A 72089-nucleotide genomic window follows, 5' to 3' on the forward strand; every position below is an offset into this window, starting at 1 on the left:
TTTCATGTGGTGATGTTCCTAAATGGACCAATGGCATCAAAGTGTGAACACCAGACTTGTGACCTCAGATGCAAGTACTTTCCTATCCTCATAAGTGTGTATCCCCTCTCCCCCTTAAATACTATGCAACACAGTGTGACTCATTTTAATTATTGGTTGTTTATATTTATAATTCATGTACTTTTATATGCATATCAATAGTATATTCTCCCCTTAATGTTACATAAGTGGTGAAATTTATGATATATAAGTGAGTTATTGTGAGTGCTGCTGACATAAATATTGATTTTAATCCTTTGTTCTTGAAAAGCAACAATGACATGAGGAGATTAGTGTCTTGACTTGTAAGGGAAAAGGATTTAAGCAAGACAGAGTTGTGCAGAGTCATCATTTCATTCTTTCCTCCGCAGTAATGGGAGTCCAGTGGCAATACACAGGTCCAGAAGACTGGTGATGGCCCCAGATGTAGTGGGGTACCTTAGACTCTTTAAGCCAAGATCTTTCCAAAATTTCACTTTGTCTGAGGCAATGCCCATTCAGTGAATTTAAGGCTAGATAAGAATTGAGGCAAAAGATGCCTAATTTGCCTTCACAAAAGAATCATCCTGGAAGGAGACTCTCAGAATTTCTGGCCAGAAGAGAAACCATTTTTATTTACTCTCAATCTGAGCCATCAAAACCCAAGTAATGAACAAGGGAGGCTTGGACTGGAGCTCCTTATTTATTGACCAATCAGTGAAAGCCTGAGTGATCTGGGTTCAAAAGCATAGTCAAGTACCTTCATTTGAATCACAGTCAATTTTATCAAAGCCTGGCTTTCAGAGCTATATTTCAAGAAATCATATATGAAAACTACAAAAGTTTTAATTGATCCAGCTTTTAAAGAAAGATGAAATAAATAATTAGGGAAAGAGAAAAATTCTAGCTCACAAATCCCAAGGTACCCCATACAGTATAGGTTATCAAAATTTATATTCCTTTGGACAGAACATCCACATATAATTGTGTGATTTCTCACATTCATAGAAGTGAGAAGAGAAGGAAAAGGAGGAGGAGGAAGAGGAGTAGGAGGAGGAAGAAGAAAAAATAGTAGTATTGTCTGACTGTTTCTGACTAGTTGGGTTCCCCTGGGGACAGCTACTAGTACTCATAGACTGTTGCTTGTCTTTCATTCTTGAAGAGAACTAGTGATGCTAGGAGGGTAATGTCTTAACTTGCAAGTGAATTGGATTTAAGTGAGGAAGAACTGTTCAAAGTCATCATCCTCGCTCCTCTAGAGTCAATGGCAAGATGTCTAGATGACTGGCAATGGCTCCCTATGTAAGTAGAAGTTTGTAGGGGGAGGCTCAAGAACTAGATTATGGAGTAGGTGGATCATATTCCTAAATATTAAGTTTAGCTTTAGGCTTCTGAGAGAATATAAATGTGTAATTTTACTGGGTGTGGTTCTTATCTAGGAACAAAGAATTGCAATTGGAGTAAATAAGCCAGACTAAGAGTAAGTAGGTCTCCACATGTCTAGAAGAGAGGTGTGAGGCCCCTATAGAGCATAGGCAATACCCCATATTTGTTACAGTAGTTTTTTACCCAAAAAAACAAGAATCCATCCTTAATCCTATCTTTTTAAGAGTAAATATTAGTTAGACACTATCTACTATGCAATGAAATTTCTAAAAAGTTATTGCGTTTTCCATTTTTCATATTTGTATACTGTTTCTCTTTTGATCAGCAACCCTGAGGATCTTTCCCTCCTGGTTTGAATTTTTTTTTATTAAAGGGAAAATCCCTTGACTCACTTCTTAAAGAGATCTATTCACTGAGTAGGTGTTACCTCATGAAAAACACAACCTGAAATAGACCTTGGCTTAAAAGGACTTTAAAATAGTCTTTTGCTGCATTCTGGGTCATCCCCAGTTGTCCTGATCAATATCTGGTCACTGGACCCAGAAGACTCTGGAGGAGAAAGTGAGGCTAGTGACTTTGCACAGCCCTCCCTCACCTAAATCAAAGTCAATCATAAGTCATGTCATCATCTCCCTGATGTCATGGTCCTCTTTGAGAATGAAGGACAAACCACACACAACCATGTCTCAATTTCCAAGTCTTTACCCCCACGAAAAGATTTGCCATAAATATTTTGTATAAATGCATCCTTTTCCCTTGTTTTGGTCTCTTTGGAATAAAGACATTGTAGAGTCATTGCTTCATCAAAGTCTGATAGCTCTCCAGAATGATTGAATCAGTTTTCAACTCCACCAACAGTACATTAGTGTTCAAATTTTCCCACATCCCCTCCAACATTTATCATGTTCTTTTTCTATCACATTAGCCAATCTGTTGGTGTGAAGTGATAACTTCAGAGTTGTTTTAATTTGCATTCATTTAATCAATAGTGATTTAAATCATTCTTGTATGACTATAGATAACTTTTATTTCTTCATCTGAAAACTTCCTATTCATATTCTTTGACCATTTATTAATTGGGGAATGACTTATATTGTTATAAATTTGAATCACTTCTCTCATATTTGAGAAATTATTCCTTTATTAGGGACACTTGCTGTTGAATTTTCCCCCAGTGTTCTGCTTGCCTTCAATCTAGGTTGCATGTATTTTATTTAGGCAAAACATTTTTAATTTGTTATAATCAAAATTATCCATTTTATGTCCTATACTTTTGTCTCTTATTTGGTCATAATTTATTCATTTATTTATAGATATTACAGGTGAACTATTTCATGTTCACTTAATTTGATTATTGTATCATCCTTTATATCTAGGGCACCTTCCTTCACATTTTTAAAATGAATTCTCTTAATATTCTTGACGTTTTGACAATTCCAGATGAATTTTGTTATTATCTTTTCTAGCTCTATAAAACAGTTTTTTTTTTTGGTAGTTTGATTGGCATGGTACTGAATAAGTAAATTTTGGTAGAATTGTCATTTTTCTTATACTGGCTCTGTCAATCTTTGAGCAACTGATTTTTTTTTTTTAGTTTAGTTCTACTTTTATTGTTGTGAAAAATATTTTGTAATGTTGTTCATATAGTTCCTGACTTTGTTTTGGCAAGTAGACTCCCAAGAATTTTATAGTGTCTATGGTTATTTTCAATTAAATTTCTATCTCTTGCTGTTGACCTTTGTAGATAATATATAGAAATGCTTATGATTTATATGGGTTTATTTTACATCTTGCAATTTTACTAAAGTTGATAGTTATTTCAATTAGTCCAGTTAAGTTTTCAAAAGCAAGATTTGAATCCAGTTCTTTCTGATGCCCCGTTGAGCACCATATAATTTTACTTTTAGCTTCACCATGGCTCCCATAGAGAGTTTTGAGTAGAAACTAGCAATCAAGATGCTATGACACAATTGTTTAGTCCAGTCTGTCTACAATAAGTCAGGATTTAGTGGCCCTTGGGACCCGGGTATTCACACTTCATTAGCTTAGAGATGTAGGTTGCTATTCACATCTCAGAACTAAGAAAATATTTGAAGTGGGGAGCAGGTGATTATATCTGCATTCCCAGAAGGGCAATCAAGGATCCTAGATAGGAAAAGGAGCATAGCAAAATAGTGGTGTAGTGGATGAAGTCACCTGCCGCTACTGCGTTATGTAGAGTTCTTGTAGATGAGTGATCATGCAGGAGAGATTTGGAGGAAAAGTCGGTTCTTATGTTTGTGTTTTCATGGCGGTTGTGTATTTGCAGCTTTGTGATTCATGGCTCTAGTATTCACATGCAACATGTGGAAAATGACAGCTAGGATGATAGCGAGCCTCACATATCTGACATTCATTCTAGTTCTAATGTAGTGAAGAGTTCTGAGATGGGTTTTCTCCATTTCTCACAAGCTGCAAAATCACTGATACATTTATAACACTTTAATTGAACAAAGACAGTATCAGAGAGTTTATAATTGTTAAATTTATTAAGATTTATTGAATTTTATATATAGTACAAAGGATCTGTGATTTCTCCAGCATGGGGAAAATCCTAGTTGGGGAACTTCTTTTGTCATTCATAACTCAATTATCTGTCACTAAGTAGATGAATACTATGGAATGTACGAAGCACATAGCAATTAAATGACTTGCCCAAGGTCACACAGATAGCAAATGTCAGAGGTGGGATTAGAACACACTCAATCCATTCTGCCAGATTATCTTTTAGCTGATACACACATGTATGCAAAAACACAAATGTGCACAAATACATACCTGTGTACCATATATCTACATATGAAGATGTATATGTATGCATATATATGTACATCTGTATTTAACTTTAAAGTTTGCAAAATACTACATATGTGTATGTCTGAATGTCTTTATGGTTGTCTGTATATATGCATGGATGTATATTAGAACTATGTGTTTGTGTGTGTGCATATATGTATGTATGTATATTAACACTTCACAATAACCCCATGAAATAAAGTATGTAGATATTATTCCTCTTATTCTCATGAAAAAACATGCATTGAGAGAGGTAAAATAACTTTCTCTGCGTCACATGGCTAATAAGTATAAAGGATAGAAATTTTTTTGCTTTTTTTTTTTGGAGGGCAATTGGGACTTAGTGACTTGCCGAAAGTCACATGACTGGTTTTTGTGTTAAGTGTCTGAGGCCTGATTTGAAGTCAGGTCCTCCTGACTCCAAGGCACTGTGCCACCTAGCTACCCCAGAGGCAGAATTTTTAAACCAAAATACTCCACATTGCAAGATTAATACATGAGCTGCTATGCCAAGTGGCCATCACCTTGACACATCTTGAAAAATAGGAATGAGTTTATGTGTGTATTTTTGTTGCTGAGTCATTTCAGTTGTTTCTGACTCTCTGTAATCCCATTTTGTGGTTTTCTTGGCAAAGATACTGGAGTGGTTTGTAATTTCCTTCACTAGCTTATTTAACAGATGAGAAATTGAAGCCACCAGGGTTAAGTGCTTTGCCCAGGGTCACACAGCTAGCAAGGTGTCTAAGGCTGCATTTGAACTAAGCTCTTCCTGACTCCTCCACTGCACCACCTAGCTTCCCTATATGGGGTAATATATGAAAGAATGTTTTAAATGTTACATAGCAATAAACAAGGAGATTCAATTAAGGACTGTTTCCCACGCAAACACATTTGCTTCTTACTCTTATTATTTATGGTTTTTGTTGTTTCTTTGCCCAGAAAGATGAAATCTTCCCTAAAGGGAATGTTCAAACATTTCATTAGCAAAGCATATATTTTAAATAAAATTATGTTATTGCATAATATATGGTTTTGAAATGCAACCTAATGATAATAAAGTAAAATTCCTCAAAGCAAGAAAGAGTTCCTTAGATTTAATGAGATTTACTTAGATTAATTTAACTGACTAAAAAAAATTAAAATATTAGTGATAACCTGCAATAGATGATTAAGCTCATAGTACCTGAATAGCAATTTTTTTCCTACTATCCCTTGATAAGAACATACTATATATAGGCTGAAGTAAAAAGATGTAAGAATGGACTTATTTACCTCATCCGACTTTACAAATGAACAGTCCTTTTTGTAAATATGTTAAATACTAAATATTTCACTTTAACTGTTATTAACATTGACATAATTCATTACTCTTAGAAATATTTCAGAGCTTGATTTTTTTCTCTTGCTAACAATAAAATACAAGCATTATTTAATTTTACATTCTTATTCAGGAGTGGCTAGGTGGCACAGTGAATAGAGCACCAGCCCTAGAGTCAGGAAGACTTGAGTTCAAATCTGGCCTCAGACACTTAACACAAAAGAAATCATCTGTGTGACCTTGGGCAAGTCACTTAACCCCAATTGCTCCTCCAAAAAAAATAAATTCTTATTTATAACTTTGTGGAAGACATATAGAAGACATATAGGGTTTACAAATTAAAACATTTGTTCCCACTTCTGGAGGTGTTAGAAGAAATCTAGGATGAATAACATTGAAATGAGAACACTGAAAATAGTGTTTTCAAATTAAGATTTTACCCTTAACTGAAACTAGAGTTTCTTCTTTTGTAGGGTAGGAAAAGGAATTTATGATTTTGAATCATAATTAATCATAATAACTGAACTCAAACATGTACTGTATTAAATGATTTTATAATTAGTGTGAAAGGGGGCGGAGCCAAGATGGCGGAGTAGAAGCACGACCTTCCCGCAGCTTCCACCTTCCCCAATCCATGTAAAAAGGGGACTCTAAACAAACTTTGGAGCTGCAGAACCCACAAAATGACACAGAGAAGCTAACCTCCTGCTGAGGACAGCCCAGCAGGCTGGCAGGAATCAGCCAGCGCAGTGCTCTGGGAGCCCAGCCCAGCACCACACCAAGACTTTAGCCCCAGGGTGGGCCTGACCAGCCACCAGCCAGAGGGACTCCAGATCAGCAGCAGCTGTGGCCGTTTCCAGATTTATCAACACAGAGATGCGAAGGACAAGGTGAGAGGCCAGTGCAGTCTGGACTTTGGGACCAGTAAGTGGGAGTGCATGACTTTTACCCCCGGGGCAAGAAGCAGCTGAGATGCCAGCACAACCAGCTGGTGTCACGTGACAGCTTCAGCTCCTGGCCTTCAGAGTGTAGGGGGACCAAGCACCAGTCTGAGGGGTAATCGCTCTTGCTTTAACCTGCTTGGATCTGGATTGCAGTCTAGGGTGGAGGTCCTGGGGTGTGTGTCCAGCTTGCCAGGGTGTGTGAGACCTCAGAGAGGGGACCCATCTAATACCTCAGGCAGCTGAGAAAACCCCAGCATTTGGGATGAAAGCTCCCCTGTCTGGTGGCAGAGTCCTACTGTGGCAAAAAGCCCAAAAGTCAAGTAATTGAGTGGCAAAATGAGAAGGCAAAAGAAACAAAGCAGACAGAAGATTCCAACATTACACTCCTATTTTGGGGAAAAAAAAGGAGCAAGGCACGGAACAGGAGGAAAACAGTGAAGTCAGAACTCCTGCACCAAAAGCTTCAAAGGAAAATAACAGCTGGCTACAGGCCATAGAGGACCTTAAGAAGCAGATAAGAGAAGTGGAGGAAAAATTGGGAAGAGAAATGAGAATGATGCAAGAAAATTATGAAATGAGTGTCAACAGCCTTACTGAGGAAAATAATACCTTAAAAAACAGACTGACTCAAATGGCAAAGGAGGCTCAAAAAGGCAATGAGGAGAAGAATGCCTTAAAAAGCTAAATTTGCCAGATGGGAAAAGAATCTCAAAAGCTCAATGAGGAGAATCATTGCTTCAGAATTAGATTGGAGCAAATGGAAGCTAATGACTTTATGAGAAATCAAGATGCTATTAAACAGATCCAGACAAATGAAAGAATAGAAGGCAGTGTGAAATATCTCATGGGAAAAACCACTGACCTGGAAAATAAATCCGGGAGAGAGAATTTAAAAATTATTGGACTACCTGAAAGCCATGACCAAAGTAAGAACCTAGAAATCATCCTCCAGGAAGTTCTCAAAGAAAACTGCCCTGATGTTTTAGAACTAGAGGGCAAAATAGAGGTTGAAAGAATCCACCAATCACCTCCTGAAAAAGATCCCCAAAAGAAAACTCCTAGGAATATTATAGCCAGATTCCAGAATACCCAGATTAAGGAGAGAATATTACAAGCAGCCAGGAAGAAACAATTTGAATATTGTGGAAACACAACTCAGGATAACCCAGGATCTGGCAGCTTCTACACTGAGAGATCGAAGGGCTTAGAATGTGATATTCTGGAAGTCAAGGGAGCTGGGATTAAAACCAAGAGTCACCTACCCAGTAAAACTGAGTATCATGTTTCAGGGGGAAATATGGTCATTCTGTGGAATAAAGGACTTTCAAGCATTCTTGCTGAAAAAACCAGAGTTGAATAGAAATTTTGACATTCAGATACAAGAAGCAAGAGAAGCATGAGAAGGTAAACAGGGAAAAGAAATCATAAGGAACTTATTAAAGTTGAACTATTAACATTCCTTCATGGGAACACAGTAATTGTAACTTATGAAACTTTTCTCAGTAATTGAAAGGATTAGAAATATAAACATATATGTCTATATATGAGGGTATATTGGCATATGAATACATATGTGAATGTATGTATATATGTTTACAGGTATACATAGATAGAGGGCACAGAACCAATTTGACAGGAAGGGATGATACTTAAAAGGTGAAATTAAGAGGTGAGAGGAATATAATGAGAGGAGATGGGGAGAGACAGATTGGGGTAAACTATCTCTTACAGAAGAGGCAAGGGAAAATGGTTACAATGGAGGGAAAGAATAGGAAGGCAAAATAGAATGGGTCAAACTTATTCCCATTGAATCTGGCTTGAGGAGGGCGTGAAATACACACTAAATAGGGTATCACTCCCTCCAGGAGAATAGGGGGTGAAGGGGATGAGAGGTGGAATGATGGAAGAGAAGGCTGGCTGGGGAAGAGGGAAGTTGGAAGCACCTACTTTTGAAAAGGGACAGGATCAGGGTGAAGAGTTTAGTGGGTGGGAGGTGGGATGGGAGGGAGGGAAGTGTAGTCAGTCTTTTACAATATATCTACTATGTTGTTGTTTTGCATTAGCCACACATGTTCAACTTATACTGAACTGCTTGTCTTCACAGTGGGGTTGGGTGACAGTGAAGGAAGGGAATGAATCTGGAATTGAAAGTTTTAAAATCAAATATTCAAATATATATATATATATATGTACATATATATGTGTGTGTGTATACATATATATATATATATACTATTATTAATACCATCTTACATGTAATTGGGAAATAAGATATACAGGCACTGAGGCATAGAGATCCACTGGAAAAGTAGAAAGGGTTATGGGAGAAAATATGGGACAGAGCAGATTGGAGGATGGGATATCCTGTGGGACTGCTTTTTTGGGGTGGTGGGTGGGGGAAAAGTGGGGAGAAAATTTGTAACTCAAAATCTGGTGGAAATGAATGATGTAAATAAGAAGTTAATAAAGCATTAAAAAAAGAATAAAAAAATTAAAATATATTTGTATAAGTGAAAAAAAAAGAATTAGTGGGATATAATGGCTAGAATGATAGTCTTGGATTCAGGAAACCCTGCATTCAAATCTCACAAAGGGCATTTGTTAGTGAGATGATAAGTTAGAGAGAAAGAGTTTCTAGGTAACTCATAATTAATTTATTAATTAGATTATCTGACAGTCAATTAATTGATCATCAGTGCTCTCTCTCAGTACTCAAAAACAAAATCATAGAGATCCCTGAATTTCAAGAATGCTTTGGAAAAAGGGTTTCACCTGGCAAGTGAAAAATTAAACCTGATCAGTGAACAATTAATGTAGAGGTGGGCATATTAATGAGGAGGTGGGCTAAAAGTCTTACCTCCTCCTGCTGAAAACATGGCTTGATCATGAGGCTTAATCACTTCCAGTGATCTGGACAAAGAAATCCATCTTTAACCAGACCTCTCTGGTTGCTTTTCTCCTCATGAAATGACTTACCCTAGACTCCTTTGGAGGGGTGCAAGAGCATAGACTTGATGCTTTGGGGTTGGAATTCACCTAGATTAGATTCCATTTACACTGTAACTGTCCTAGTTAGGTGGGGTCCTGCATGTACCCTGGTGATTAAACCAGTGTCATCCATCAGTCTTATCCTTCAGAGACTGGCTTTATGACTCACAAGAGCTGCTCCCTGAATGAGAAAATAAAAAGAAAAATTTTAATCTATTTTAATAATTGATTATTAATATAATAGAAAAATAATCACTTCTATCATTGGCCACATGATGTTGGTGAGATTTACCTCATGAATTTCCTTAAAATTTATCAACTAAATTTATAGACTGTGATCTAATGTGGGGGAGGGAGTTCCCAGGTAAAAAGTTCCTCACACCCACTAAATAGTAGCTTCTTTGAATATTTATATAAAATTTAAGAATGATAGTATCATATTAGTGGATGTAAGTTAGAAAGGTTAGAGAATAGGTAGGGATAGTGTATAATTCTTAATTTAGAATGGGAGAAAAAAGAGCAGAACTCCCAATTCCAAGTTTATCTCCTTACAAAAACAATACATGGTCAAAGGATGCTTCTATAGACTGAGAATACCATGCCATATTCAGTTGAATTGCAGGGTTGAAGAATGAGGCTCTCTAGTTAACTGGGCTCACTGAAGAATGAAGTGGCATACATATGTAGCAGGTTGTTTGAGAGGTATCAATTCTTTTTAAACTTCTCTTTATGTTATAAAATACTTTCCAATTACATGTAATTTTTTATGATCATTTTTTAAAATGTCAAGTTCTAAATTCTCTTCCTTCCTCCTCATCTCCTCTATCTTGAGAAGGCATGAAATTTGATATTGATTATACATGTGAAGTCATGCAAAGCATACTTCCATATTAGCCATATTGCAAAAGAAAAAAATAACAAAATAAAACTAAAAAAAATAGAACAACAAAGTATGCTTTAATCTATAGTCAGTTTGTCAGTATTCTCTCTGGAGGTAGATAATATTTTTTCATTATGTGTCTTTTGGAATTATCTTGGATTGTCTTGATCAGAATACCTAAGTTTCTCTTCTGAAATTTTCATGCTCGTCATTTCTTAAAGCTGTGCTAATAGTATTCCATTACAACCATATAGCACAACTTGTTCAGACATTCCCCACTTTATGGGAATCCTGTAATTTCTGACTCTTTACCGCCACAAAAAGAGCTATTACACATATTTTTTGTACAAATTGGTCCTTTTCATTTTTCTTCTATCTCTTTGGAATTCAGACCTATTAGTGGTATTGCTGGGTGAAAGGGTATGCATGGTTTTATAGATCTTTGTTCTCCAGAATGGTTGAACTAGTTCACAATTCTACCAACAGTACACTAGTGTCCCAATTCTTCTGCATCCCTTCCATTCTTTGTTATTTTCTTTCTTTTTTTTTTTTTGCCATTTTAGCTAACCTAATAGGTGCAAGTGGATATGTCAGAATTGTCTTAATTTGCATTATCAAGTAGTGATTTAGAGTGCTTTTTTCATGTGATTATTTCTTTGATTTCTTCTTCTGCAAACTGCCTGTTGATATGCCAAAGCATTTATCACTATCATTATTATTCCCATTTATCAACTGGGAAATGGCTCTTATTTTTAAAAATTTGCATCAGTTCCATATACATTTGAAAAGTGAGGCCTTTAACAAGAAACTTGCTTTAAAAATGTTTTCCTCCCTAGTTTCCTGTTTTCCTTCCAATTTTTGTTGAATTAGTTTGGTTTGTGCAAACACTTTTCAATTTAATATAATCTATTTGACTTCTCATGATTGAGAGTGGTCAATTCTTCTGCAAGCTGAAGAGGAGTCATACAGCGGCTGACTAGGAATCTTGAAAGTAACTGTCTTGTAGGAGGGGGCAGTCTTCTCCTCATCCTAATGAGGGTAGGGATTTATCTTGGACATGGAGATATAGTTTCCTTTGGAGCATTGGAATCACAATGAGAGAGACAGGAATTAAGATATGGAGAGATGTATATGGGGAAATGGAAGTATAGTCAATCCTTAAATTTCATGCAGATAACATTCCTAGAAAAAGACTTGAAGGTCAAAAACATGAATATTGAAACATTGAACCAATGGTAAATGGAGGATTAGGTACCCACAACCACAACAAACTATATTCTTTTGTTAGAGATTGCTGAAAATGCATTTTTCCACATATAATTTTTTGTAAAACAACATCAATTTTAACAATATGAACTTTTCCTAATACAGTAACTATGAAATAATCCATAAAATTCAGTAGACAAGTCAAAATTTGTAATACTCCCGGTAGCAAAACATTTTTCTTATTGTTAATTCTTTATAGTTTTGTGATCTTTTGTGCTATCTAAATTAAAAAAAGCAATTATTTGAGACAGTGTTCACTTTTCATAGCACGTGAAATCTATCGTACCATTTACACTGTATAGCAAATAAAAATCTTAAAACTACAACTTTGTTTTTTAAACTGAATTTTACTTTCCACCATACTGGATGGTGGTGTGAGGGCATTGTACTGTGCATATATACTGCTATAAATCTCTTGACCTTGACTGCTTTCAGAAAACCAAGGGAGAAATTGTCAGGACTTTTAGTTACTGCTGTTGGAAGACTCGGAGACTTGTATTCCTGTCAGAAGACTTCAAGACTGGTGAGGTCTTGACATCATTCCAACATTCCAAACACTCTGTCCTTCATGGCTTTTAGATGGCCTTGGAGATGTGAAAGACACATCAGCTTGAAATAAACTGTCAGCAATGTCTTCTTTGTGTATAGTTTTGAGATTCTGAAGGATCTTGGAGTGTGGAAACAGGAAAAGTAAGTTGATGCTTACTCTTCATGCTGTAACTGATTGTGAAATTGGTAATCTCAATGTCTACCCAGGTGGTCAATGGAAACTGAATGACAAAATTATTTCCCCTTCTCTATTCTATATAACCATGAATGTGCATAGTTACCAATGAAAATGAGGTTGCAATAAATATTTTGCAATATTGCAATATATTGCAATAAAATCACAGGAATACTTGAAATCCCCAAAATTTAACATGCAAATGCTGAGGATTGGCCATCATTTCCAATAGGAATAAAATGGTTGTTCCCTTGAATTGGAACTGACAATGATTTTGATGAGACGGGCATATCCTCTGCTTTGCCCTCCTCTTATTTTTAAAGTTATAATTTTTTTTCAATTAGCAAGAGTTTGCTTAGCTCCTTACCCCATGAGAAAGAAAAAAAGTTCCATAACAATTGTACATTGTCAAGAAAAATGACTTCTCACATTGGTAATTTTTAAAATGTTTGTCTCATTCTGCCTATTGAGTCTATCACTTCTTTATCAGGAGATTGATAAGTGAGTAACCATTCTTTGCTATCTATTCATCTTTTCTATCATGGAATAATGGCTGGTTATTGCATTGATCAGAATTTTTAATCCTTTCATTGTTATTATTATTTTCAGTAGTGTTTTTTTTTAATATTCTCTTGTTTCTGCTCACATCATTTGGAGTCAGTTCATACTAACCGAAATTCCCTGAAACCATTTCTTTCATCATTGCTTACAGTGTAGTAATATCCTGTTGCTTCTATATAACACATTTTGTTCAGACAATTTCAAATGTCCAAGATGCAATATGAAGTGTTTTCTTAGTGTCTAGTCTTTTTCTTTTCTCTTTCTCCCCTTCCTTTCCCTTTTATTCACTCTTGTTTTGGTTTCAGTCTTTTTAAAAAAATTCTGCCCCACCCACATAATCAACCTAATCTCTTTAGCTTACCAGGTTCTCCTGTGACAAAATCCTGTTTCTCTATATTTCTGAGTGGGTATTTCCATCACAGATCACCAAGGGCTCTGTCTCTCTTGGTCCAAATCTCATCTTCCAGTGATGCACACTAGCATAACAATGTCCCCTGGCTCCAGCTGCATCACTACTATATTATAGCGGTTTGGGTAGGAGGGGTGAGATACATGATGCCCTTACCACTGTCAGTGACAAATATATTGTGCACTGTATCCATCTTACTACTTACTACAGGTGGCTGGTGGGCAACAAAGCAACTTTTCAAGGACACATCTTTGGGGAATGGCAAGGAATTGTACACAGTGAAAAACTGATGTAGAATGTGCTGTTCTGAGAGTTGCTCCAAGTGAAACTCAAAGGGAAATGTCAATGAGAAAAAAAAAAACCTGAAGCTCCTTGAATGTCAGAGACTGTCCAGTCTTGATCATCAAAGTTTGGAGTTTTTCAAATGGGGAGGGAGGTAATTTTGCCAAGGTTGTCACCACCTAGAGGCCTATAATCAATGAACAGTCAGTTCAATTAGGAAGGATGGTGGAATTGCTTGTATTGCAGTCTCTTTTCTAATAGTCATTACATTCTGAGCATCCATCCTCACTTGGGGGCTCATCACAATTAGACAAAGGAAGAAATTCCTTATTTTCAAGCACATACTTCTTGGCGATGAGTAGGAACAATAGGCTGATATGATGGATCGGAGAGTGCCAGATGTGAGCCCCAGAGAGCATTGATTCGGGTAGCAAAAGGCTGTAGGGCTGAATCACAAACTAGGCAGTGAGCAGAGTTACTCCCAGTATATGGTCAAGACCTTGTAAGCAACCAAGAGCTGAGGATATTGGGGTATTCCCCTCTGAGATTCATTCTTCTGTAGCAGTTATTTGATATACTTTTCAATTGCCTTTTCTGACATTCCACACTGCTGTCCTGTCTGCCTCACTAAAGCAATGGTCTCTGGAAGTTATCATAGATGCTGAGCTCATTGGCAGCAAGATCAATGTTTTCCAATATAAAATTCACACAAATACCCCCTTCACCCCCACATACCTGGGGCTGTATCCTGCCTTGGGGGATAACAGGAGCCTGGAAAGAGCACCCAGAACCCCTGTGTTGGAAGGCCTGTCTTGTTAGTCAGCCATCAAGCATTTGCTAAGTATTCATTGTGCTATGTACTGTATTAAGCTCTAAATATAAAAAGAAAGATAAACACAAACAAACAAGCAAGCAAGGGAAAAACAATTGTCCCTGATCTTAGGGAGCTCACTTTTATCTTTCTCTAGTATATCATACTTTTAACTTCTACTTCCTATCTTTTCTTTTTGCCCTGTTGAGTTTGATGTACTTCTATATTAAACTTTTGTAATATGTGTGTATGTGTGTTCCCCCTTCTTTGTCTGTTTTAAAAAAAGTGACCTAATCTGATCCCCACTTTTCCCACTTCTTCCTCCATATTTATGTGTTCTTTTTTAAATTTATTTTTAGGTTTCAACATTTATTTCCACAAGATTTTGAGTTACAAATTTTCCCCCATCTCTCCCCTTCCCTGCGCTTCAAGATAGCAAGCCTGCTGAATACCCTATCCTCTGATATGTTCTCTCTTATATTCTCCCCCATTCCCCACTAACTTTCTTACAGGGCAAGATGGATTTCTATACGCCACTGCCTGTATATCTTATTTCCCAGTTTCACGTAGAAAAACAATTTTTTTAAATTAAAAAAAATCTTTAAGTCCCAGATTCTTTCCCTTCTTCCCTCCTCACCCACCCCCACTGGGGAGACAAGCAATTCAATATAGGTTTTACATATGTAGTTATGCAAAACATTTCCATAGTGGTTATATTGTGAAAGATTAACTACATTTCCCTCCATCCTATCCCACCCTCCACTGATTCTATTTCCTCCTTTGACCCTGTCCCTTTTCAAATGTATTTGCTTCTAACTACCCTCTCCCCCAATTTACCCTCCCTTCTATCATACACCCTATTATCCCCTTCCCCCTCAACTTTCTTGTAGGGTAAGATACGTAATTGAGTGTGTATGTTATTCCCTCCTTAAGCCAAATTCAATGAGAGTAAGGTTAACTCATTCCCTTTCACCCTTCTGCTCTTCCCTTCCATTATAACAGTTTTCTCTTGCTTCTTTTATATGAGATAATTTACCCTATTCTATCTTTCACATTCTCCTTCTCCCAATATATTCCTTTCTCACCTCTTAATATTATTTTTTAGATATCATCCCTTCATATTCAAGTCATCTTGTGCTCTCTGCCTATATATACATGTACAGACATATACACACATATTTGTACACACATACACCCTCCTATACATACATACATATGTATGTATACATATATATTCCCTTCAGCTATCCTCATACTGATAAAAGTCTCATGAGTTACAACTATCATTTTTTTTCCATGTAGGAATGTAAATAGTTGAACTTTGGTAAGTTTATTTTTTTATGATTTCTTTTCCTTGTTTACCTTCTCAGGCTTCTCTTGGTTCTTGCATTTGAAAGTTAAATTTTCTATTCAGCTCTGTTTTTTTTTATCAAGAATGCTTGAAAGTCTGAGTGGCTAGGTGGTACAGTGAATAAAGCACTGACCCCGGAGTCAGGAGGACCTGAGTTCAAATTTGGCCTCAGATACTTGACATTTATTAACTGTGTGACCTTGGGCGACTTATTTAACCCCACTTGCCCTGCCTTCCCCCCTTAAAAAAAGAATGCTTGAAAATTCTCTACTTTATTGAATGTCCTATTTTCCCCTGATATATTATACTCAGTTTTGATGGGTAGGTGATTCTTGATTTTAATCCTAACTCCTTTGACCTTTGGAATATCATATTCTAAGCCCTTCAATTCCTTAATGTAGAAGCTGCTAGATCTTGTGTTATCCTGATTGTGTTTCCACAATACTCAAATTATTTTTTCCTCACTGCATGTAATATTTTCTCCTTCATCTGGGAACTCTGGAATTTAGCTATAATATTCCTAGGAATTTTCTTTTTGGGATCTTTTTCAAGAGGTGATTGGTGAATTCTTTCAATTTCTATTTTGCTCTCTGCTTCTAGAACATGAGGGCAATTTTCCTTGAGAATTTCTTGAAGGATGATGTCTAGGCTCTTTTTTTGATCATGATTTTCAGGTGGTCCAATAATTTTGAAATTACCTCTCCTGGATCTATTTCCCAGGTTAGTGGTTTTTCCAGTGAGATATTTCACATTGTCTTCTATTTTTTTCATTTGTTTGGATCTGTTTTATAGTATCTTGATTTCTCATAAAGTCATCAGCTTCCATTTGCTCCAGTCTCATTTTGAAAAAATCATTCTCTTCAGTGAGTTTTTGAAATTTCTTTTCCATCTAGCCAATTCAACTTTTCAAGTTATTCTCCTCATTAACTTTTTGGGTCTCTTTTGCCATTTGAGTTTGTCTATTTTTTAAAGTGTTATCTTCTTCAGTAATTTTTAAAATCTCCTTTAGCAGGCTGTTTATTTTCTTTCAATGATTTCCCTGAATCATTCTTCTTTCTCTTCCTAGTTTTTTCTCCACTTTTCTTATTTGATTTTCAAAATCTTTCTTGAGCTATTCCATGGTCTGTGGCCAGTTCATATTTTTCTTGGAGACTTTTGATGCAAGAGTTTTGACTTTGTTGTCTTCTTTTAGCTCCATGTTTTCATCCTCTTTATCCTCTCAAAATGATTCTGTGGTCTGATTGTGCTTCCTATGTTTGCTCATCTTGCAAGCCTTGCCACAGTAGAACTCTTCTTCCAGAGTGGAGAGAGTTGTGTCCCAAATTACTGGGGATTTGTCCAGCTGTTGTCAGAACTATTGTCAGAGTTATGAGGGGGATGCTCTCTCTACAACTGCCACAAGCTCTGCCATGGTCCTTACCCCAGGACTGCCCCCCCAGACTGTGATCCAAATCCAAGCAGGTCAAAGCAAGAGCAATTACCATCTGAATGGTTGCTTGGTCCCCCTATGATCTGCAGGCCAGGAGCTCTGGAGGCAGCCACACAGCAGCAACTGCAGCTGCCATGCCACTTCCACCTCTGTCACATGAGGCAGGGGCCAGATGACACTCTTCTCTCACTCAGTTCCAACAGAGTTCTTTACTAACCTTTTAATTTCTCTTTGGCATTTATGGGTTGAGAAGTCTGGAAACCACCACAGCTGCTGGTGATTCACTCTCTTGAAGTATGCTCTGGCAGGTCTGGGCAGCGAGTCTGGGCTGGCACAGCTCATGCAAGACTGTGTTCGGCTCCCAGCCCAATGCAGTACACCCTTACTGTTGGCCTGCCAGGTTGCCTTCAGCAGGAGATTTGTTTCTCTCTGTCACTTTGTGCCTTCTGAAGCTCTAAAATTTGCTTAGAGTAGTTTTTTTTTAATCGTTATTGGAGGTGGTTAGAGTGGGAGCTCAAGCAAGTTCCTGCTTCCACTCTGCCATCTTGGCTTTGTCCCCCATATGTGTTCTTCTGAAAATTTTCCCCAGTTATGAAAAATAGTAAGTTAAAACTCCAGTTCTACTTTATCCTTTCTCCTTTTACCATCAAGCTTCCTTCTATTCTTCAAAGTCTCAAAACAGAACTAAATCTCCTTGATAACTGGTTTCCCCCCTTATTTAACTTCCTTAATACCCCTTCTAGACATTAAGGTTCTCTTACAATGTCAATGCTGTATTATTGTATAACTCCTTTCTGTTCAGATGAGTTTATCTTTCTAGATTTCTCTGGATTCTTGTGTTTGTATTTCAACATTCCTATTCTGTGCTGGTATTTTCATCAGAAATGCTTGAAAAACAGTCCTATATTCCATTACAAGTAATTTTCCCTCCTTTTGTAAGTTATCTGTTGTTTACATTTCTCTTTTGACTTTTGGGATATTGTATTCCAAGTTTTCCTCTCATTTTTAGAAGTTTTCATGTCTTATGTGATTATTGTTGGTAGTCCTTTGGTACTTGAACTGCTTCTTTCGGGATGCCTACTGAAGGTTTCCTTTGAATTTTCTCTTTTGCTTTAGAAGTTCTTGATTTTGACTATGGGATATCTTTGACATTTTCTTTTGTGGTTTCTCTCAGAAAATGATTGTTAAGTACTTTCTTCACTTTTCCTTGTGGCTCTAATAAATCTTAACTGTTTTATTTGTGATTTCTTGAAATACAGCTTCCAAGTTTAAAAAAAAAATCATTTTCAAAAAGTCTTGGGGGGCAGTTAGGTCATGCAGTGAATAGAGCACCAGCCCTGCAGTCAGGAGGACCTGAGTTCAAATCCTGCCTCAGACACTTGACACACACACACACACACACACACACACACACACAACTAGCTGTGGGACCCTGGGCAAGTCACTTAACCCCAATTGCCCTCCAAAAAAGAAAAAAAATTAGGGCGGCCAGGTAGCACAGCGAGTAAGAGCACCGGCTCCAGTGTTGAGAAGACCTGGAGATCAAATCCCGGGCTCAGACACTTAGCACCCACCCAGAAACACCTGGCCGTGTAACCTTGAGCAAGTTACTTAACCCCAATTGCTTAGGGGCGGCCAGGTGGCTCAGTGAGTAAGAGCACCGGCTCCAGTGTTGGGATGACCTGGATCAAATCCAGGTTCAGATACTCAGCACCACACCCAGAAATAACTGGCCGTGTAACCTTGAGCAAGTTACTTAACCCCGATTACTTAAAAAAAAAAGTCTAGTGATTCTTAAATTACATTTCTTGACTTGTATAGAATTATAATTATTTTTATATCAGATATCTTACATTTCCTTCTGTGAAAATATCTTGATTTTGTTCTAATACTTCTTGTGTTCTCTGGGTTTCTATAGTTTCTCTTTCCTATTCAGGTTTTCAAGGATTCCATTCCTTGGGTAATATTTATCACTGTCTTTTCTAAACAACTTCTCTTTACAATTCTTTCCTTAGCTGATTTTATTTCATTTTTATTACTTGGTTCATTTATTCTAACTATTCGTGTGATCCTTATCAATTTTTTTATTGTCTCTCCTTACAGGTGTTATTGTGTGTATGTGTGTGTGTTTGTGTAATTCTCTGCTTTATTTAACTTATTCATCTTTCTAACTTTAGTTCTTGAAATTATAGCATGAGGTCAGGGGCATGTTATACTTTTGGTAGGGTGCTTTGCCTTGCTTGATCTCACTTTGGTTTTTGTTCTGACTTCCACTGTCCCCACTCTAGGATTTTTTGATCACCCAGTGTTATTGTCAGAGGACTCCTGTGTGCTTGCTGCCTCATGACACTAAGCCTTGCAAGTTACAGATATCCTGTCTCCTGTGTTTTTGTTCACTTTAATAGGAGGTCTCCTTTCCTTTTTGCCACTGGCATCTGGCTATTTTATACAATGCTTAGGTGGAAGTACTCACTTTATTTTATCACTGGATTTCTCTATTATTATTTGGTTTAGTGAAAATGTCAGGGTTTTGCTAGTATAGGTGGAGTTAGCTGAATAGTCTGCCTCCTAGTCAGGCAGATGTCTTTGCCAATATTTTATCTAAAACTTTTGTAGGAATATGCCTCAGGGATATTGTTCTATAGTTTGATTTATCCATTTGACTTTCTTGGGTTTAGGTGTAAAGCACACATTTGTGTTATGGAAGGAATTTGGTAGAAATCTTTTGTTTTCTTTTTTTTTTAATTTTGTGTAATATTGGAATTAATTGTTCTTTAAATGTTTGATATTATTTTCTTGTAAATCCATTTGGCTCCAGGTTTTTTTTTTTCTGTAAGAATTTATTTGTTTCTTGTTTAGTTGCTTTTCCCTTGAGATTGGGTTTCTTAAATTCTTTATTTATTGTTCTGTTAATCTGGGTTTGGTCTATTTTTATCAGCATTTATCCACTTGCTGAAAGAACATTGCTGACAACCAAGTCTTTGTGAAATGCTGCTGGAATTGGTGATTTGCTGCCACTCAACTAAATTCTGCATTTCTATTAGTCTGTTGGCACATTTTTAAACATTAATTTAGCAGTTTATCTTTCCCCAGTTGCATGTAAAAATAATCTTAAACATTAATTTTTAAAATTTTGAGTTCCAAACTCTCTCCCTTTCTCACTCTCCATCCCCCACCCATCAAATTGAGAAGTCAAGCAATTCAATATAGTTTATACATGTGTAGCCATGCAAAACATTTCCATATTAGTCATGTTGTTAAAAAAACATAAACCTGAAAAAATCAAGACAAATAAAGGAAAAAATAAAAGTATGTTTCAGTCTGTATTCAGACACCATCAGTTCTTTCTCTGGGAATGGATAGCATTTTTTATTATAAGTCCTTCAGAGTTGTCTTGGATCATTGTATTGCTAAGAATGGCTAAGTCATTCACAGCCGATCATCTTATAATATTGCTGTTATTTTGTACACAGCAAATTCCACTTTTCATCAGCTCATGTAAGTCTTTCCAGGTCTTTTCTGAGAGCATCCTGCTCATCATTTCTTATAGCACAATAGTATTCCATCATGACCACGTACCACAATTTGTTCAGTCATTCCCCAGTTGATGGGCATCCCCTCAGTTTCCAATTCTTTGCTACAAGAATAGAGCTGCTATAAATATTTTTTGTACATATAGGTCCTTTTCCTTTTCTTTTTTGTTTTTATTTCTTATGAGCTACAGACCTAGTAGTGGTGTTGCTTGATCAGAGGGTATCCATGATTCTATGGTATTTTGGGCATTTTTTCTTTTCTTTGTGAATTCAGCTGAGAAAATGGAGGAGGGTATCAATAAAACCTCTAATGTAGAGAGTCCTAGGAGTTCATTTCCTGTTATTTCTTGGTAGAATCACAAACCACTTGTAGACAAATGTTCATCAGAGAGCCTCAATTCTGGAAGACAGAGATGGAGAAGACACACACAAGAAGAACTCAGGTCTTCCTGACTCTAGATCTAGTGCTCTATTCATTGCACCACTTATTTTCCTTGAATGATTTTCTATGAGTGCCAAATTTACCACATAGTAGTGGTTTTAAAAAGGAACTTTTGGTAAATATTTTTTTTGGAAACCCCATCAGCATTTTCATTTTATTCCCATATGTCTCCACATGTAATATTCATATACTTTCTCTCATTTCCAAATTTTCATTCCCCATTTGAGAGTCAGCATGATCTAATGAAGAATCTTTTAATCTTCTTTGTCCAGGCACCAAGAGCTGACTGAATATTCATCATACTTCACCATGTCACCAGCCCAATAAAATCTTTTAAAATGAATACCAGAAATAATTTCAGCTGACTTAATCTTCCTTTATTTCCTGGATAGAAGCATTTGCAGTGGGGTTTATTCTTTTTATTGGTGTCACTGTCCTTTTGGAAACATAGCCTTTTTCAGAAATGATAAATCATGAAGTTACACCTATATATTTTCTTGCCAGAATATGAAAAAACAGGAAAACAATAAGAAAACCCCCAAAGCACAAGATTTAATAAAACATTAATGCAGGCAAAGGAGTATGCACTGTTCTCTTACCCTTTCTATTAAATTATTATGCATAAATTACCAATTCACATTTGTCCATATAACTGGTGATTTGGAAACAGTTTCCCAAATAGCAGGCTAGCTCTAAGGTAAATCAAAAGTGCTCAAAAAGAAGCAAGTGGGGTTAGGATGATTGTTGTTATTTGTTTTTGTTCACTGAGACTTTTCAGATCACCTAATCTACTCTAATCATTTAATAGCTGAGGCCTAGAATTGTTTTGGTATGTCTAGGTCCACAGCAAGTTAGTAGCTGAGATGTATAGAAAAGAGAAAATAAATTCCATTAGAGAAGACAAATCATCAACACAGAGGAAGAAATACACTATGACTCTCATCAATTAATTTGTACAAAGGTTCTTCCCTCCTACCCCATTCCTTAGATCTCAGTTTCTTGGGGAACAAATGTAGTAGACTCATGAATCATTTTTCTTTTTTTTTTTTTTAACAGTAATTGATAGCAGAAAATAGAAAGCAATAATGGCCAAGAGGATAGATATCTGGCCTTGGAATAAGGAAGACCTGGGTTCAGGTCACTGAACCAGATCACTTAATGTCTTAATGCCTTAGGTAACTCTCTAAATATATATTTCAAAGGAAGTGCTGATCTCCCTTGGTAGAGAGATGTTCCTCACAGAGAGCTCATTGCACAAACAAAATCCCAAAGCTGATAATAGCAAAACAAAATAAATCATTAAGCATTAAGAATGGGGTTACTGACAACAGCAGATTTTCCCCACAGACATATACAAAACATAACCCTGGTCCTGTAAGCCAAGTGAAAGGAATTAATCTTGTATGTTCCTAATGTCTACCCTCCCTTTATCTGGCTAAAATGATTCTTGGTATGGTATTTGGAATTAGTTCCTTTTCTCTATTCTGGAATTCAGTCTTCCTGTTTAAGGAAACATAATTCTCTCTTTAATCCCTTCCCAAATTTAGTCATGGGATCATAAATCTAGAACCAGAAGGAACCTCAGTAAACATCCAATTCAACCTCTTCATTTCAGTGTTGAAAAATCTAAGGCCCAGAAGTGTTTTGTGTTTTACTGTCAATAAGACAAATAGTAATCGGCAGAATCAGGATTTGAACCCAGGTCTTCTAATTCAATAGATTTTTTTTCTACTGTGCCTTGATATCACCACACATAAAATTTAAGTCTCTATTGTGAGATCCAAATTCCAGTAGAAAACATTGTGCATCTCAGAAGGGCTTGGCATCATTCATATTAAACATGGTACTCTCACAAGTGAGTAATTATAAAAGCTGACATTAAGTACTTCAATGAATTTGTGATCTCATAGATAGCCTTCTCTCCAGTACTGCTTAGTATAATCTATTTATCTCTATATCTACCTACCTACCTATCTATCTGTCTGTCTATCTATCTATCTATCTATCTATCTATCTATCTATCTATCTATCTATCTATCTATCCATCTATCTATCTAGTCTGTCTGTCTGTCAGTAGGTCTGTCTATCAAATAACATATGTAATATAGCCCATTTTCCATATTATATATATATATATATATACATATATAATCTCATAATATTTATTCAGGTTTTGCATAAATCTTACACAGGTGATCCTTAATGTCCACTCAACATGATGTAGGTATTTTCTCTAGGTCTCTTGACATTACATAGGTACCTGTACAGGCATAGGCTATCCATCTGTTACTCTCTTTTTCTACTTATACATCAATTTGTTGGTTTTTTTGCATACTTTTTTGAGTTAATTTGTTTTTGGTACTATGTTTCAGACTCCTTCCATAAATGATATCTTCTTTGTTTTTTTGAGTGACTCAAAATTTTTATTCCTTAAAGATTATAAAATTCCTGATTTTATCCATACACATCACTGAAAGACTATTAACTGTTAAAAAGAAAAAATATTAAAATATTAAATATTAAAAGTTAGATTTCTTTATGGGGTAATGCTTGGGGTAATGAAGCATGTCACTCATTTCCCCAAAGTTTCCCTAGCCTGCTTTTTTCCTCTCCCCTTAAATTCTAGACCAAGTTCATTGTTGATCTTCATTGTCACATATAGATAGATATAGAGAAATATATACCTATACACATATGCATGCATATATACATATGCATATATATATATATATACACACCATTAGCTATTTATCCAACTATATGCTAGTCAGGGCAATAAGCATTCTTTATCTCCTATTGTGCTCCTGTATGGATAGCTAGGTTGATCTTGTATTTATTGTACTGTATGCACTGCAAAACATTTTGTGTAATTTCTTTGATTGAAACTCCACTACAAACCTCATTGGTCCATGTCATAGATGTCATAATGTTGGTTCTATGGGTGAGATTGAGACTTACAGATATTGAGTAACTTGCCTAAGAGGACCAGCCTATCACTGCTCAAAAGCAGGATTCAAAGTAGATTTTTTTCTTGATTCTGATTCCAAGGATAGCCAGTTATTTTCATAATTCTACACTTCCTCTCCAGTCAATTATTCCATAATTCCCTCCAATGAAAACTAAGATTCTAGATTTAAAAAGTCAACTAATTCCACTTCCTAATCTTGCAGATGAGAAAATAGAGGCCTAGAAAGGTGAAAAAATCTACTCAATGTCATGCAGGCAGCAAGTAGCAAAGCTGGAATGTGAACCAACATCTTCAAAATACAAAACTCCCTGGAATTATATACTTGGCCATTCTCAGTAATCATCCTAGGGCTCTGGGATCTTGGTAAAGTAAGTTGTGTATAATTTTGAACGAGCATGTTTTTCTTCCTGTTGTTGACTGGGAGATGTTCATTTCTCCTAATCCAAATGCTTAGGACAATGGCATGCACCCTGTAGATGCTCAATCCACACCTGACATTTGACTGGCAGTCTTGATAGACTCAAAATTTCCCAGATGGTGGTCATGTGGTATAGATAAGTTGGAGGAGAGACAGCACAGAAAGCAAAAGAGGTAAAAAAAAATTGTGCACCCTTATGATGCAGAGCATTTCTGTGCTCCCTTGAACTTTTGTAAATCAATTGTGGCTATTTCTGTTCTACTATTGTCAGCTGTAGAATAAAATAGGATCCCACACTTGTCCCAGGAATTAATGCTAAACACTCTCAATTTTTGCTTGTTTTTTTTTTCAAGTTAGCAGTGTTTTCTTCTTTATTTCTTTTCTTTCTTTCTTTTTTTTTTTGCTGTTGTTCAGTGGCAGGACCCCTACATTCACTACTTCATACTCTTGAAATATTTTTAAATATTCAACAGAAAGTACTAACAGTTTAAACTTTAATATTCTATAGAAGAGTTAAATGCATTATTCAGTGAAAGAGACCAGCACATATTAATTAGAGAAAAGCCATAAATCTGCATTTGAATAGTGATAATTCAAAATTATTTTGAAGAGAGGTGATGAATTTGGTAACAATGATTAATTAGAAAATATACCATCAATACTTTACATGTATTCTTTACATTACAGATGAATGATTTGGAATATCATTAGAGTTAAACACTTATTTTCAGGTTAACTTGTGGTAAATTTACCATAAGGATTTTTTTTTCATAATCAATCCATTACAGAAAATCTATTACTTAGAAAATAACTGAAAAAAAAAGTTTTGAGTCTTTCTTCCTTTTTGGAAATAAAAATGCCATGTCTAAAAAAAAATCAAACACCATTCAAACTAACACCAGGAAGCCATTAGAGAATGGGCTAAGACTCATTTAACCTTAGTAAACTGTATACAGAATCAAGTATATGACTAGTTACTTTTGCCTGGGACTTGCTTAAGTGTCTTGGTGGCACTAATATATCCATGTACCCATTTTGTGAATTATAGATCTGATGAGAGAATTTGGAGAAGAATGAGGAATTACAAAGAACACTGGATTTGCAATTAGGTACTTAGTTGTTTGTGAACCTATGTAAATTCAGCTTCTCAGAGTTTCACTTTTTTTTGTCTCCCTCTTGATATTCCCTTCCATCAAAATTCCTCTATCTTCTTTGACTTCTCTGCCACTCATCTTTCTTGGCTCTTCTACCCTTCTTAGCAAGTTTTTGTACTCCAGTGGACTATTAAAATTGCATTCTAATTCATAGTCTTGTTTTAAGTTTCTTCCTCTCCAATCTATACTCCACACAGCTGTCAAAATGGTATTTTACAACACCAGTCTGACTGCGGCACTACCCTACTCAGAAATCTTGAGTGGCTCCCAATTACCCTTGAAATAATATACAAACACATTTTGGCATTCAAAATCTTCTGCTTTCTGGTTCCCTTCTACCTTCCCAATTTTATTTCATATTACTAATTTCCCCACACTTTAGTCAAATTTACATGCAATTTCTTTCCTGCATATAGCACTCCATTCCCTATGTCTACGCCTCCTCAGAAGTTAAGTCTTCCATCTCTGAAATGTACTTCTTTCTTATCTCTGTCTCATATAATTCCTAACTTTCTTTGAAGAACTTCTCAGGTGCAAACCCTCTACAGGATGCGTTTTCTGATTATTCAGTTACTAGTATCTTTCCTTCTTGATATTGTTATATAAAGTTCTGTTTCATAGAAACTTTTCCTGCAAATGTAGATTAGTAACTTTTCTGTAAGTCACAGTCTTACAAAAGTATTTTAGTCACTGATGGTCCCAGGGACAGTATGTATAGGTTTCCCTTAATTTGAATGTAGCTTTTTAATACATAATTACTTGTCTGTTATCTTTCCCCTTAGACTGTGAGTTCTTCAAGTGCAGGGATTGTCTTTCACCTTTATATTATTAATAATTACCGCAGTGCCTACCATGTAGTAGGAATTTAGTGTGTTTTTTTTTAATCTTTTTTTTTTTTTTAAGCAATCGGGGTTAAGTAACTTGCTAAAGGTTACACGGCCAGTTATTTCTGGGTGTGGTGCTGAGTGTCTGAGCCCGGGATTCGATCTCCAGGTCGTCCCAACACTGGAGCCGGTGCTCTTACTTGCTAAGCCACCTGGCTGCCCCTTTTTTTTTTTAAATCTTATGTTTATTTTTAGTTTACAACATTCATTTCCACAAGATTTTGAGTTACTAATTTTCTTCCTGTCTTTCCCCTATCCAACACCTCAGAACAGCTATATCACTGAATGCCCCCTCCTCAAATCTGCTCTCTCCTGTATCCTCACCATTCCTCCCCCTCCTCCTTTTCCAGTAGGAAAGTTGGAGATCTCTATGATGGATCTGAAAGATGGATCTCTATGCCCCAGTGCCTGTATATCTTACTTCCCTGTGAATGTAATAATAATAATAATAATAAATTTTGTAAACATTTGATTTTAAAGCATTGAATTCCAGATTCTTTCCCTTCTTCCCTCATCACCCACCCTTACTAGGAAGATAAGCAATTCAATATAGGTTGTACATGTGTAGTTACGCAAAACATTCCCATAGTGGATATATTGTAGAAGGTTGACTATATTTCCCTCCATCCAATCCTGCACCTGACTTGTACTCTTTTCTATTTTGATGCTGTTGCTTTTCAAAAGTGTGTGCTTCTATTACCCTCCCCCTAATCTGCCCTCCCTTCTATCATCCCCACTCTTATCCCATTCTCCCCTACTTTCCTGTAGGGTAAGATACCCAGTTTAGTGTGTATGTTATTCCCTCTTTAAGTAAAATTCAATGAGAGTAAGTTGACCCATTCCCTTTTGTCTTCCTGTTCTTCCCCTCTCTTGTAACAGTTTTCCCTTGCCTCTTTCATATGAGATAATTTACCCTATTCTGTTTCTGCCTATCTCCTCCCATTATATTCCTCTCTCACCTCTTAATTTTATTTTTAAAATATCATCTCTTCCTATTCAATTGATCCTGTGCTCCATGTCTATGTATACCTATACACATATATACATACACTCACATATGTATTTATATGCACATATACCCTCCTATGTGGATATATATATGTATGTATATCTATATACACATTTATATTCCCTTCAACTACCCTCATACTGAGAAAAGTTGCATAAGTTACAATGATCATTTTTCCATGTAGGAATATAAATAGTTTAACTTTTATAAGTTGCTTATGATTTCTTTTCTCTGTTTACCTTCTCATGCTTATCTTGTCTCTTGCATCTGAATTTCAAATTTTCTATTCAACTCTGGTTTTTTCATCAAGAATGTTTGGACATCCTTTATTTCATTGAATCACCATATTTTCTCCTGGACTATTACTCTCAGTTTTGCTGGGTAGGTGATTCTTGGTTTTAATCTTAGTTCTTTGACCTCTGGAATATCATTTTGCAAGCCCTTTGATCCCTTAATGCAGAAGCTTCTAGATATTGTGTTATCCTGATTATGTATCCACAATATCCAAATTGTTTCTTCTTGCCTACTTGTAATATTTTCTCTTTGATCTGGGAACTCTGGAACCTGGCTCTAATATTTCTAGGGGATTCTTGGGGGGTATCTTTTTCAAGATGTGATTGGTGAATTTCTATTTTGCCCTCTGGTTCTAAAATATCATGTCAATTTTCTTTGAGAATTTCTTGAAGGATGATTTCTAGGTTCTTTTTTTGATCGTGGCTTTAAGGTAGTCCAATAATTTTTAAGTGATTTCTCCTGGATCTGTTTTCCAGGTCACTGCTTTTTCCAATGAGATATTTCAAATTTTCTTCTATTTTTTCATTTGTTTGGATATGTTTAATAGTATCTTGATTTCTCATAAAGTATTTAGCTTCCATTTCCTGAAGGAATGATTCTCTTCAGTGAGCTTTTGAGATTATTTTTCCATCTGGCAAATTTGGCTTTTTAAGGCATTCTTCTCCTCATTGGCTTTTTGGGCCTCTTTTTCCATTTGAGTTAGTCTATTTTTTAAAGAGTTATGTTCTTCAGTCAAGGTATTGACTCTCTTTTACATGATTTTCTTGCATCATTCTAGTTTCTCTTCCCAATTTTTCCTCTACTTCTCTTACTTGATTTTCAAAATCCTTCTTGAGGTCCTCTGGCCTGTAACCAATTCATATTTTTCTTGAAAACTTTTGTTGCAGGAATTCTGATTTTGTTATCTTCCTCCCAGTCCATGCTTTGATCCTTTTTGTCCCCCCCAAAAGAAACTAAGGTTTGATTACTTTGCTTGCTTTATTTCCTTTACTTTCTCATGTTGCCACTCAATTACTTGACTTTTGAGCTTTTTGCCACAGTAGAACTCTGCTTCCAGAGAGGAGAGCTTTGTCCCACATCACTGGGGTTTTCTCAGCTGCTGGAATCACTAGTTGGGTGCCCTCTCTGAAGCCTTTACAACTCTGGCACCTAGACACACACCCCAGGACTTCCACTCAAGATAGCAATCCAGATCCAAGCAGGTTAAAACAAGAGTGATTACCTGTCTGAATGGTCACTTGTTCCCCCTACAATCTGAAGACCAGGAACTCTGAAGCAGCCTGTGATGACAGAGCCACAGTGCCTCAGCTGCTTCTCCTTCTAGGGGCAGAGGCCAGACCACACTCCAGGCCCCCTTGTTCCCAAAGTCCACACTGACCTTTTACTTTGCCTTTGGCATTTATAGGTTGATAATTCTGGAAACCCCCATAGCTACTGGTAATTCACTCTCCTGAAGTCCACTCCAGTCACTGCTGGTCAGGGCCACCCTGAGGCTAAAACCCTGGGCTCATGTGGGGCTGGGCATGGCTCCCAGTGCTCTGTGATGGATCTTTCCCTCTAGCCTGTCAGGCTGCCTTCAGCAGGATATTTGTTTCTCTCCATTACTTTGTGATTTCTGTACCTCTAAAGTTTGTCTAGAGACATATTTTATAAGTATTTGAGGTGGTTATGGGGGAGCTCATGGAGTTTTCCTGTTTCTATGCTGCCATTTTGGCTCCATCCCATTTAATGTGTTTATTGACTGACTAATAATATTTCTGGGTTCAACTGTCAGGTGAACTCAAGTATAAGTCTTAAGGGCACTTTACTTTGAGACTCTGAAGTGGTCCATTTGTACATTGTAAAGAGTCTACCTCTTTCACATTTTGGGTGGTAGGTACATAAAGAAGTATTTATAGTTTTTTGTTGCTTTAGGGTTTGGAAATTCCTCAGTTCACTCGATATAATTGTAGACTGGTTATTGACTGGTTGAAGGATTGCCTGTGCATCTGGAGGGCTTTGAAAAGAATGAATGATCAAATCACTAAAAGAAGAGAAATACAAATTAAAATAGTCTAGAGGTTTCAGTTCAACCCAACCCAGTAAATTGGCAAAGATGACAAAAATGACAGTAATTAATATTGGAGTGGTTGTTATAAGATAGGCACATTGATGCCTTGTTGGTGAAACAGTGAATTGGTACAACCACTTTGGGAAACAACTAAGCATTATGCAAATTAATTAGCTAAAATGCTTATATTCTGACCCAGAGATTCTATTACTGGCCTCATACCCCAAGGAAATGTATGATAGGAAGATTTTATATATATGCCAACACCAACCTTATTATAACAGCAATTTTTGTAATAGCAAAGAATTACCCATTCATTAAGGGATGGTTAAATAGATCATGGTACACTAATGTAATAGCATATCACTGCACTATAAGAAAATGATGAATGTGATGGATAAAGAGAAGGGTGGAATGATCTACATGAACTGATGCAGAGTGAAATAAAGGAGAACCAATGGGGTGGCTAGGTGGTGCAGTGAATAGAGCACCAGCTCTGGAATCAGGAGGACCTGAGTTCAAATCTGGCCTCAGACACTTAACACAAAAACTAGCCATATGACTTTGGGCAAGTCACTTAACCCCAATAGCCCTCCAAAAAGCAAAAGAAAATGTTATTGAATAAAGCAAAACCAAGAAAACAATGTACACAGTAACTACATCAAAAACACACCAAAAAAATCAAAAGTAAATTTTGTAAAATTATAAATAAGCATGATTTGAAAAAACAGGGAGAGGAGAACACTTCTGTGGGTGAAATTGTTAATCCTGGAATGAACCAAAAGCAGAACCACAAAGTTTAGGAACCATTTACAGTTATTGAGTTCACTAGTAAGGTAGCTCTAACCGTGGCATTGGGGGTACCCCGAAAGAACAAAAGGATAAGGTGTATACAGGTTTTAATTAGACAGGAGGTAAATTTGTTATTGGCACCTCTTGATTGGACAGGGCTTGTTCCTGGAGACTTGTGGATAGAATTGGGGTCATGTAACAGCAAAGGTAGTTGTTTGAGTCAGCTGTTTCTTCTAATTCTGCCTTCATAAACAGGACTGTCCCAGATACTTGTCATTTCATCAATAAGGAAGATCAAAAGCAAGGGCAGGGGCTGCAGTACAAATAGGGTCAGAGACAAAATAGAGGAGTTACAGACAAAATGGAGTTGATTCAGTCTTCTTGGCTACCTACACTCCAAAACCATTGCTTCATAGAGGTAAGAAGTCTAAAAGTTGTGCACATTGCACATATTTCTGGACTTTTTCAATGTATTGATCAGTAGCGCTAATGTTTTTTCCTTTTTCTTTCATTGTTTTTGGTTCAAAAATTCTATCTGTTACAAAGTTTGTCTCTCTAGGAAGGAGGAAGAAGAAGGACACAGGGAAAACTATGATATTAAAGAAAGCAATAATCACAAAAACCTATTTTTTTTTGATGCGTGAGCAATTTTTTTTTTGTAGGTGGGAAGGCAGGGCAATTTAGGTTAAGTGACTTGTCCAAGGTCTCAGTGCTGGTAAGCATTATATATCTGAGGTTGTATTCAACAGGTCCTCCTGACTCCAGGGACAGTGCTCTATTCACTGTGCCACCTAGCTGTCCCTAGCAAGAGCAGTCTTCAAGAAGAGGGTCAGTTATAGGTGAACCCAGCTCTTTAGGAATAATTGGCTTTCTCTTTTTTCCTTGAGTCTCTTCTAGAGAACAATGGAGGGGATTTCTCTTGCCTCCTCCCCTAGAGTTGATCTTGTCTTGCAGTGGAACATCTCATCCAACAGGAGAAATAATACCCAGAAGAGAGCATTAGCTATGTAAATGAACCTCAAAGAACAGGTTTCAGAGAGAGACCAAAGGTCTCTTCATCAGAGGCATTACATCTATGGAGAACACGCACATGCCCACTCTTTCTACTGATTTTCCATAGGCACATAACTGGCAGGTCAATTACATACTTAATAAACTTCTTTGATTCCCTATTGCCTCAATGTGGGGGGAAACCCTTCTCTCTAACTTTTAAAACCCTTCTCAAACTTGCCGCAATCTAAACCCCCAGTTTTATTTGGTATCACTACCCATCCTGTACTGTATGATCCAGATAAGCTAATCTTTCTTTAACTCAAACAGAAACACACACACATCAGTTCTTTGGGAAGGGAGAGATTGGAATTAGAGGGACTAATTAGGAATCAGTATTCCATAAGGGAGACATTGAGGGTGTGAATTAATGTGGATGTGTTGTGAGTGGATTGAAATGAATATCATGATGCACTAGCTTTTAAGCTATTTCTAAATTACTTTTTTTTTTTTTTTACCACAAAGCCACTTCCTAAAGTTTGTTTGTTTGATTGGCTATTTATTAAATTGAGAGTATTATGAATTGAAACAATGCTAAATTCTTAAATAAAAGACATTATAATGAAGTTCCAGTACATGTAAGTTTAAATAGCATGAAGACTTTCTGTACCTACACTTTAGAGCAAGGTTAACTGGAGGTCCAAGACTTAACATATTTTGATAACTACATTTCAGTATATTTTGTTTTCTCTGTTTTCTTGTTTTATGTCTTTGAAAACATTACTTTGAGAAATGTTCCATAAAGTCCAGCTGACTGGTAAAAAGTTTCATGAAACACAAGAAGTTTAAGAACCCCCTTTTATTTGGATGCCCCACTGAGTCTAGTAGCAAGAATTTGTCTTACTGAATAGTTTCAAATATTATAAAAGACTGTGACTTAAGGCAAGTCACTTGGCCTCTCCATGTCTCAGGTTTTCCTGCCTGTAGTAGTTTAAAATATGGGAGAAATAATGTGCAGTTAATTACATTAGGGATAACCTAAATAATTTATTATAGCACTTTAAACTGTGGAGAATGATATTTGATTTATAGATGATTATGGATAGGGCTGTGAAATTCATGTCTTTAATTTATAAAATATTGGAAATAAACATCTCTAATGCTTTTAGTGACTAAATCATGACTAGATTTGATGAACTGGAATGTTACAGTCTCCATTCCTGTGTTATTTCAAATATCTTGGTGTCAGTTTCCTTCTCTGTAAAATGAGAGGCTTGGACTAGGTGATCCTTGAGAATTCTTTTAGGTCTGATTCTGATCTTGTGTTCCAAAAGGAACAACTTTCCACAACTTCTTTCTTTGAAGAGAAACACTACAATCTGCTAATTATACCAGTTTCCTTGGAACTATGAGATTTCTCAAAACTCAAATTTTCAAACACTCCCAGTTTTTAATGACTAAGAATAGAGTTGAACTGTTTGTTCATGAAGTCATTTATTATGTAAATGTGCCCGCTAAAGGTTTCCAACAAACTGTGCAGAATCCCCCAGTCTCTCTCTGCACCCCACCCCTTTCCCTGTAGGTACTAATCAACCAAAGACATTTGATTCCACATAGCATTTGTGTTTTCAAAAGGCAGATAAACCAATGAACATTAGCTGTTTAAAGAAACATACTAAACAGCCATGAATTGGTCCCCACAAAGATATATTGAGAAGCATTGCCCTTTAGGGGCTATTGAAAGTGGAACCAAGCTACTAAAAATGGAAATTTATTCTTCAACATATTGCTATTTAAACTGGGAATATTCTGATGTCTCTGCGGCCTTTCTGGATAATTTTATCAGTTTATGGTCATAATACTTCAAGGCCAAGTAATAATATGTTTTTCTTAAGAGGGAGAACGAGGGGGTCGATCTTTTCTATTGAAGATCTGGGAAGATTTCAGACACCACTCCTGTTCCTTTTGGTTCCTTCTGACTTAATCTAATTAAAATCTGATGATATCCTTTAGGAAAGCAGACTATCAGTATAATACAGCCATGGAATTACAGAGGTTAACAGTAAAGTCATTTGACAAGCATTTTTGGGATGGACAAAAACAACCCCACATTTGTATGGTATTCATTAATATAGGTTTGTTATCCTGTATGGCTAACTGGATGTTCTATAAAAAAAAGTCAGAGACTTCTACGTGGAGTTTCTGTCTAAGCAACATATTCATCACATTATTAAAAGGAGACTTTCATACATTTGAAGAAAATGCATTGTGCTGAGCCTGTTTGTTTTTTCTTTACCCCCAGAACTTAAGTTATTTTATATCTAATAGAAATCTATTATCTCATGTATGATTTTGGTAAAAATGATCTGGGAATGTTATCTTAATTTTTAAAACTCTTTCAAGGGAATACATTTCTTTATTCAATGTAATATTTTTCCTTTCTCAATTGCCTAAGTCTAAAACTCTGCTTCAGAATCTAGATAATTTTGACAGAGGGTACCCTGGAATGTGTAGAAAATATGAACTCATGTCTTTTTTTAATCCCCAAAATAGAAGTATCTCTCTCTTAATCTTTTAAAATTATCTACTTTACAGTTGGGAGAATTGAATTTAGAGGTCATCATGGTACATTGCCATGGTAGACATTGGCTCATTACAATCTTACGGGAGAGATGAGACATAAATGACTATAATACAATAAAATATCATATCATGATTATAATGATATAATGTGACAACTCCAGAGGAGAAATATTATCCAAGTACAGTGAGAAATATAAAAAGGTAGAAGTATTTCTGGTTGGGGGAATCAGAGTACAAGATATAGGCCTGGAAGGAAGAAAAAGATTTCAGTAGGTGGAAATGTGACTGTGGGAATGGGGAATTCATTATAGGTTTGGAAAGGAGTAAGAACATCATTCCAGAAATGAGAAAAGGCAACATTAGAATAGGTTGTGGTCCAGTTTGTTTGGAAGATAAAATATTTGACAATAGTAGAAGATAAGTGTAATTCAGACTGGAAATATGTTTTTCTTTTTTTTGGGGTCTCATTGTGGGAGTAAGGGGAATATATTATTTGTATATTGGTAAATTTGTTTTAACCCTACTTAATCTCCCTACCCTGGATATCAAGATCAATATCTCCAAATAATTTGGATAACTCTTCCTACTTGTTACTGGTTTAGATATATGAATGTCAGCAGTGAAGAAAATTCTATTGAACCCCATGATTTATGGGAGGTGCTAATGCAGATAAGATTCATACCACCTCAGTGCCTGGGGAGAAGAGACATAGGACCATGGAGTTATCTTGACTTAATTTGGTATTCAGACATGTGGAGACAGGTGTACTTCTGATCACGGGGCACATAAAAGCCAGAAGTTGGCACAATTGTAAAAAAAAAAATAAAGTAGCAGGGGATAACCCCAAATAGATGTTTTTGTTCATCCTTAAATTAGAAAGAAAAATATCAAATGTCTTTGGCCAGAATGAAAGTTCTGGAATATTTCCTGAAGCCTTGGGTTAGCCTTTGGTTAGTATACTTCTCACTGAAAGCAGAAAAAGAAGGCCAGTGCTATTGTAAAAAAAAACTGAAGGCAGGTGTCTCTGCACTGAATGGGGGAGAAACTGGGTAAAGAAAAAGCTACAGGGAATAACATAGGTGTCATTATTTTGCATGAGCTCTGTGATTAGATAGTGTATCATAAAGGATACATAGCATTGAAGGCAGGAAGTTCAATCCCCACTTCTGACCCATGCTTTCTGTGTGACTGGATAAATCACTTAACCTCTCTGCTCTAGGAATCTCTCTTGGATATTTTTTTTTCTTTTGCATTATAGACCCCTTTGGCATTCTGACAAAACCTCAAAATAATGCTTTTAAATGCATAAAATGAAATTCATATGGTTACAAAGGAAACCAGTTATATCCAAATAAAATTCTCAAAAAGTGTTTTTTAGAAGTTCACAGACTCCAGGTTAAGAATCTTTGCTGTATAAGTATCAGTTACAGAGGAGGTACCAACCTCTATTGATAGCAGTGGTTTTCTTACTCAGAAATTCCCTATAAATCACGGGTCCAGTCCCCTATCTGACATAGTTCCTATTTGTTTCCTTGACCTATAAATAAACCTCTTCAGTCTTTGAGCCTTGTGAACCATTTACTTTCAGGAGAATTGTTGATAACAAATTGAATGATGCCAATTAGTTGTGCTCCTAGATTGTCTGTGTGGGGTAACATAGCAAGAAAGTGAAGGAAAAAGAGTGTCCCGGGGGCCTTTTATTCAACATGAATGCCTTTGAAAGAACAGTTGTATTAGATTAGAAAAATAGATTGGAGACAGATTGTGTTGGGCTTCGTATGCCAGGATAGGAAATTATACTCTATTTGTTAAGCAATTGGGAGCAAGTGAATGTTTTTAGCCTAGTTAGTGACACCCTCAGATAGATTTAGGGGGAGTAGATAGAGGAAACAAAGGAAAAATTCCAACCTAGTTGGGTATGCATTTCATACTTTTATTTTTGTGTTTATATCTTCAGGGCTTTGAACATAGCAAGCACATAAATGTTTATTTTTTTTCATTCTTTACTCTTTTTTTCTCTTTCTCCTGCCTATTTAGCCCTCCCCTTGCCCTTACCATTTAGGTAATGTCACATGATTAGATACACATTAGGAAAATTCTATAGGCAGTGGTGGAAATGATAGAATAGTGAGGAAAGAGATGGGAGACCATGGAAAAATAACATGTTGGAGACAATTACAACATATCAGAAAAAAAAAAAAACTTCTGAGAACCTGAATCAAGTTTGCCGTAGTAAATGTGAAAAGGAAGGGAAGGATCCATGATATATTTTGAAGGACAAATCAACAATATTTGGGAGCTAATTGAATGGGGCAAGTGAGGAAAAGGGAAAAGTCACAGATGATTGAACTGTTGAGCCTGGGCAAATCTTCCTTGAGTTCTATCCTTTGTTGCAATAAACCTTTTCAAAGAAGGTAGACACAGTTTAAGAAAGACTAAAAACATTAAAAAGACTGGAGAAAATATTAGTTTCTGTATCACCAGGCATAACTTTCAGGCAATCTAAACATGGTACACACTTTGAGCTCATAGGCAGATTTCACAGAGAATCCCCATAGATCCACACAATTAAGCATCCCAGGTTCACAGGGGGACTGAAGGAAATTTTTACTGAGCAAGGACAAAATGAAAGTATCTCTAAGTTTTTAAAAGTAGGGAGTTTTTCCCTTCGGAGAACTCTGATGTGTATGTAAGTCATCTATACTTGTCATGGAAGTATGCAAAGAGAATTTTTCCATTTGTCCTCTTCTCTCCCCCTTCCCCTCTCCTAACCATTGTTCCTATGTCTGCCTTTGCCCTCTATGCAATGCATGATCAGTAAATGATTTCCCTGCTCCATGTCCCTGCCGGGTATCACTTGGCACATCAAGGTTATCAGTCAGGCACACTTTAAAAACCACTGTTACCGACAGAGACACACAAGGTTGAAGCTTTGGTTCCTGTTAGAACACAATCAGCAGCTGCCATAGGAGATTTCAGACATTCTCCACCTGACTTTATTTAACTGTCATATTTCAAAGCAAGAACACATTTTAGAGAGAAATTCAAGTAAGGAGTCTTTAAAATTCAGTTACTTTTCTTTGCATTCAAATGAATATCCCCTGAAGATGACATGATGGTAGGAACCTAGGAAGGAGATTTAGTGACACCCTCAAATCACATTTTCCTGTTAATGACTCCAAACTTCTCCCTGCAACAAAGGCTCTGGTAATAGTATATGGTTGTGAAGCATGCTTGGAATATTACACTCTCCAAAGAATTCAAGTGAGAGACTACCTAAATGGCAAGGGCAAGGGGAGGGCTAAATAGGCAGTAAGAAGAGGAAAAAAAGAGTAATGAATGAAAAAAATAAACATTTATGTGCTTACTATGTTCGATACACTGAGGATATAAACACAAAAATAAAAGTATGAAATGCATACCAGACTAAGTTGGAATTTTTCCTGTGTTTGTTTCCTGTGTCTACTCCCACTAAATCTATTTTGAATCCTCATCACAACTTTCACTCTTACCATTAATTCCTTCCACCCAATTCTCCATTGGACTTTACTTTCTTCTCTCTTTTTTTTAAATTAAATTTTATGTTTATTTTGTTTACATCATTCATTTCCACAAGATTTTGAGTTACAAATTTTCTCCCCATATTTCCCCTACCCACCACTGCCAAATAGGGATCCCACTGTACACCCCTTCTCCCAATCTGCTCTCTCCTATATCCTCCCTCACCCCCCAACTTTCCAATAGAGCAAGAGGCATCTCCATACCCCAATGCCTGTATATCTTATTTCCCAGTTGCATGTAAAAACAAATAATAATAACATTTTTTAAACATTTGATTTTAAAATTTAGAATTCCAGATTCTTTCCCTTTCTCCCTTGTCACCCACTCTTACTAGGAAGATAGGCAATTCAATATAGGTTGTACATATGTAGCTATGCAAAACATTCCCATAGTGGATATATTGCAAAAGACTGACCACATTTCCCTCCATCCTATCCTGCCCCCCACTTGTTCTATTCTCTACTTTGACCCCATCCCTTTCCAAAAGTGTGTGCTTCTAACTTCCCTCTCCCCAAACTGCCCTTCCCTACATCATCCCCCCTCTTATCCCCTTCCCCCCCTACTCTCCTGTAGGGAGAGATACCGTATTTAGTGTGCATGTCATTCCCTCCCTAAGCCAAATTCAATAAGAGTAAGTTTGACACTTTGCCTTCCTATTCTTCCCCTCACTTGTAACAGTTTTCCCTTGCCTCTTCTATATGAGATAATTTACCCCATTCTATCTATCCCCATCTCCTCTCATTATATTCCTCTCACCTCTCAATTTCATTTTTTAGTATCATCCTATTCAATTGTTCCTGTGCCCTCTGTCTATATATACCTGTACACATATGTACACACACTCAAATATTATTCATACTCCTATATACCCTCCTATAGAGACATATATGTGAGTGTATGTATGCTTGTATGTGTGTGTATACACACACATTTATATTCCCTTCAACTATTCTCATACTGAGAAAAGTTTAATAAATTACAATGACCATTTTTCCATGTAGGGATGTAAATAGTTCAACTTTGATAAGTTCCTTATGATTTCTTTCCCCTGTTTATCTTGTCATGCTTTTCTTGCTTCTTGTATCTGAATGTCAAATTTTCTATTCAATTCTGTTTTTTTTCATCAAGAATGCTTTAAAGTCCTCTATTTCATTGAATGATAATATTTTCCCCTGAAACATGATCCTCAGTTTTGCTGGGTAGGTGATTCCTGGTTTTAAGTCCAGCTCCTTTGCCCTCTGGAGTATCATATTCTAAGACCTTCAATCCCACAATGTAGAAGCTGTTAGATCCTATGTTATCCTGATTGTGTTTCCACAGTATTCAAATTGTTTTTCTTGGCTGTTTGTAATATTTTCTCCTTGATCTGGGAACTCTGGAAACTGGCTATAATATTCCTAGGAATTTTCTTTTACGTATCTTTTTCAAGAGGTGATTGTTAGATTCTTTCAACCTCTATTTTGCTCTCTGGTTCTAAAATGTCAGGGCAATTTTCCTTGAGATTCTTTTGAAGGATGATTTTTAGGCTCTTTTTTTGATCATGGCTTTCAGGTAGTCCAATAATTTTTTAAATTATCTCTCCTGGATCTATTTTCAAGGTCAGTGTTTTTTCCAATGAGATATTTCTCATTGCCTTCTATTTTTCCATTTGTTTGGATCTGTTTAATAGTACCTTTATTTCTCATAAAGTCACTAGCTTCCATTTTCTCCAATCTAATTCTGAAGGAATGATTCTCTTCAGTGAGCTTTTGAGATTCTTTTTTCCATCTGACAAGTTTGGTTTTTTAAGGCATTCTTCTCCTCATTGGCTCTTTGAGCCTCTTTTGCCATTTGAGTTAGTCTACTGTTAAGTTGTTGTTTTCTTCAGTCAGCTTGTTGACTCTCTTTTCAAGATTTTTTTTGCATCATTCTCATTTTTCTTCCCAATTTTTCCTCCACTTCTCTTATTTGGATTTCAAAATCCTTCGTAAGCTCCTCTATGGCCTGTAACCAGTTCATATTTTTCTTGGAAGCTTTTGTTACAGGAGTTCTGACTTCACTGTCTTCCTCCTGTTCCATGCTTTGATCCTTTTTTCCCCAAAAAAGGAATCTAAGGTTTGACTGTTTTGCTTGCTTTGCTTCCTTTGCTTGCTCATGTTGCCACTCAATTACTTGACTTTTGAGCTTTTTTTCCCCACAGTTGAACTCTGCTTCCAGATAGGAGAGATTTGTCACAAATTGCTGAGTTTTTTACAGCTGTCAGAGGTATTAGTTGGGTGCCCTTTCAGAAGCCTCCACTGACTCTGGCACCTGGTCATTCACCCCTAGACGTCCACCCTAGGTAGCAATCCAGATCCAAGCAGGTTAAAGCAAGAGTGATTACCCCTCATACTGTTCACTTGGTCTCCCTACAATCTGTGGGCCAGGAGCTCTGAAGCATCCAGGCAACAGTGGCTGCAATGCCTCAGCTGCTTCTCCCTCCTGGGGTAGAGGCCAGACCATAATCCTAGACCCCCTGTTCCCAAAGTCCACTGACCTCTCATTTTGTCTTTGGCATTTATGGGTTGATGAATCTGGAAACTGCCACAGCTGCTGGTGATCCACTCTCCAGACATCCCTCTAACCCAGGCTGGTTTGGCCACCCTGAAGCTAAAACTGCTGGCTCAGGCGGGGCTGGGCTCTGCTCCCAGCTTGCTGAAATGAACCCTTCCTGTCTGCCTGCTGGGCTGCCTTCAGTGGGAGGTTTTTCTCTGTTACTTTGTGGATTCTGTAGCTCTAAAGTTTGTTTAGAGTCATTTTTATAGGTATTTAAGGTGGTTATGGGGGAGGAGTACAGGGAGTTTTCCTGCTTTTATGCCCCCATCTTGGTTCCATTCCCCCCCCCCTTTACTTTCTTCTCTTACCAAATCCTCCCTTCAGTTGACTGCCTTAAAATATTGATAAGCTCCCCTTAACTTTAGAGTCTCCTAAAAATATCTTTGTCCTCTTTCCACAAACCACTGTTTCCCTAGTAATTGGTATTTTGAAAGGGAGCGGGAGCAGAAATGTAAATTATAGCCCCAAAGAGTTTATAATCTAAATCTGGTACATTGGAATAGATATATATTGATACTCTCTGCTTTTCCTTGACCAATAAAATAGCAGGTCTAATGTTTGGTGGTGTTGGTCCCAGTCTGGTCTAAGGTTCTAATTAGCCTCCCTGATTGTAAGAGCCCTTTCTAGGAAGAATAAAGTGTATTGCAGGGTCAATTATTAGATCAGGACTGGGAATCAAAGTATTCATAGCATTCAGGAACATGAGTCAAGCAGGCCCAACTGATTGGTAGAAATGTGGGAAGCAGCCTATTACTCTACAGATGAGGATGAGGGTCCCCCTCACATCTAGTGGAGATCCTTCATCCATTAACCTTGACGAGCTTCACTCCATCTCAGCAATCCACAGGGACCATCACCCATGACATTCTCTTCTCTGATTGTTCTTGCCTGTTGTTCCATCTTCCTCTGTTTTACTGTTCCCTAAATCTATTCTAAATCCTCAAAACAACTTCTACAACTTCCATGAAATTCTGTTTTTTTTTTTTTAATTTTCCCCTATTTATCAATCTCCATTGAATTTTACTTTCTTTTCTTAATAATTTCTCCCTTAATTGTCTGGCTCAACAATACATTGTCTTCTAACCTTTCCTTAGCCTTTCTCTATTTAACCCTTGCCAATCCACAATTTGGATGTATTCTTTGCTCAGAATATTGAACTCCTAGAAAAAGCCACCATGATGGCTGTCCTTCTTCAAATTCACATGTGACTTCATGTTTTTGGTTTTCCTTGCTGTTTCAACCTTTCTTGCTGCCTTTATAGGTATATAGAGGTAGTCAATATACAGACCTGGAGAAAGTTACTCTTTTATATTTTTAATCAGCAAAAGGCAGGCTATGGGTGCACTGTTGAGACAAAGAACCATGTCTAACATATTTAATAGAGACATGGAGAACATTACTTTTAAATTCTTTTTTTTAATTAAAACATATGCCTAGGATAAATAATTGAATAAATCACTTCTAAATACAGGCAAGAACTTAAAAAGTAAATGGTACAAACACAAGCTAGAAACAGAAAATAAAGGCCATTGGGGGAAAAGGAAGGAATTGGCACCTGTTATTGAATTTCCAGTAAAAGAAAAAATGGTTCCTTTGCCTAAGATTTTTGAATTCTATTTGTTTTCATTAGAGATCACCCAGAACTTCTGAATGAAATATGAATTCAAATTTTAGTTTGAATTGGTTGGTTGGTTTTAAGCAAGTGATGAAGTCTGTGTCATCGTAATGGCCTTCTCTTTGGTCTTCCCATATAGAATGTAATCTCCATTAGAGCAGGGATTGATTCTTATTCATTCTAGCTGAATTTACTGCTAGCCCATCTGCAAACTTTCCTTTTTAGGGAGACTGAGTAAGGAGATAGCTTCCTTGTGACTACCATGCCCCACTTCTTTTTATCATTCTCACCTTGAAAAGTCCTTGCCCTGGGATGTGTGCCCTCCATCACAATCCTTGAACATTTGGTAATCTAATAACAAATTGTCTCAAACTGTCAGTCATTTTACCTGGAAAGTATTGGTATAATCCTGTCTGGGGAATGTATTGTCTTTCCCTTCTCTTCCTAAATCTCTTTGTGCATCTATAAAAATACAAAACATCTGGCTTTTTGTGCACATAATTTTTTTTTTACTTCTCAGATGGATATTTGTCTTTTATTTCCCTCTAATAGTATACAATAATAATTTTTAGAATAATTTACTCTCCCTTCATACATATATGTGTATATGGGAAAATGGATCACATGCATATACATATATTATGTTATGTTATATTATATAGTATTATATGTAATATATAGCATTGTATATAATCTATCATATTGTATATTGTCATAAAGTTTTATATATAGGTATACTTCCCAATGTACAAAATAGGTTATAGGCCATTTCAATCAAGATCTAATTCATCACCACAATACCCCTACTAAAAGGGAATTAGAAGGTCACATTTAATATTGATGAGCTCATTTTTACCAGGTCTCAAGATAAACTTTATGATCACAAATTTTTGTCAAACTCATCTAACATATTGTTCTTTAAGGTAAATGAATGACATTGAATAGCTGAAGATTTTCTTTTCAATTATATTCCCATCAAGATCAGCAACCATTCATAGGGACTCATTAAAGTATATTTCATAAGGAAATGGGGTTGCTAAATGCACAAAACAAACAAAATGAGAGAATGATTAACTCTGCTCCCAATTTTTTTTGGAGAATTATTGGTGATATGAAGTTCCCCTTTTTTTCCAATTTCAAATACTTTAACTTGATCTGAAATACCAAGCAAATTCACTCATACCTACTTCTGGAAGGGTTTAATTAATAATATGAATAATATCAACCTTCAATAGAAAAGGCTATTCATCGCTGTGAACCATGACTCATTAGATAAGAAAACACATTAACATTTCATATAGAAAGTCCCTCAGACTTTTTCCCCCTGTAGTTAGGGTAATTGCAAATCTAAGCAGGATATTCTATTGTAATGCACAAGTGCCTTTCCCTATGACAGATTTGATATAATATGTATATATATATATGTATTTTATATAAGAATGTATTAATTCTCCAATGGCAACAATAATGATTTTACCTACTTAAGAAATCAACCTTGATAGATATTGCATTATGAATAAAATTTTAAATGGAAACCACATTTAAAATGGAAACAACTGCATATATTTTACATCAATTGTAAAGCTATATTAATTTATAAATGTAGTACTCCCCCCACAGATTCATCATAAATTTTCTTTAATTCTAAAACATATTTCAATCATTGCATAAAATTAGCCAAATGATGGTATTCCTGGTTGCTGAGCTCCCAGAGGCTGAGGCATTATACCTATTTCTTTTCCACTGAGGCACCCATCTATTGTGTTCAGATAAGGGTCACTTCATTTAGATCCATCCTCTATGGAGAGAGAAGGTAGGCTCCCTTTTCTCATTCCCTTCAGCATGTTAAACTTTTTATCCCAGAGACCCAGTGACAAATTATTTAAAGCTTAAGTTTAGGCCCAAGTCAAGTGGTTTCCCCAAAATGAGTAGGTAAAAAAAAACTCAAATAAATCCCTAACCCATATCTGATTCATTTATGAATATGTGAATGTAGATGCGAATCAGATATAGACTAGGTATTTATTTCTGACATATGAGATTAATAATAAACACAGAAATCTCACAGAACACATTTGACAAAAACACCTACTACTTATAGCTATTGCTACAACCTTCTGGGAGGCTGACACTTACAACTCATCAGAATATAAAGGAACTTATAGGACAGCTGATCGGGCATTTTACATCACATCTCTGTTCTGTATTATCCAGATATGTTGACTAGTAAAATGAGCCACAAGGCCAATCCTCTTCTTTTCAGTGGTCATCTTTTCTGATCAACAAACTCCCCTTTGTTATCCATCAGCTTCATTTAGTGGACCCAATGCCTCCAGATCTCTTGATCTAAGAAATTGGTCTTTAAGCCTGGATATTTCCATCTTGAGATAAAAAAAATAATGTAAGATTAGGGAAGAATAAGCAAAAGTATATGGGACCCAGGAGTGGTCACCTAATGGTACTCATCTTTTATTAGCTGCTAAATTGTTAGTGTAACTAGAATGCTAGAGCGGAGAAATCAACCCTTTCTTGCACCTACTAAAAGTCACAAAGGTATATGATGCCACCTGGAGGGTGCGATATTCTTCTTCCTTTGGCATTGTCTTGCTGGAGGGAACTGAGGGACCACCCATTTTATGCCAGAATGTCAAGATCTTTCAGCAATCAATCACCACATGGTCAGAGGTGACCAGGGAGTTCAGCAAACCAAAATGCTGAGTTCCCTTTCACAAAGGTCTCTAGAAATTTCCAGGGGACCTCTCAGTCTGTATTCCCTGGTATGTATCCTATAGTGCAATTCAAACCCTGCTATACTATAAAGGAATAGCCTTATATCTCTATATTACTTGATTTTAAGCCCATATTCATTTGAAGCATATAGTCAGAAAACAGATCAGTTTTTATAATGTGTTTTTACAATATTTTAAATCTATGTTCAGTGGGTACAATTTATTAAATGTCATGGGTGAGTCCTCTGACCAGGAATTTGAGCAAAGAATTCATATCACATGCTTTTGAAGGCTGAAAGGTTAATATATAACAGATGTTGCTTTGAAGGAAACCATTATAGGCAATGCTTTTCAATCAATGAGATGCTATGATGAGCAATACATTCAATTTCTTTTCATCAATGAACTTTTATTACTATGTTTACTAAGCAATGGTGACAGAGTAGACTTGACAATTCTGTTCTACTTAAACACACTTCTCATTTTCATTCTGACTTCATCATTACTTCTATAGTTCAATTCTCTATCATGTTTACATTAATTTTTTTTCTAATTGGCAAAACTTCTTCCAATTTTTTAAAATGAAATTTTGCATTTTGAGATGGATACAAATTAGTCAGAATGCTTGAATTTCCACAGAGTCAAAAAAAATGTTTGAGGCTTTTCTGAAGCTAAAAGCATTTTTAAAATTTACCATCACATCAAAATATGCAATTCTACTACTTGGGATCCATTTAGTCATTTAAGTAACAAACAGTACTCTCAGTCCTTTGTTGAAGATTGAAAAGAGAAAAGCTTGTGGAGTCAAGATGGCGGAGTAGAAACAGGACCTCACCGCTGCTCTGGCTTCCACCTTCCCTAGTCCATGTAAAAAGTCTCTAAACAAACTTTGGAGCTGCAGAACCCACAAAATGACACAGAAAAGCTAACCTCCTGCTGAGGACAGCCTGGCAGGCCGGCAGAAATCGGCCAGCTCAGCACTCTGGGAGCTGAGCCCAGCCCCACACCGAGTCTTTACCCAAGGGCGGGCCTGACCAGGTGCTGGCTGGAGGGACTCCACATCAGCAGCAGCTGTGACCATTTCCAGTTATATAAACACATAGATATGAAGGACAAAGTGAGAGGTCAATGCAGTCTGGACTTTGGGACCCAGTAACTGGGAGTGCAGGCAGCACAGCCAGCCAATGCCATGTGGCAGCTTCAGCTGGTGGGCTGCAGAGTGTAGGGGGATCAAGCACCAATCTGAGGGGTAATTTCTCTTGCTTTAACCTTCTTGGATCTGGATTGAAGTCTAGGGTGGAGGTCCTGGGGTGTGTGCCCAGCTTGCCAGAGTGTGTGGAGACCTCAGAAAAGGCAGCCAACTAATACCTCCAGCAGCTGAGAAAACCACAGGATTTGGGATGAATGCTCCCATGTCTGGTGGCAGAGTCCTACTGTGGCAAAAAGCCCAGGGGTCAAGTGACTGAGGGGCGACATGAGCAGGCAAAGGAAATAAAGCAGACAGAAGATTCCAACATTAGACTCCTATTTTGGGATCAAAAAAGCACAAAGCATGGAATAGGAGGAAGACAGTGAAGTCAGAACTCCAGCGCCAAAAGCTTCAAAGGAAAATACAAGCTGGCTACAGACCATAGAGGACCTTAAGAAGTAGGTAAGGGAAGTGGAAGAAAAATTGGGAAGAGAAATGAGAACGATGCAAGAAAATTATGAAATGAGAGGCAACAGCCTGACTGAGGAAAGTAACACCTTGAAAAATAGACTAACTCAAATGGCAAAAGAGGCTCAAAAAGGCAATGAGGAGAAGAATGCCTTAAAAACCTTATTTGCCAGATGGAAAAACAATCTCAAAAGCTCAATGAGGAGAATCATTGCTTCAGAATTGGATTGGAGAAAATGGAAGCTAGTGACTTTCTGAGGAATCAAGATACTATTAAACAGATCCAAACAAATGCAAGAACAGAAGGCAATGTGAAATACCTCATGGGAAAAACCACTGACCTGGGAAATAGATCCAGGAAAGATAATTTAAAAATTATTGAACTACCTGAAAGCCATGATCAAAGTAAGAACCTAGAAATCATCCTCCAGGAAGTTCTCAAAGAAAACTTCCCTGATGTTTTAGAACCAGAGGGCAAAATAGAGATTGAAAAAATCCACCAATCACCTCCTGAAAAAGATCCCCAAAAGAAAACTAGCCAGGTTCCAGAATTCCCAGATTAAGGAGAGAATATTACAAGCAGCCAGGAAGAAACAATTTGAATATTGTGGAAACAAAATCAGCATAACCCAGAATCTGGCAGCTTCTACACTGAGGGATCAAAGGGTTGAAATATGATATTCTGGAGGTCAAAGGAGCTGGGATTAAAACCAAGAGTCACCTACTCAGCAAACCTGAGTATCATGTTTCAGGGGAAAATATGGTCATTCAGTGGAATAGAGGACTTTCAAGCATTCTTGATGAAAAAAAAAACAGAATTGTATAGAAAATTTGACATTCAGATACAAGAAGCAAGAGATGCATGAGAAGGTAAACAGGGAAAAGAAATCATAAGGAACTCATTAAAGTTGAACTATTAACATTTCTACATGGAAAAATAATAATTGTAACTTACGAAACTTTTCTCATTAGTTGAAGGGAATAGAAAAAATGTATACACACACACATATATGTATGTGTGTATGTCTATATATGAGGGAATATGGGCATATGAATACATATGTGAATGTGTATGTATGTTTACAGGTACACATTGATAGAGGGCACAAGACAAATTTAACAGGAAGGGATGATACTTAAAAGGTGAAATTAAGAGGTGAGAGAGGAATATAATGAGAGGAGATGGGGAGAGACAGAATGGGGTAAACTATCTCATATAGAAGAGGCAAGGGAAAATTGTTACAATGGAGGGGAAGAACAGGAAGGCAAAAGGGAATGGGTCAACCTTATTCCCATTGAATTTGGCTTGAGGAGGAAATGAAATACACCCTATATAGAATATCTCACCCTCCAGGAGAGTAGGGAGGAAGGGGATGAGATGGGGGATGATGGAAGGGAGGGCAGGCTGGGGGGGAGGGAAGTTTGAAAAGGGACATGATCAAAGTAGAGAATAGAACAAGTGAGAGGCAGGATAGGAGGGAGAGAAATATAGTCAGTCTTTTACAATATATCTACTATGTTATTGTTTTGCATTAGCCACACATGTACAACCTATACTGAACTGCTTATCTTCCCAGTAAGGGTGGGTGACAAGGGAGGAAGGGAATGAATCTGGAATTCAAAGTTTTAAAATCAAATATTTAAATACACATATATATATACATATATATATATATAATTACTAATACTCTTTTGCATGTAATTGGGAAATAAGATATACAGGCACTGGGGCATAGAGATCCACTGGAAAAGTCGAAAGTGGTATGGGAGAAAATATGGGAGAGAGCAGATTGGAGGAGGGGATATCCTGTGGGACTGCTATTTTGGGGTGGTGGGTAGGGGAAAATGAGGAGAAAATTTGTAACTCAAAATCTGGTGGAAATGAATGATGTAAGTCATAAATTAATAAAGCATTTGAAAAATAAAAAGAAAAGAAAAAAAAGAAAAAAGCTGAAATTGATCCAGGCCATGTCTATGCATGGCAGTTTAGTGGCCATCTGGTTAATTTTGTAAAAATCTAAATCTCAGGGCAGCCAAGTAGCACAGTGAGTAAGAGCACCGGCCCCTGTGTCGGGATGACCTGGGGGATCGAATCCGGGCTCAGATACTTAGCATCCACGCAGAAACACCTGGCCTTGTAACCTTGAGCAAGTTACTTAACCCCAATTGCTTAGGGGCAGCCAGGTGGCTCAGCAAGTAAAAGCACTGGCCCCAGTGTCGGGATGATCTGGAGCATCGAATCAGGGCTCAGATACTCATCACCACACCCAGGAATAACTGGCTGTGTAACCTTGAGCAAGTTACTTAACCCCAATTGCTTAAAAAAAATAATCTAAGGCTTCCAATTATTATTTGGATTTTTTCCATAGCTATTCAATCACTAAAAGAAGGGGGTGGAGGGTAAGTGACTAATACATTAATACCGTGAAAGAATGTTAACTTGGACATATGAGGTAAGGTCCCCCTGGACATATGATCCTGTTCCCCCTATGTACTGTGCTTTTGCCTTGAAAGATTCTGAATTGAAGTCTTCAGCTTTGTAACTATGACCATTAATTCCATTTCCTGACACATGGCTCCTCCCTGTGGATGCCATCCTTTGTCTTTTTGTGGCTCCAAGCATCATGAATTTCACTTGACTCTTTTGGATTATGATTCAGGCCATACAAATTTTTCTAAGTATGGTTCTTCCTTGGGCTCAACCATTTAAAGGAAAGAAGTAAAGAAGCAGTATGCAGGTACTCTGTGGCAAGTATTGGCCTAAATGCTTTACAAATAATATCTCATCTGGTCCCCATAACCACATTGGAAAGGAGGTGCTATTGTTACTATCATTCCTATTATATAGTTGAGGAAACTGAGAGAGGCAAAAGTTCAGTTGCCCAGGGTCACATAGTTGGTGTCTGAGGCCAAAATTGGACTCCGGTCTTTCTGATGCCAGGTTCATCATTCTATTCTTGGTACCAACTAGCTGCCTCGTCTTACTCAAATTATTGGCACAGGTCAACATAGTCCCTTTTTTGCACAAGAGATCAAATAATATTTTTCTTACCTAAAGATTCACCAGATAGAGATGATAAGTGTCTGAGGCAGTATTTTAACCCATGTCTCTCTGATTCCAAGTCCAGAACAATATATCTGCTTTCTCATGCTCTCTTGCAAAGAAAATAGATCACTGAGAAGTTAAGTTATTTATCCAGGATCATATAACTAGTCTGTGTCAGAGGTAAGATTTTAATTCAGGTCTTCTTGCCCCAAGGCCAAATCTCTAGATTAGTTTAGCTAGAATGTAGAAAGTCTGAGGTCAAGTAATATGTAATCAGCCTAGAAAGCAGGCTGGAATCAGATTATGAAAGACTTTTCATGACAAACAGATGCATTTGTACTGTATTTTATTCTAAAGTCAATGGGAAGTCTCTCAAACTTCTTAGCCAAATAAATTATAGGCTTGGACTTCCACTTTAGGAATTTAAATTCCACTGCTGTGTTGAAGATAGATTAGAGAGGGGTCAAAATGGTTACACAGTACCAATGACTACAAAAATGTAAATGAAAACACTAAAAGCCTTCTGAATGATTGCAGTGACCTATCTTGCTCCAGATAAACAAATCTCCTTCTTTTCAGTATAAAAGTGGGAGGCTGAGGGAAAGGAATGCTGAATACACAGTCAGACTCAATCATTGTTTTGATATTTTTACCTAATTTTGTTTTTCTTTCTGTTTGTTAAAGGGATAGAACAAGGCTAGCATGATGGTGGGAGTGGAGAGAATATAATGAGAGGGTATAACCATGAGATAAAAAAAATCATCTATAAAAATTATTTTAAAACTATTTTTTAAAATAAAGAACCCTAAAGAATGAACTAAAATAACTTACTGGCTCTCCCAATCTAAAACTAAACAACAAGGGTTTATCTCTGCCAACAGTTACAACTGGCGTGGCATTTGGTGAAATCTTTTTAACCTGTATTAATCTATTTATGATCATGTGACCATTTTCCCCTACAGAAGACACTACATTTTAGTTGAAGTAGTATTTGGTATTAGTTGCTGTAATCAGTAGTAAGGCCGTGCATATAATAAATATATCCCGAAATTTGGAGTTACAATGGTTGTCTGAAATGATTTCCCATGATAAATGTGAACATGAACCAGCTTTCCTAGCTCCTAGGGGAATGTAAAGAAGACCTTCCAAATTTACTAAAGCTTAAATTCTAATCCAGAGTCTCACTACTCTTTCATATTCTCATTCAGTGATATGATTCCTCCTGCTAAACATTGATTAACCATTGTTTAAATTTGAGTCAGAAGGGACTTCAGCATCCACTCAATCTAATCCGTTTACAAATGGAATATCTATTATAACATATCTGAAAAGTGGTCATTTGACCTCTGTTAGAAGACCTCCAAGAAGGAGTAGCACACTGCCTGTTGAGGCAGACCATTCTACTGTTGAGCAACACTAATTATCATCAGTTTATTTCTTTCCTTGACATTAAGCATAAGTCCCTCTATTTGCACGTTGTATCCATTGCTCCTGTTTCTGCCTTTTGGAGTCACAAAGAAGTATAAGCCTAGGTTCTTCACATAGGATAGCTTTTTAAGTACTTCAATACAGCTCTCAAGTCCTCCTTGTATCTTGTCTTCTCTAGGATATACATATTCACTTCCTTCTACCAGTCCTCATATGATAATGGACTCAAAATCCTTCACCTTCCTGATCATCCTCTTCTGGACAGTCTCCATCTTATAAATATTCTACTTCAAATGTGTCCCTGAGAACTGAATGCAGTACTCCAGATGAAGTCCTATTGAATGATATAGTGGCTATATCATTTCCTGAGGACTAGAAAATGTGCCTCTTTTAATGTAGCCCAAGATCAAAGCAGGTTTTTTTGTTTTGTTTTGTTTTTGGTGACCGTATCGTATTGCTGCCTCGTACTGAATTTGTCATTAAGTCTCCCATTTTTTTCTCATAATGACTGCCATCTAGTCATGCCTCCTCAATTTTACGTTTATGAAGTTGATTATTTATACAAAAGTGTGTCTTTACATTTCTGACTATTGAGTTACATCTTACTAGATTCAGCCCAGTGCTCTAGCTTAACAAGAACCTTTTGAACTCTGACTCTTATATATGGTGGTAGCTGTTCCTCATGGCTTTATGTCATCTCCAAATTTGATGAGTATTCCATCTTTTTCCACATAATGATTAAAAAAATGTTAAACAGCTCAGAGTCTAGTATAGATCCTGGTGGTACTCTACTAAAGACCACTTGCCATGTTTCTCAGACAACTTCAGTGGTTCCATATTACTCTTAGAATAAAATTCGAACTCCTTTGTTTGGCATTTATATTCCAGGATATTTGCATATTACTGTTTCTTTTAATACACTTTAGCCAAACTAGCCCATTGGTTATTCCCCATCTCCAATCTTCCACCTCATGGCTTTTAAACAACTGTCCCCCAGTTTCTTACTTTTGCCTCTTGGAACCTCTAGTTCAAGGCCAAATACAAGTGTGACTTCATTAAGTGGCCTTTCCTGTTTCCCCCAAACTATGTCTCTATGTTACCATTTATACATTGCAACATATTTTGAATTGGCTTATTAGTGAAACTGTTATACTCTCTAGTAGTATGTAAAATCCTTGGAGGTAAGGGACTATCTTTTTTTTATATTCATATGCCTAACATTGAGCACATACCTGGCACATAGTAGAAGCTGAATTTGTTGTTCAGTTATTTTTCAGTAGTGTCCAAATCTTTGTGACTCTATTGTGGTTTTTTTTTTTGGTGGGGGGAGGCAAAATTTCAGAATGGCTTTTCATTTCTCTCTCCAGATCATTTCACAGATGAGGAAATTGAGATGAACAGGGTTAAGTCTTCTTAACTCTAGACCCAGTGCTCTATCTACTATGCTACCTAGCTGTTCAGGGGCTTAGTAATGCTTAATAATTGGCTCACCTTTGAATTCTTATGCAACCTATAAATTCTAAGTCAAATGACATCTGTTCCATGAAGCTTTCTAGATGCTAATACTGGTACAACCTTCCTCAGACTTAACATAAAACTTCATTTTGCACCTCTTTAATGTACTTAGATGTCAGTGGATCTTTCATTTCATTGATGCAGATTTTGCTTTTAGCGACACATATCACAACTTAGCACGTGTCATTAAAGAAATTCTGAAAGACAAAATTCTGAACACGGTCCATTTATTAGCAGGGCTAGCAATTGCCAATAAATGGGTCTAATGACCTCTTAATAACCAAAAACACCTAGTGAGGGCTGCGAAGGTCTTTTACAGTGATTAATAGCATACCAGAGCAAAATCTCAAATAATATAGGTGTGTCTGCTGATTAGCTAGGAAGGGGAAAAAAACCCTCCCTGACTTCAATTTGACATTACATCACTTGGACCTCACCTTCTGAAACCCCCTTAAGCATAAATAAGATGTGATTTGGGGAAATTGGGAGTGGCTACAACAGCTTTGATTGAATCAGCCTGGCCTTTAGTTTAAGTAAGTTTTCTCTAGAATGTGGGTAGTGGGTGAAGTTACAAGGGTGGAGGTACAAGTTATAAGAATAAAATCTTGACTCAAAGTGACCTGAAGCTACCTGAATCCAGAGAGAATAGAATTATGATCCAAATGACCTGAGGTTTCCTGAATAGACTTGCAAGAATAAGGAAGGGGAAAAGGGGAATATTAAATCTAGCTTAAGTTTCAACAAAATGAAATTAAAAATCAATTTCCAATTTCACACCCACCCACATTTTATCATCTTCTGTAGTTATTGGCCATCTCCATACTGGATCCACGCACCATTCTGGGAGGCTTTTTCTAGATCCCTTGCTTGGATATGGATATAATTGTAGTAAGCTTGTGAGCAATAGTATTCAGTGGCCTAAAGCACCATGTTCATATCCCATGCTCTCTTATAGTTGTGAATTTGGATCCTGGAAGTGGTAGTTATAATACATTTATATCTAATGTTATATATTATAATGGCATTTTTTGCCTAAGCCCCCTACCAGATTGCTTTTTCCTTGGGTTGCTGACATGAAGAACTTTTTAAAAAATTCTATACATATTTTCCTTAGTTTATAAGATTTATCCCTTATTAAAATATGAATTCTTGAGAGCATCAACTTTAAACTTTTTTTGTATCTCCAATAGTTAATATAGTGCTTGATAGGTAGAAAGAACTTAATAAATTCTTGGTGACTATGTGTTCTTTGATAAGTTACCTGACCTCCTTAAGCCTTTATTTTCTTGTCTGTAAAATGGTGGGAGGGAGAGGGTCTGATGACTTCTTAGGTTTCTTCTAATTCTTCAATTTTATGATTTATGACCCATTTTATTATCCTATACTTCTTTCTTGACTCTCCCCATTGTTAGAACTCCACACCCCATTTTTAGTACATCCTTCCTGTTACTTTGCATTCATGTGAATATATTTTACATTTATTTATTGCTACATGACACTTCCAACCATGGAAGCTCCTTGAAGCCAAAGATCATTTCATATTTATTTTTCTCTAGTGCCTGTCACAATGTCTACCACATAGGAGATACTTAATGCTAAAAAAAAGTACTTAGTAAACAGGTAATTAATAAGAAAGTACTTAATAATGAATATTCATTAGGGATAGAATTGAGACAGAAACTCAAAATTGTGAGTGTCTAGCCTTTTCCCCAGAGTATCTCTTCTACAAAATGACTGCTGGATTAATTTTTGGACTTAGATATTTTACCCTATGCTCAAGAGAAGCCCAGGAGTCACTTTTAGCATTTGGTGCTAGGAAGATTAGTACAATTTGATATTTTTCTTTGAAATAGAATCTTGATATATTCATTTTTTTCTGTTTAATATAAGCTGTTTGAAGAATTCTGACCTGAATGACTCTGTGGATATGAAACAGGTGAAATTTACAATGGAGGATTACTATAGCCCTGAGAGCATTGATGATGAGGGAAACTATACACTGGGGATTATTTTAAATTTTAGCTTGATGCATCAGGTCAGTGTTTCAAAATCATTTTAGCATTAGGGATCCTGTGAGGCAGATTCAATTTTGTCCAGAGCACTACATGCCTTTCTTCCTCCTAATTCCTCCTATTGCCTAACTTTGCTTTGAACTCTACCTGCATCATAATTTGCTTTACCTAGTATGATGTTCTATGAGTAGATTTTGGTTTTGAACTTCCCCGATAACTTCAAAGATCTTAATTTCCTTTAATCATTCCAAATTTTATGTTTTGGTATAGTACAGCTGTTATAAAATTTTTTGATCCTGGGACTTCTTTACACTCTTAAAAATTAATCAAGACAACGCCCACCCCCCATTTGACTATATTCAGGTATTCGCCATACTAACTGCAAAGAAAAGCACTAACATCTTAAAACATTAAAGCATGACTGAGAAAAAAAAATAGTAATGTAACAGAAACTCTCATGCATAATTCTTCATGACCATAAACTTTTTTTTTCCCCATAAGAAGTCTGGGAAATGATTCCCTCCAAATGTACAATTCTAATAGTGCAGGTACAAGGACTTTTTGTCAGCAAAATAAAGAGGTGGGAAATAATAAGAACTAGCATTTTATAATGTTTTATAGATATTATTTTATATGATTCTTACTCATAAGTGAGATTCTCACTCATAAGTGTCCTGGATGATGGGTGCTATTATTATCCCCATTTGGTAGTTGAGAACAGTGAAACATCTTTCTCATTCATAGATAGTATCATTGATAGTCAACAGTGCTCTGCTGAAACTCAGAACTCCTAGTAGGGCCTCAGAGGTACTCGGGTATTACTGTCACAACTACATTCTATTCTTTTAGGATGGTTTTTTTTTTCTAAACCCAGAAAATGCTTTCTTTAAACAAAAATATTCTTCCCAGAAATCTCTTCTTTCTCTTCCCCTTCTGTTGCATTGGCATACATATTTCATGGGAAATGGAATCCTAAGAATGTTTTCACTGAAGAATCATCTCTAAACCCAGGTAACCTAAGAAGGTTTGATCTACACATATATGCTTCTTTCATCTTCTCCAAAGTAACAATTTAATGATGTCTAGAAATTTTATCTGATACACATGAACAGACTAAAGTTATACAATAAGAACTATCTATATTATAACCTTATACCGTGACACAAGTATGGAACCATCAAATCAGCAGTGGAAGCAGCTGCTTCCAGAGCTCTAAGCCCACAGATAGTAAGGGGTATTAAAAAAAACTCATCAGAAGGAGATTATTGTTTTGTCCGTGATTGGATCTGGGTCACAGTCCTGGGTGCAAGACTCAGGGCCAGGAGGAACACTAGCACACCAGAGCTTGTGGACTGCAGTGGAGCAGGGATCCTCCTCACAGTTCCAGGGTAGAAAAGAATGCTTGTGGTCACTCACAAACCAGAGCAGAGGACAGGAGAGTAGTAAACACATCTCTCCTTAGATTATATCAGCTTGGAAGAACTGAAACGTACAGGTCCCTAGAAGTATCTCTGAAAATACTGCACAAAACCTCTGATGCTTGGGACAGCGCACCCTCCACACTGGAAGCAGACCCTACCTTAACAAAGAGCTAAAAAGTCAAGCAATTTGCTGGGGAAATGAGCAAAAAACAGAAAATTGAATTCTGACCATAAAAGTTTTTATGGTGACAAAGATCAAAATATACACTCAGAAGAAGGTAACAAAGACAATGCTCCTAAATCCAAAGCCTCCAAGAAAAATATGAATTTGTCTCAGGCTATGGAAGAGCTCAAAAAGTATTTTGAAAGTCAAATAAAAGAGGTAGAGGAAAAATTGGGAAGAGAAGTGAAAGTGATGCAAGAAAATCCTGAAAAAAAATGAGTCAACAGCTTAGTAAAGGGGACAAAAAATATACTGAAGAAAATAATACCTTAAAAAACAGACTAGGCCAAATGATAAAAATGGTGAAAAAGGCCAATGAGGAGAACAGTACTTTAAAAAGAAGAATTGGTCAAATGGAGAAAGACGCACAAAAATTCTCTGAAGAAAAAAAATCTTTAAAGAGTAAAATTGGCTAAATGGAAATGATGATACAGAAGCTCACTGAAGAAAAATAATTCTTTAAAAATTAGAATTAAGGGGGTGGCTAGTAGGTGCAGTGAATAGATCACTGGCACTGGAATCAGGAGGACCTGAGTTCAAATTTGGCCTCAGACACTTAACATAAAATTAGCTGTGTGACCTTGGGCAAGTCATTTAACCCCAATTGCTCTGCCTTCCACCCTCCAAAAAGCAAACAAAACAAAACAAAATAGAATTAAGCAAATGGAAGCTAATGACTTTACAATTATTCAAGAAACAAAAGCAAAAGAATGAAAAAAAAATAGAAAGTAATGTTGAATATCTCATTGGAAAAAACAACTGACCTAGAAAATCGATCCAGGAAAAATAATTTTAAAAGTATTGGACTATGGGGCGGCCAGGTAGCACAGCGAGTAAGAGCACGGGCTCCAGTGTTGAGAAGACCTGGAGATCAAATCCCGGGCTCAGATTCTTAGCACCCACCCAGAAACACCTGGCCGTGTAACCTTGAGCAAGTTACTTAACCCCAATTGCTTAGGGGCATCCAGGTGGCTCAGCGAGTAAGAGCACCGGCTCCAGTGTTGGGATGACCTGGATCAAATCTGGGCTCAGATACTCAGCACCACACCCAGAAATAACTGGCCCTGTAACCTTGAGCAAGTTACTTAACCCCAATTGCTTAAAAAAAAAAGTATTGGACTACCTGAAAGCCATGATAACAAAGGGCCTAGACATCATCTTTCAAGAAATTATCAAGGAAAACTGCCCTTATATTCTAGAAGCAAGTGTAAAATAGAAATTGAAAGAGTCCACCAATCAGTTCTTGAAAGGGATCCTAAAATTAAAACTCCAAGGAATATTGTAGCCAAATTCCAGAGCTCCCAGGTCAAGAAGAAAATATTGTTGGCAGTCAGAAAGGAACAATTCAGGTATCATAGAGTCACAGTCGAGCTAACACAAGATTTAGCAGCTTCTACATTAAAGGTTCAAAGAGCTAAGAAAATGATATTCCAGAGGGGAAAGGATCTAGCATTACATTCAAGAATCATCTATCCAGCAAAACTGAGTATAATACTTAAGGGAATAAAATTGATATTTAGGGAAATAGGGGACTTTCTTTTTTTTTTTTGCTTTTTTGGAGGGGCAATTGGGGTTAAGTGACTTGCCCAAGGTCACATGGCTAGTTTTTGTGTTAAGTGTCTGAGGCCTGATTTGAACTCAGGTCCTCCTGACTCCAAGGCTGGTGCTCTATTCACAACTTTTAAGCATTCTTGATGAAAAGACTATAGCTGAATAGAAAATTAACTTTCAAATATATACAGAAGACACAGGTGTGATTTGAATATGAAGAGATGATATTGAAAAATAGAAAATTAAGGGAGGAGAGAGAAATCTAAGAGAAGAAAGGGCAAGGAAGAAGTAGAATGGGGGTAAATTACCTCACTAAAAGAGGCAAGAAAAAGTTTTACCGTAAGGGGCAAGAAGGGGAGATGAGGGTGAGTGAATGAACCTTTCTCTCATCAGAATTGGCTCAAAGAGGGAATAACATATACAGTCAATTGGGTATAAAAATCTATGTTGCCCTACAGGAAAATAGAAAGGGATAAGAGAAAGAGGGAGTGATAGAACAGAGGGCAGATTGGGGTACGGGGTACTCAAAAGGAAAACACTTTTGAGGAGGGTCAGAGAGAAAGGAGAGAATAGAATAAATGGGGAATTGGTAGGAGGATTACAGTTAGTAATGGTACCCATGAAAAATTTTTGAAGCAAGTTTCTCTGATAAAGGATTTATTTCTCAAATATATAGAGAACTGAATAAAATTTATAAAAATAACAGCCATTCCCAAATTGATAAATGGTTAAAAGATATGAACAGTTTTTAGATGAAGTAATCAAAGCTGTCTATAACCATATGGGAAAAAAGAATGTTCTGATTCACTATTGATTGAAGAAATGCAAATTAAAACAATTCTTAGCTACTATCTCATACCTATTAGGTTGGCTAATAGGACAGAAAAGGAAAATGAATAACATTGGATGGGATGTGGAAAAATGAGACATTAATACACCATTGTTGGAGATGTGAACTGATTCAACCATTTTGTAGAGCAATTTGGAACAATACTCAAAGGACTATTAAACCAGGTATACTTCAACCTAGCAATACCACTACTCATTCCGTATCCCCCAACATGATAAAAAAAAAGAAAAGGAAAATAAAAATGTACAAAAATGTTTATAGCACCTTTTTTCTGGTGGCAAAGAATTAGAAATTGAGGGGATGTCCATCAACTGAGGAATGTCTGAACAAATTGTGGTATGTGATTATGATGGAATGCTATTGTGCTATAAGAAATGATGCTCTCAGGAAAACCTGAAAAGACTTGCTGCAATGAGAATGTAAATTTTTAAGATCTTCCCTGCCCCTAGGCTAAAGTGCACCTGGAGCCTGGGGTGGGAGGCTTGTTTTTAATAGATACTTTTTGATTGGCCAGTTGTTCGAGAAGGTTGTTACATTCTCTGAGCCAGGAGAAGGCTATATAAGCCCTGTTTTGAGGCTTTGTTTTGGGGCTCACTTTGAGCAGTGTTCTGTGATTTGATCAGATGAGACTCTGGGAAGCCTTTGTTGAGAGCCCTGCAGCTTTGAAAAACCCAGATGTTGATTTGGTATGGATGTAATGGTTGGACAGTTTGGAAACCTGTCTACTTGATCTGTTTATCTGTCTTGATAATTCTGTCTGTATACTCTGAAGTTCGAGGTGCTGACCTTTTTTCCCCTGAACTAGGTAAATGACATATATTTGACTGATTAAAGTAAGCTTGTTAACTAACTAATTTTGAGTTGCTTTCCTTTAGCAAAGCAGATCTAAGAACCTGTGTTGACAGCCACCCTGGGGTGCTTGCTGCTACACTTACATGAGCTGATGCAACATGAAATTTACTACCTGTGTTTCCCCGATATAAGACCTATCCCCAAAATAAGCCCTCCCCTTACTGTGTAAGATTCCTCTAAAATAAGCCCTCCCCCAAAAATAAGCCCTATTGAGATTGCTACTGTAGTGAAGGTGATCCCCTGCACTACATGCTACATTACGGTACCCTCTGTATGCACTGTATCACTCCCCCCCCCCGGTGAAACGCACGCCACACTCCGAGCTGCATCCAGTCAGAGCTGCAGCAGTGAGCGCGTCATCGTGTTCTTTATTGAATTCATTATTGAATAAAGGTACATTTTTTTGTTCACATTTACCTGTTTATTAAAATTGCTGTCAGTGTTCATTAAAATAAGCCCTCCCCTGAAAATAAGCCCTCTGGTGTTTTTCTGTCCAAAAAAATTAATAAGACAGTGTCTTATTATCGGGGAAACACGGTATGTACAAAGTAACAGCAGTATTGTAAGATGATCAGCTCTGAGTGATTTAGCTCTTCTTAGCAATACAATTTTCCAAGATGACTCTGAAGGACTTATGATGAAAAATGCTATCTGTCCCCAGAAAAGGAACTGATGGTATCTGAATACAGATTGGAGCATACTTTTTTTTACTTTATTTTTCTTGAAGTTTTTTTGTTCTATTTTTTTCTTTCACAACATGACTAATATGGAAATGTTTTGCATGACTACATATATATAAACTATATCAAATTACTTGCCTTCTCAATGAGGAGTGGGCATGGAGGAAGGGAAGGATGGAGAAAATTTGGGACTCAGAGTTTTAAAAATGAATATTAAAATTGTTTTTACTTTTTTTTACATGTAACTGGAGAAAAACAAAATACTGAATTAATCAGAAAAAAAATTCTTATTCATAATCCTTAAAAGTATTTTCTTATACTGGGGGGGAGGGGCTAGTTGGTGCAATGAATAGAGCACGTGCTCTGGAGTCAGGAGGACCTGAGTTCAAATCCAACCTCAGGCACTTGACACATTTACTAGCCATGTGACTTTGGGCAAGTCACTTAACCCCAATTGCCCTCCAAAAAGCAAAAATATATGTATTTTCTTATAAACATGTTTTATTCCATGATGAATCATTTCTTCTCCATCCCAAGGTGACCCCATTTAAAAAATATATATAGCTTCCATTAGCCTACTTCAGTTTTTTTATCATAGTGGGTGATTAAACCAATTTTCTGATCACTTAGATGCAATCATTGATGTAAGAGGACATTTTAGTGTAACATGTCGATTAGCACTGTGCTACCTTTCCACAAACCAAGTCCCAAAAGGTCAGTTGTCATGTCCTTTGCATGTAGTTCCCACTCAAGCATATTTGGGAGGGAACATCTTGCTTCCTCTGTATTTGTCATAGCTTGACAAAATTCTCTCAACACCTCTAAAATAGCAAATTGGCAATGAATATTAAAACAGAATGCTACCATAGCTATTATGAAGTCACCATATCTATTCAGTGTTTCTATTGTAAACTTTACAGTATAGTTTATTAATATCCATGTTGATACGGCAATGTCTTCATAGTAACAGCACTAATTAAGATACTCAAAATTCCTTTGATCTCTATCTAATGATGACAAAGTCATTTTATCCTATAAATTACCCATTTATCCTTATAAAAATGTGTTTCTTGAAAACTTCAAACGTCTTATTAGTTTAACTGTAATAACACATTATTTTTTAGGGAATGAAATTCATTTTTCACAGTGAATTAAATATAGCTTAAAAGGACATTATTAAGAAATACCTCATCCACTTTTATGTTTGGAGTATCCTGTTTCAGTGCTTCATTTGACTGCAGCCTGGAAAGCTATTTAATTCTTTAAAATTATAGGCTAGCTTCTCTCTTTTTTCTCTGTTAAGGGTCTTATTGATATATTATTCTTGTCTGTTGGTCAGGTTGCATCTTTTCAGCCTAAGAGTTCACTTACATTTAAACAAGGGGGCCCTTTTTAGTCTAAAATACTTATACATGAATATTTAGTGACATTAATAAGAGAGGATCAATATGGCTCAAAAGAGTGAAGGCCGCCAGGAACAACAGGTCCTTTAAGTATATGCTTAGGTTTATGTCCATGTGTTGGGTTTGAAAGTATAAGGATAAGATTGGGTGATGGAGCCAGGTGAGAACCTTGTCTTAGTAGACAAATGTAGCTCTGAGTTTTCTTGTGTCACTTTCCTTAGGTATCTACTTTTGTCATGTCTCACCTGGGTAATATATTGACTTTTGTTCTTGTTGTTATTGCCAAGTTATATACCTGCAGAATATGATAAAAGTCTGATGATCATGATGTGATCATTTTGTGTCCTGAGGTTAAAAAACAATTGTGTCTTTAGCAATATATCCTGAGACAATGGCTATGACTGAGGGCATGAGGTTGATCTTCTATATCAGTAGGCTGGAGACCACTCGGATATGTGCCAACTGGATAAGATTCTGGTTAATTAAAATCACATCAGGCCCAGATTCTACTGTTGGTAGGATTAACAGTATTGGCGTGGCCTAACAGGAGAGCATAATTGGCAGGTACCCTTGAGAACAGTAGGGCACTTGGACCTCCTGTTAAGATGGCTGCTTCATTTAAGGACTCCTTTCAGTCAGTCAATCAAGAAGCATTTATTCATAAGCATATGTCAAGTGTTGGGGATACAAATAAAGGCAAAAGCAATCAATCCCTTTTTTCAAGAGTTCATGGAAGGGGAGACAACATACAACCACACACCAACTAGCTATTTACAAGATGAATTGGAAATAACATCAGTGGATTTGCAAATGTCCTAGTGATGATGAGGGCTCAACAGGTCAAGTTTCCTTAAAGTGAGAGTCACAACTAATCATTTGGATGCCTATGCTGAGGGCATGGTTCAAGGCAAATAGGATGAAACCATTCTCAAATCACCTGGGTAATTTATAATATGAAAATAATGCAAGAATTAACAAATTTCATTGAGTGGGAGGAGTAATTAGCTCATGAGTTCTTAGGGAATTGTTGAAAGGATCATAGACTTAGATCTGGACTGGACTTTAGAAGTCATCAAGTCTATTCCATATACCTTTACAAATAGGGAAACTGAAGAACATAGTATTTAAATGACTTATCCACAAAAATGCAGCTGGTAATTATTTAAGTCAGAATCTGAACCCAAATCTTCCTTACATCAAATCTAGCACTCTATCCACAGTTCCAGGCTGCTTCAGTAGTTATTATAATGGGTTTTACTGCAAAATCAGTACATGCAAAATACATTTGAATACTAAATTTCAGTGCCTTACGTCAAAACACTAATCATGCTTCCCTAGTTATAGCTCTGCTTAGAATTTCTAGTTTGCTAACAGCATTAATATAGTCTTGCTGTCTTCTCTATTTTAAAGAAACAAGTGTTTAGCTACTATGTCCTACTTTGACTCAGGTTAAAAAGGGAAATGCTGGAAGCCTGTTAGGGAGGGTAGCTGGTGGTCAGTCACTTAGTCAAGAGGCCTTACAGAGGGCTTTTATGAAACATTTGGTGAACACTTGATTAAGGTATTTTGTTAAATTGCTAATGAGGTGGGACAAAAGAGAAAGTTGTGACTACCTCTACCTCCAGAAAATCCTTCTGTTGAGGTGGTACTAGAATTATCTGCAAGAGTTCTTATTTTGTTCTTGTCCAGAATCACATCATCCAGGATGGCACATAACATCGAAGGAGTGACAAAATCTACCAACTGGTAGTATTGGGGAGAAGGGGAAGGGAATCTGTATTTCAGGTTGTGGTAACAATCTTGTCAGAAACAGTTTTCATTAATGATCAATTTAAAAATTTTTTTTTCTTAGAGACATAGAACCATAGATGGACAGATTTACAAAAATCTGTCTCCAATTCATACCACTTAGAATTTATTGTAATATCAATCCCAGACAATAAAGAAAATGTCAAAATATAAAACATAGTTACAGAGCTGAGGATAAAAGTTGAGTTAACTCAGTTTCATTAAACAGAAAAAGAATCATTTAGCTTTTAGCATACCCTTGGAAAATCGTTTTCTTGATAAAATTCTATCCCCCTTTGACCACTCCCTTCAAGAATTTTCCTTAAGGCTTAAGGATTCACCTTAACTCCATTAATTGATGCAATGAAAGAAACTTTTTTTCTTCTCTTAAGGGGATTATTAATCTAATCTTTTCTGGGAATGGAGAAAGAAGTTATTACTATCATTTCCATCAGGCCCCTAGCCTTGATTTGTTCACCAGGCTAATTACTTCAAGGGAAGATTCCTTCCTTTGTTGATCAGCAGAGAAGAGCAGGACAGTTTAGAACTGATAGTTGAAGCAATAGTGATAAGATTTCTCTTTCAGATTAGTCCAAAGGACTCAGATTAGAATAATTTTAAAATTCTTTCTTAATATTTCTAAAAGAGGGAGAAGGTTGCAGGTGGTGGGGTATCTTTCTGCTGTTACATTGGCCTTGAAAGAACATTCATTAAGCATTTACTTTCTGCCAAACACTATGCTAAATTCTAAGAATGAAAATATAAGCAAAAAAAAAAAAAACCCAAAACCCAAATTCCTATCCCTGAGGAAAGACAGCAGATAAAATGGAGCTAAGAAAGTGGTAGGGGAGAGAGGAATAGCAATATAGGGTGGAAGATGCTAGGGAAGAGGTGGAAAAGTCCAAAGAGGCAGAAGAGATCTGAAAGAGAGTAAACATGGATGGCATGATGGCATGGGCACTTCATGAAACAGTGCTGCTGGGCAAGAACTTACCAATTAGAGAAGAGAACTGTAGGAGTGGAAACATCTCCAGAGTAAGAAGGTATTGGTGAAGAGGTGAAAAAGTTCTTTAAATTAGGAGTGGAACCAGGAGAAAAGATTCTCTATGGCCACTCAAATACCAGATGGATGGAATGAATGTAATTAATGAATGAAAGTAATGATATTCTCGGAACAGTTGAGTGGGATTGGGACTATTCTGATCCCTAGAAGACAGTAGAAGTTCTAGGGATCCGTACTAATATTATCTTTGAGGAATCCAGTGGGGAACAGTTCCATGGACCTATTGCAGGATACTGACCACTACTTTCAAATTCCCATCAAATTTATCTGAGATCAATGGGGTATTAGTAGAAATATACATGTGGGGGAAGTGCTATCATCAGCCGGGATGGTATTATGGAATTGGAGGTAGAAATTCTGCATTTCTTTAGTCAACAAGAGAATTTGTCCCATAAGCACTGCATTCTTTCTTCTGTACCAGAATCATAGTTGGGAGTTTTCCATGAGTCATTGTGGGATCCCCACTATCATATTATTATACAGTGGTTAAGATTCAGCAGGGAAGGTCTGTTTGAGCTATGGATCATAATTTAATCAGGCAAGAGACATAGGGCTAGTTATAGTAGGAACTTGTTGATTATATGATCTTTGTTATTGTTACTTATTTCTTTTAATCATGTCTTCATGACCCCATTTAGGTTTTCTTGCAATGATAATGGAGTTTTTTTTTTTGCCTTTTCTTTCCCCAGCTTTATTTTAATAGATGAGCAACTGAGGCAAACAAGGTTAAGTGACTTGCCCAAGGTCACACAGTTAGCAAGAGTCTGAAGCTGGATTTGAACTCAGGATGATAAATCTTCCTGACTTCAGGGCTTCCACTCTATCAACTTTGCCCTCTAGCTACATCCATATCACATTTTGATCTGTCATATTTGAAGGCTCCCCAGACTTATTACCCAATTTATGGTATTCAGTAAATTTAAAGAAAATCAAGTACTTACTGTGTGACAAACAGTTAATCTCTGAGACCATAAAATAAATCTAATGGCTTTGACTAGATTCACTATAAGGATGCCAAGTGAGATTTCAGATACAGAAATAACAAGAAGACGTGTTCCATACATCCAGTAAGGATCATATAAGTAAGGAAAATGCCAAGACAGTACTATCCTGAGGTCAGGAGCACCATTCAGACTCACCAGGGCTTTAAATGGTGCCAAAGGAGTGCTAGTTATCAGACCCCACTGTTGCAATGATAATTGCATAGGCACAGAATCTGGCCACTGTATCTTCTGCTCCTTCCTTAGAATATCCTATGCGGGAGACTTATTTTGGAACCATACAGAATTCCCAAGAATGTTTGGTGTGACCCTTTCTATATTTTCAGACCACCAGAAAATAATTTGTGCCTCTTGGTTACTTATAATTATTTATGCATATATTATATTTTTCTATGAGGTGGTAAGCTTCATAACATAATTTTAAAAATTGGATTTTTATCTCTCCTGGACCCTAGTACAATATTCTATGTATGTGTATACTTGTTACATTTTTGTTTTAGTTAAGAAGAGTTAATGTATGGGAAGTAGCAGGAGATAGAGCTGAAAAATCAAATTGGGGACAGATTATTAAGAACCTTGAACACCAGGCAAAAGAATTTGGATTTCATCCTATAGAGAATAAGGAATCATTGTTGATGTGGGATTAAGAAATTGACCAGATCAAAGTTGTGTTATAATGATATCACCTGTATGCCAGATAAGTTGCACTAAAGGGACAGTAAAGCCAGGGAGTCCATATAAAAGCATATGTCAGTAGTCTAGACTTTAAGAGATTAGCACCTGAACTACCATGGTGACAATGACACTTGAATAGATAGATGGATGCAAGGGATGTTAAACTGGTCTTTAAATTTTGGAGATGATCTTTTCTTAAATCTATTTGCAGTATTATGAGGTTAGTCTTTTTATAGCACTAGTTTTACAGCAATTTGCATACCATTACACATAATTATCACTGCTATTACTATTACAATTACTATTATTGTTTGGCAGGCTTCCTAAGCTAAATGAGTATCTGTTACATGGAGAGGCAGACAGCCCCTCTTGCTGAGCTAACAGCTGGACCACAGTGCTGAGTTCCAGCTAAGACGAAATGGGTCTTTCCTTGTCACTTAAAGTTAGCTGGCCAGGCACAAACAAGTAGATATTACACTCACTTTGTCTTTCTCTCTCACTGAATGACAGAAGAGCCTGTGAGCTTGGAATGACATTCAGTTTGCTCCAGGAGTGGGATTTTAGAACTCCTATAATAGGTGAGCCTGAACAGGGATACAGAGAGTGGGAGATAGTTTGAAAAAAGGGCCATCATGAATCATCAGTTCTGCAAAATGAAATGAGGACCTGGCACTTATAAGTCATGGCATCACCTTGCTAATGTCATGGTCCTTGAGAATGAAGGACAAACAAAAACAACATCATTATCCTCCAGTGGCCATTTGGGAAACATATAGCTCATATTTACTTGTTCAACTTTACTTGTGTTTATGGGTTAGATAATGAAATACAAGTTACTAATATAGAACCTCATTTGAATGAGACTTGTTGGGGTCTGATTTTTTCCCCAAATGTTTGAATATTTAATTCTGTAGTACAGGGATAGAAATTTCATAGTATTCACTGAGTGTAGCGGCAAGCACCCCAAGTGTCCTCAGGGTTTGCTGCCAATACAGGTTCTTGGATCTGCTTTGATAAAGGAAAGCAACTCAAGATGGGTTAACAAGCTTACTTTAGTCAGTCAAACATGTATCTTTACCTAGTTCAGGGGAAAGACGTCAGCACCCCGAACTTCAGAATATACAGACAGAATTATCAAGACAGAAACAGATCAAGTAGACAGATTTCAAACAGTCCAACCATTACATCCATACCCGGTCAACATCTGGGTTTTTCAAAGCCGGGGGGCTCTGGACAACCGCTTCCCAGAATCCATATCAAATCACAGAACACTTCTCAAAGTGAGTCCCAAAACAAAGCTACACATAAGGGCTTATATAGCCTTCTCCTGGCTCAGAGAATGTAACAACCTTATTGACTCACTGGCCAATCAAGAAGTATCTACTGAAAAACAAGCCTCCCACCGCAGGCTCCAGGTGCACTTTAGCCTAGGGGCAGGGAAGATCTTCAAATTTGCATTCCCATTACACTGAGACAGTACAGTTTGGTGAATAGAAGGTCATCCTTAGAAATAGGAAGGAATGGTCATCCTCAAGAATTCCTTTTGACACATAGCTGTGTGACTACTTACCCTCTCAGTGCCCCAGGAATTTCTCTGCCAGTTACAACTGAGTTTCTAACTTGTAACAATGGAAGGAATTTTCACACCAGAAGTTATCCACATAGAGGAAATCACTAACCTGGGGAGGGGTGGGGATGGACAGTAGGTGAAGAGGGTAATAGAAATTTAAATCCAGAAGGAACTTTAGATATCTACTAGTCTAAATCAGGGGTGGGGAACCTGCAGCCTCCAGGCCATATGTGGCCTTCCAGGTCTTCCAAGTGTGGCCCTTTGACTGAATCCAAACTTCACAGAACAATTTAAATTTGGATACAATTAAAGGGCCACACAGTAATGGTAACAGGAATTTGAAGATCTTCCCTGCCCCTTGTATTTGCAATCAAACAAGTACTTAGCACTTAGTTTTAAGTTAAGTATTAAGACCCAGAACTTGTGAATCCCACAGTGGGCTGGACTTGTTGATGTAACAGAAAGAGGCTGAACAGGAAGGAGCTAATACCATATATAAGGAAAAGCCCAAGCTGTGAGAGACCAAAATTTCTGGGAGCAAGCATATGGAGGCTGGGCTGCTACTGCTGGAGAGAGAGAAGAAAACTAAGAACTGAATTCAAAACTGAGAAAAACTGAAAAGAGAAATGAGAACTGAGGACTGAATTGAGAATTGAGAAGAACTAAGAAATGAGAAGATATGAGAACTGGGAGGAGGCATGTCTGTCGTGTTGGTACTTGTCTGTCTGTTTTGTTATTACTTTGTCAGATTCGTCTGCTAAAAGAGGATGGCACTGTTGTTACAGAAGCCTTGGGACCTTGCTGCTGGTTCTGAAGCCCTGAAAGAAGATTTTCTTGTTGTATGTTTACAGAAATCCTTGAGAAGGGTCTTGCTGACATTTTCAGAGGCGCAGGGACTACACTAATGATTCGTGCTGATTCTTCAGACCTTGTAACAACAGGGCCTATGTTGATATCACAGGCTGAAAGTGAATTGATGAGGGTGCCTGCAATGTTCATGAATGTTATTGTGGCTTTGTTAAGCCTTGTTTTCCTGGAAGTAGAAACTGTGAAGGACTTGAGGTGGACTAGACACTGTGAGCTTCAGCATGGAGCAGGAACTGGACAAGGAGTTGGGCAACAAGGAGCTGGCAGGAGATGGGACCATTGAAGGGGAACCATGAAAGCAGAGAGCCATCCTTGAGTTAAGATGAAAAGACCTCTCAGTGAGTATTTAATGCAAACAGATCATGATTTATATTTACTAGGGGTGGAGAACTTTGACCTTAACAATTAGATGATTGAGTTAAGGACTTACTAATCAAGGATGATTGGAAACTAATCTCCAGTCAAGAAGAAAGAAGACTTTTTGATTGAAGTGATTAAGACAATGTGACCTAGGGGTGGAGAGTTTTTGACCTCTGTACTTTGTGTAAATTAAGGAGGCTTGCCTCCTTAAGAATGATTGAGTTACTAAATTAATGTACTTTGTTTAAAACTATGTGAACACTTTGGTGAAAACTATGTGGCTACTTTAGTAATAAATTTTTAAGTTGTTAAATTATAACGTGAATGCTGTATTTTAATATCTATGAATGTTTTGCTTTAATTTGTTACTGAATAAATGGAGAATTCACTCTACTGTTTAATCAGAACCTTGAAAGCTATTCACAGCTGCAGTCTGCTGGAAAATTACTCATGCTTGGCTTTACACACACTTGAGGATCTAGAAGGGTTCATGTGACCTTGAGGCCACCCATGGCTAAATCCTTCATTTTACAAATGAGGAAGCATATGCTTGTTGAATTTAAATGATTTGTCCAGTATCATATAAGTAGTAAGAAAGTTGAGATTCAAACCTAGAACCTCTCACTCTGTATCTTGGGCATATTTCATCACTGAAGGCAACCCCCAGGAATTATCTCAGGTGCTTGGATAATATGCATCTTTAGATTTCCATACTTTTCCTAATTCAAATCAGTATGTTTTATAATAATTAGTCATGACTCCTTGACCAACTGTCTTTGTCAAACATTCCTTTCAATGGTCAGAGGAATCACTGCAAGTAGAAATTTCACTGGATCCAGAAATGGTTATTTCCTAGCCAGTGATAGGGATTATTCTTGGACTCAATTTTCCTCTACCCTGTAAAAACTACCCCTATTTCTTTTCAACTTAAGGAATCATTGTCTGTCCTGTATCCAAACCCCATTATCTAACCATGCAGGACCATGAAAGATTCCTTGGATTTTTGTGAAGAGAATGTGGATGCATCAATGGAAAGAGAGAATAGACGCATGAAAATCCAAAATGGGAATCAGTAGTATAGTAATCATGCACATTAATTAGAAATACAATATATTCTTCCTCAGGTGGGATAGTGCTAGATACAGTTGAGCTAAAAGACACATTATCTTTTCCCTAACAGCATGCTACCAAGAAAGTCCAGTTGGTAACAACGACCATAAGAGGAAGCATTTTTTCTAAGTATAAGACACAGGCAAGAATATTTAATGATCTATATTTTAAATTAAAATATATTAAGTAAAATATATTTAAAAGTTGATCAACTGCTTCACAAGTTTGCTAGAGAGATGGTGAGGAAAATATTGACAAACAGTTTTTTAGATAATAATTATAAATTCAGTTGTGGGTAGAAAATGTTATCTAAACGAGAGACATCTTCTAGTCTTCAACTTTATATTAATTTCTAAATTCATTATTTGAGTGTTGACATTCAGTTTCTAAGCTAATTTACTTGTATTTAATACAATTCTTTCTTTGTTTAAGCCATATAAACCATATTCTATACCTGTAAGTCAAATATACTAAATTCAACAAGTATTTATTAAAGTGCTTCCCATAAGTCAGGCATTATGCTAGGTACAGGGGATATGAGGATAAGAAATGAACTATCTCTTCCCTCAAGGATCTTACATTTTGTTTTATAAATGATTTAAATTCACTGGAACAGCAATTTTTGATGGTTATAGTGGGAGCCCTAGAGACATTCAATAATATATTTTTAGTTTATACATGTATATATTTGGGGGGGAGGGCTCATATGGATACCACTATAGACATAGACAATATCACCAAGATTTTCAGTCTCTAGATTTCCCTCCTGAAAGTATTTCTTAGTCATAGTATTTTGTAGTGGTGATGGTTTATTCAAATAATCAATATGAACAGCACTTTTAGATTTGCATTCTTTGCAAAGAGATCAGAATATTTCAAAATGACACTGATTTAAAGCTAGTTTATTGGTTGAAGGTAGCAGCTAGGAGGTTTGGTGGGTAGAGGGCTGGATTTGAAATCAGGAAGATCTAAGTTGGTATCTGATGTTTGAAACTTACAAGTTGTGTTACCCTGCATAAGTCATGTAACCTATGTCTATCTCAGTGTCCTTGTCTATAAAATGGGGCTGTTTTATTGCCTCTATCTTTTTGCTGTTGTGTGGATAAAATGAGAAAATATTTGCAAAGCATTTCACAAAATTTAAATTGATGTATAAAATGCTAGGTTTTATTGGCTATTATTATTATTGATGCAATGGGAGAATAGGAATTATGAAATTTGACATAAAATATGAGCCTAGATTCTTTTAATACTTGACTGATGAAAGATACCATTTAAAATATGCAGGGCAAATTAAAGAAAAAAAAGGACTATCTAATGCACATTACTGGGAATAAAGTTCAAAAGAGAAAAGAAGAAAAAATTCTCAGCACGTTTGTTCTAATTTGCATATGTACTTAAGAAGAAAGGGGAGAATGTATGACCATTCTAATGGGATGCATCTCAAATAAATTAAATTAATGCTGGTTATGGGGATGGTTGGAAGTTAAGTATTTCCTAATTTGTGGATGCTTAATAGTAATATAGCTTAAATTTCTATCAAAAATAATGAAAGGGAAGAAGCAAGGCACAAACATTTAAAATGAGGTTCAATAACAAAATAAGGCACTGAAAAGGCCAGAGAGCCTTCTGAGAAGGAGAGTTGTTCATTTCTTTTTTTTTTTTTAATAAGCAATCAGGGTTAAGTAACTTTCTCAAGGTTACACGGCCAGTTATTTCTGGGTGTGGTGCTGAGTGTCTCAGCCCAGATTTGATCCCCAGGTCATCCCGACACCAGAGCCGGTGCTCTTACTCACTGTGCTACCTGGCTGCCCCTTACTTGTTCATTTCTAATAAGTTGTCTTAGAGATCTGAAGGTTGAAGAGAAGATGAATATTTACAAGTAGAATGAGGGTAATGGTGGTAAAAAGAGATATGGGAAATAACAAAAGGAGGCAGGTAAAAATTAGTATTTTAATAGTGAAAAAAATTAAATTCTGATTCTGAAAGGTCAAAATATTTAGAATAGCTTTTGATCTATCATTTTCTGGTTTTAAAACTACAAGCAATTCCCCTTAAGTGTCAATCAAATGATTAGTTTTATGATGTTTCTAAACTATTGACTAAGATGATGTAGGGAACTGTCTTTGGTTAAAAGGACACAGTGACATTGCATCGTTTGTACTGGTCAGAGTATGGGTAAGGCTAAGGTGAGGAGTTACCTGACTACTCTTAATCCA

General features: G+C 36.8%; 1 pseudogene; it reads right to left on the minus strand.

The window, feature by feature from the left end:
- Nucleotides 1–13311: 13311 nt before the first annotated feature.
- Nucleotides 13312–45879, minus strand: LOC138159814 (bombesin receptor-activated protein C6orf89 homolog pseudogene; annotated as a pseudogene).
- Between the last annotated feature and the right edge of the window lie 26210 nt (nucleotides 45880–72089).

The sequence above is a fragment of the Petaurus breviceps genome, unplaced genomic scaffold (genome assembly GCF_028583685.1).
Source record: "Petaurus breviceps papuanus isolate PSGF00001 unplaced genomic scaffold, PetGlider_PUasm1.0 178, whole genome shotgun sequence".
Taxonomy (NCBI): domain Eukaryota; kingdom Metazoa; phylum Chordata; class Mammalia; order Diprotodontia; family Petauridae; genus Petaurus; species Petaurus breviceps.